General features: G+C 39.1%; 1 protein-coding gene and 6 non-coding genes across 7 annotated transcripts; 1 reads left to right on the forward strand and 6 right to left on the reverse strand.

Annotated features, from left to right (window-relative positions):
• Positions 1 to 3,199: 3,199 nt before the first annotated feature.
• On the reverse strand, positions 3,200 to 5,143 carry LOC134307237 (E3 ubiquitin/ISG15 ligase TRIM25-like; the record flags this gene model as incomplete). Its single annotated transcript, XM_062990443.1, has 4 exons — positions 5,058 to 5,143; positions 3,657 to 4,239; positions 3,444 to 3,539; positions 3,200 to 3,268 (listed from the first exon to the last, which is right to left on the reverse strand). Coding segments are annotated over exons 2-4 (744 nt in total), but the record flags the coding sequence as incomplete, so codon positions are not given.
• Positions 5,144 to 13,593: 8,450 nt separating this feature from the next.
• trnaq-uug (transfer RNA glutamine (anticodon UUG)) lies at positions 13,594 to 13,665 on the reverse strand. Its single transcript has one exon. It is a non-coding gene; the product is annotated as a tRNA-Gln (tRNA).
• Positions 13,666 to 13,990: 325 nt separating this feature from the next.
• trnaq-cug (transfer RNA glutamine (anticodon CUG)) lies at positions 13,991 to 14,062 on the reverse strand. Its single transcript has one exon. It is a non-coding gene; the product is annotated as a tRNA-Gln (tRNA).
• Positions 14,063 to 16,401: 2,339 nt separating this feature from the next.
• Positions 16,402 to 16,474, reverse strand: trnak-cuu (transfer RNA lysine (anticodon CUU)). Its single transcript has one exon. It is a non-coding gene; the product is annotated as a tRNA-Lys (tRNA).
• A 30,416-nt stretch (positions 16,475 to 46,890) lies between these two features.
• Positions 46,891 to 46,962, forward strand: trnat-cgu (transfer RNA threonine (anticodon CGU)). The gene has a single exon. It is a non-coding gene; the product is annotated as a tRNA-Thr (tRNA).
• Positions 46,963 to 49,756: 2,794 nt separating this feature from the next.
• LOC134307239 (U7 small nuclear RNA) lies at positions 49,757 to 49,815 on the reverse strand. Its single transcript, XR_010009785.1, has one exon. It is a non-coding gene; the product is annotated as a U7 small nuclear RNA (small nuclear RNA).
• A 417-nt stretch (positions 49,816 to 50,232) lies between these two features.
• Positions 50,233 to 50,291, reverse strand: LOC134307238 (U7 small nuclear RNA). Its single transcript, XR_010009784.1, has one exon. It is a non-coding gene; the product is annotated as a U7 small nuclear RNA (small nuclear RNA).
• Between the last annotated feature and the right edge of the window lie 3,019 nt (positions 50,292 to 53,310).

A 53,310-nucleotide genomic window follows, 5' to 3' on the forward strand; every position in this document is an offset into this window, starting at 1 on the left:
TGCTGCTCAGAGGTTGTGGAACAGTCTACCTTTGGACATCAGGGACGCTTCCTCCATTTCTGTTTTTAAATCTAGATTAAAAACACACTTCTACCGACTAGCTTTTCCTGGATAAGTGTCATGGTCTGCGTTTTCTGTTGTTCTACTGTTTTAAACTTTGTGTCGCTTTTTTAAATATGTGTTTTATGTTTCAACACGTACACTTTGGATGTAAATGTGCTTTATAAATAAATTACTTACTTACAAACAGTACACAAACACATGCAAACAGTACACAAACACACAAAGACCTTACAAACACTGCACAAATACACACATACTACATATACACATAAAAACTACTCAAACACAAATGTTACACAATCACTCAAATGCTACACAACACACCCACAAATACTACACAAACACACACGAACGCTACACAAACATACAAACCCTACACACACACACACACAAATACGACTCACACACACAAATGCTACACAAATGCATGAACACTACATAAACATACATAAACAGTATACAGACAAACACCAGCAACACACAATCCAACAACAAAAACAGTCATGCTAATAAAGCTTTTTTTTAAATTGTGCGCATGTATAAGACTGTGTGTGTCTCTGTTAATGTGTGAATGTGTGTAAGAATGTATGAGTGTGTAAGCATGTGTGTCAGAGGGTGTCTGCGTAAATGTGTGCTGGTGTATGTTAGTGTTAGTGTGTGTGTGTGTGTGTGTGTGTGTGTGTGTGTGTGTGTGTTTCAATGGTTTCTGTGACTGAATGACTGAAACTCTTCTGGATCAAAAATATACAGACAGCAGTTTAAATGATAGTTTTACTTGTTTTAACTTCATGACCTCTGAAGTGTGACAAATATGTAAAAATACAGATAACTGGGGGGTGCAAATACTTTTTCACTGCACTGTGTATGTGTGTGTGCTTGTGAGAAACTTACATTGTAGAAAATCTTTGATTTCAGGTTCAGGAGGTGAAGTAATCCGGACTTTCTTCACTGCAGAAAGAGTAACAGTACAATCACTAATCACAGTAAATACATATTTGACATGTTCTCCCAGTGTTCATCTAAATTAACTGAGTAACTGACCAAGTGTGAGTGTATTTTATTCAACCCTGGACTCACTGTGACCATGACCAGTACTGGTTTAATGAGTAAATGAATGATGTTGTTAGATGTAAAATGTTCATGTTGGTGGATTTGATTGTTTTGTTTGATGTTTGAGTACCGAAGCATTTTGGGGACAATGAAACACCGAGGGCTTGAACTCACCTTCATCTGGTATCTTCTCACACTGATCATTCCAGAATTCTTCTACTTTCTTTCTCAGCTGAGATACAGACTTTGTAACATCATCAAATGAGAGGAAAGGACTGATTGTGATGGTGGCTGATTCTGCAGATCCAGCAGGAGCCGAGAGAGACTGAAAATTCTACATCCAGACAGATAATGTTCACAGAGAAACAACAAGATGATGAATCACAAATGATGGATGAAAATGTAAGAGAAAAACAGAGCAGTGATTTGTAAAATTATTTTTGACCTGAATTCAACAAAATAACCAAATATTTATTATGTTAACTTATTAACTTTATTAAATTATGTACATATTCACTCATTCTGAAAACAGTTGGTACAAGAGCAAGTTTACACTGTAAACATTGTAAAATGTTCCAGAAACATATTAAATTGATAAAGCGTTTATGTCTGTGTATAAAAGAAGCATTCAGGTAACGCCCAGTCCATTATGAGCAACAACAACTTCAACAAGCATCACCAGCCCTGTTATTTCCTTACCTGTCCACAAGAGACCGCCATCAATGTTCAATCTAATCTCTCATTGTCTGATCTCTGGTAAGTTCTTACTATTTCTGATCTCTGGTAAGTTTTTACTATATCTGATCTTTTTCTGAATATACAGCGGTATCTTGAAACTCAACGTCAGTTGGTTCTGGGAGTGGCATCAAGTTCTAAAGACGTCGAGTTTCAAGGTATTTTTTCCCATAAGGATGTTTGTGGAAACCTGTTAATGTGTTCCATGGTCCCGTGGAACTGCATATATTTTAGTGTAATGTAAAATAATGAGGTTGCTTTTGACAGTTATACACTGAAAACACCACAAATATAATATAAAAACACTGAAATAAAATTGAAACATTGTTAGAAATTAATTAAAAAAATACAATAAAAGCTGCACTTTAGCTCTACTTCTTTATTGTTTTCTTATGTTTTTTTAATGGTGGAGATGCTTGATCTTGGAATACTGTATTTCGTTCAGTACCAGCGCATTTACACTAGAAGTGACAAAACCGCTTTTGCGCTGCTGTGCTGTTATTTCCTATGAAGTGTGGCAGCGGTGCACGAAACTTAACGTGACTTATTGTACTAAAACACCGATTGAGGAATTTAATTAGTGGAGACACACATGAGCAGTGATATTAAAAGAAGTTTATTGATTCTGTTCTTTTAATACTTTGTCACATTAAGCTTTTTTTCTGATTCTCAGCACCCCGAGCTATAACACAAGCTTAAAAGTGAAACAGGAGTAAAATACATATAAACACAGATACATGCAGAGCTTTTAGATTGAATTTGATGGTTATTCCACACAAATGCAGATTCGTCTCATATTCACACTTTGATGATGTTTTACTGAACCGCTTAAGCTGAGCGCTGAACAAAACAGCAGTCGCACACATATCAGGTTACTTGTAGTACAAGTATACTTCGAGTTCAAGTCAAACATTAAGTTTAAGGGTACAAATTTCTCAACGAAAGGCATCAAGTTTCACAGATTCAGGTTTAGGGGGTGTCAAGTTACAAAATACCACCGTATATTATTACTTGGACTGGTGCAGCAATAATAAAATTATTTACATTTTACTAAGATTTATTTTTATTTATTTATTTTTTGTAATAATTTATTCACATCCTCCTACATTTATTTTGCTGTCATCTGATCTAATAATAAAATCACCCACCTTTCCACCACTGTAGTTTTTATTTTTAGTGCTGTTACCTGGAGGAAATGGACGGGATCTTCTGTGTGTGAAAGGAGTTCCAGTTCAGCATCTTTCCTCTTCAGCTCTACAATCTCTGCCTCCACCCGTTTCAGGACTTTTTCAGCTTGACTTACTTCTGCTGTCTCTCGATCTCTAATCAGATCTTTTAGTTCAGAGCATCTTCTGTTAATTGAGTTGATTAGTTCAGTACAGATCCACTCAATGTTCTCCACTGCTGTCTGTGCAGAACACTGTTAGAAGATTCAGAAAGAGGAAACGTTTCTCACTCAGATATTTAGAAATAAAATAAAAAATCAGAAGACATTTTAAACAAGTTAGTGATCTAATCATAGAGAGAGGCAGATGTACTCTACTTCCCAAATATAAGAAAGAGTTCTAGTCCAGCTTTTTGTTTATAAAACTTACCTTGTGAGACTTCACAGCATTTATTAGCTCACAAAGTTCCTTCTCTCTATTCTGGATATTCTCCTGGAATTTTCTCTGGATCTCCAGCAGCTGCTTCTACACAGAATAACAATTCAGAATTTACTTGTATTGTGTACGAGCACCACATAAACAACTTCAGTGTAAATGCTAATGAGTTGTTCCTTCTTAAAGAGAGCTGTATAATATTTGTACCTGTTTCTTAGTTCTTTCTGCTGCAGCTGATATTGTATCATGTCCTTTATGATTGTCTAGCATACACAACATGCAGATACACTGCTGATCAGTACGACAGTAAACCTCCAGCAGTTTATTATGCTGAGAGCAGATCTGCTCCTGGAGTCGTCTGGAGGCTTCAACCAGCTTGTGCTTCTTATAAGCAGGAGATTCATAGTGAAGTTGGAGGTGAGTTTCACAGAAAGAGGCCAAACACACCAGACAGGATTTAACAGCTTTGTATTTTTTCCTAGTGCAGGAATCACAATTCACATCTTCAGGTCCAGTAGAAAGTGGATCTTGGAATTTTCTTTTCCTTAGGTTCTCCACAACTCCAGTCAGAATAATGTTTTTACTCACAACAGGTCTTGGAGTGAAGGTTTGTCTACACTGTGGACAGCTATATGTTCCTTTATCATCCTCCTGATCCCAGCAGTTATTAATACACACCATACAGAAACTGTGTCCACATGATATAGTTACTGGATCCTTCAGTGTTTCCAGACAGACTGAACAGCTGAACTCATCCTGAGCTACTGAAATTTTGGACTCGGCCATTTTTCTACACGTAAACAGAAACACCAGTAAACACATCAAGTTATTTACAGCAGCTCAGACTTCCTGGTTTTGTTTGTGAGCGTTATGTTCATGTTTACGTTTCTTGATCTCATTTTTAAAATTTTTTATTGCCTATTGTACTCATGCTGTGGGACTTTTAATTTGTATTGTGGTTGTAGTAAGTTGTACAGGTGACTAGTTAACTACTACATCCTTGGTTTTATGAAAAATTTTTTTTTTTAGTTTTCTTTAGTACTGTACCCATACTGTAGGGTTTGTTTCTGTAATTTAAGTGTAGTGGGTGGTACATGTCACGAGGTATCTATTGCATCGTTTATTATATTAAAATGATTGTTTTTAGAATTTTTGACACTATATATTGTTACTGTACCCACACTGTAGGACTTTATACAGTTGTATTGAATGGTACATGCCACTGGGTAATAACTACACCTCAGCTTCATGCACTTTTTAGACGCTCCCTTAGCACTAACTTAGCATTTCAACGCAGATGAAGCTCACATTTACAAAATAACAGAAAATAAAAATGTACAGAAAAAAAAACGTTTTAAACATATTTGATTGTAGTTTGTTCCTTGTTCACTGCAGAATCAGTTAATGCAGTTTCATTCATTTTTGGATGTTTATTAGCCGAGAACGAGCCGAAAGAAACTCGAATGTCAGGCGAATGTCCAAGACTTCCTGGTTTAGTTCATGAGTGTTCTGTTCAAAACAAGTGTGTTTAAATCAAATCAACAACCTGAACTACATAAAGTAACAATACACAGTAATGTACAGAAGTGTGGAAATGTATAAACTCACCTGTGTTCATCAACTTCAATTATCAACAAAACTACAAACACAGACACGGAACAGATCCGCACTCGAACAGAACAGAGTCAGATCAGTTTCACTTCTGCTGAACTAAAGGAGAGAGAGAGAGAGAGAGAGGGAGGGAGAGAGAGAGAGAGAGAGAGGGAGGGAGAGAGAGAGAGAGAGAGGGAGGGAGGAGAGAGAGAGAGAGAGAGAGAGAGAGAGAGAGAGAGAGAGAGATCGCCTGGTCAGGGTCACGGTGTGTCCTTTTTTTACTTGTTAACACTGAATGTAATTCAGAAATACACGCTGGACAGAGCGCTGATTTATTGGAGGAAACCATTTATCATTCAGTTTGGTTTTAAATAAAACACAAACACATTATTGTCATGCCTTATCCTGCAATTGTTTTCACTGCTTTTTATTTCAAATAAATGGGTGATTCTTCAATTGGGGGAACTTTTACGTCCCTAGGTTATAAATTTGTGTTAAAAATACTTTATTACAAAACAAATATTTTAGGTATTAAAAAGATCATTCATTGCATCAATAAAAAAAATTACATACCAAAATAATTATGATTTCCATTTTTTATGATGATTTAAACTCTGCTCTGATAAAAAGCTAAAAAGTGATCAATTCATTATAAAAATCACAATATGAGTTTTATAATAACTCAAAAAGAAACAATTTTTTTTTTTTTTTTCATATTTGTACAACCGATGCATATTTTTGAGCAATATATTACTGTCCCCAGCATTATCGTCATTACCGCAACAGTGTATGCTTTCTGTAGGGAATCATTTGAAGGTAACACTTGTTTATGTTGTAACCATGGAAACAAAGACTCGCAAGGAAGCACATGCCAACCATTAGAGAAGATGGAAATGTGAGTAATTTAATCATGTATTCCTCCTGATCATAGAGTATATTTATTCAGTGGTCGTTACCATTTACATCAATATGGCAGTACTTTACCAAAAAAAAAGAAATGTACACATTATTTATATGTATTTAAAGTGCATCTTGTAGTAGCTGTTGACTAGCTTTAGCAAATCCATGGCCTAGTTTTTTTCTTAAAAAAAGTAAAAATTGTCATTACCGCAACATGTCATTGCCAACACATAATGACATTTTGCTATGCCACTTCGCAAATAAATATGAAATATTCCATATAAGCTCAATTGTAGCCATCATTAAGTCTTTCCTCTAAAGCATGTTAGCATTATCTTGACATAATTAAAACTAAATTATTACTAATTTTATTTTTCAAAAGTTAAGATGGTAAAAAGAGCATGCAATTGAAGAATCTCCCACATATTTTTTCTCAGTAGAGATGCTACACTTCTGGAAAACTGGAAATTTCAAGATGAATAAGCTACATTCTGGACTTTTATATAGTTTTGAAAGTTGATCAGCCTAATACATTATATCTTTTTTGTTAAGTTATACATATAAATGTTACAGTAAAAGTCTAATATAGCCACATTTAGTAGTTTGCTAATGGTTTATAGTAGACGTACATAAAATTCACTTTATACACAGAATATTAAAAACAAAATGATGAAAAAGACAGATTACTGCAATAATTATTATTAAATAAGTTGTAAGTTGTATCAGTCAGCTATTGTGAAAATGAACATCCATGCACCTTCATATATTCAGTGAGATTATAAATTTTTTATTTAATGTAATAAGATTTTGAGGCTTGTTTATCCTGCTCATCCATGTTATACACTTCTCATACAGCTGTGTGGATCAACAAGGGCGGCACCTCAGTGGAGTTTATCTAACCAGTCACACACAGATATCCAAAATGCATCGTTCTGGTAAAAAAAAAAAGGATGGATTAGAGAGAAACAGCTGAAACAATCATTAAAATCCGAGTACTACACTGAAACACAAGTTCTTTCCAAGTGTATGTAAACTTTGAGATGAAACGTTTCCTAATTGGATGGTGCCACAATCATCTCTCCTTGTTGCGCCGAAACTGAGGTCAAGCCAGCATCCACTTCGAAATGCTCAGTCAAATCAGCCCCCAAGTTGTTTGTGAAGATGTGCGTAACTAAACATTAGGGTTAAAGTGTCTTGCTTATACAGTGGGGAAAATAAGTATTTGTTTTCCCACCTACAAAAAAAATGGAGAGGCCTGTAATTTTTATCGTAGGCTACACTTCAACTGTGAGAGACAGAATTTTTTAAAAAATCCAGATAATCACATTGTATGATTTTTAAATAATTAATTTGCATTTTATTGCAAGAAATTAGTATTTGATCACCTACCAACCAGCAAGAATTCTGGCTCTCACAGACCTGTTAGTTTTTCTTTGAAGCCCTCCTATTCTGCACTCATTACCTGTATTTATTGCACCTGTTTGAACTCGTAACCTGTATAAAAGACACCTGTCCACACACTCAATCAATCACACTCCAACCTCTTCACCATGGCCAAGACCAAAGAGCTTTCTAAGGTACACCAGGGACAAAATTGTAGACCTGCACAAGGCTAGGAAGTTGGCGCAATTATTAGAAAATTAAAAGACTGTCAATCTTCCTCTGTCTGCTGCTCCATGCAAGATCTCACCTCTTGGGGTAAGGATGATCCTGAGAAAGGTCAGGAATCAGCCCAGAACCACTAGGGAGGACCTGGTCAATGACCCGAAGAGAGCTGGGACCACAGTCTCAAAGATTGCCGTTAGTAAAACACTACGCTGCCATGAAAATCCTGCAGGGCAAGCAAGGTCCCCCTGCTCACGCCAGCACATGTCCAGGCCTGTTTGCAGTTCGCCAATCTGGATGATCCAGAGGAGGCATGGGAGAAGGTCATGTGGTCAGATGAGACCAAAATAGAGCTTTTTGGTATCAACTCCACTCACCGTGTTTGGAGAAAGAAGGAGGATGAGTACAACCCGTCCCAACCATGAAGCATGGGGGTGGAAACATCATACTTTTGGGGGTGCTTTTCTGCAAAGGGGACAGGACGACTGCACCGTATTGAAGGGAGGATGGATGCAGTCATGTATAGCGAGATTTTGGCCAACAACCTCCTTCCCTCAGTAAGAGCATTGAAGGTGGGTCGTGGCTGGGTCTTCCAGCATGACAATGACCCAAAACACACAGCCAGGGCAACTAAGGAGTGGCTCCGTAAGAAGCATTTCAAGGTCCTGGAGTGGCCTAGCCAGTCTCCAGACCTGAACCCAATAGAAAATCTTTGGAGGAAGCTGAAACTCAATGTTGCCCAGTGACAGCCCCGAAACCTGAAATATCTGGAGAAGATCTGTATGGAGGAGTGGGCCAAAATCTCTGCTGCAGTGTGTTTTCAGTTAAAAAATGAATACATAAATAAACCTATTTTTTGCTACAAATTGTATTTGGAATACCATTTCAGGCTTTGAAAAAAAAATGGTTGGTAATAGCTGGACATTATGATTTTACTTTAAATTTTATGTCAACTAAAATGTCATCTAGGCTCATTTCCATTTGAATTTAGATTGTTATTAAATGGAATAATCTTAAATACATTTATTGTTATTAAAAGGAATCTACTTGTTTCCACAGAACAATAACACTTCATAATGATAATACACCACCTGCCTCTCCCCCATCCTTGTCCCTATCCCCCATGATCCATTTGTTGTCATTTGTGTTTGTTTGTTTTTTGGTGTGTGGAATTTAAATTAAAGTTAAAATTTAAAATAAACACCTGTAACCTAATAATGTTTCTGTGGATCCTTACAGTTGTAATTTATTTTATTTACTGGACGGGTGCGGGCGGGACCCAAGTGACTCAAGTGAACCGGATCACATTACTGAGTGACTGACTCATAAAATGAACCGCAATTACCAGCACTAAATGTATACAGGTGATAAGTGAGACGAGTTATTTACAATAGCGCTGTAGTTACAACACACACCCACATACACAGAAACAACCACAACACACACAAACACAGGTTACCTAGCAACTAACACTTACACCAATCCGCACAACCACTAACAATAACCGCTAATACAGTGAGCTGAGCTCCAGAATGAAAAATGGGTTCTTAAGCGTTAAGTCCCGCCTCCGCTCCCGGATCACCCGCGAGGATTGGCTGATGGAACCTATGACGCTGCTGAAGTGCTGCAATCCCATTCGCTGAAGTCCGCCAAGCCTCCGAGCGGAACAGCGATCCATTGGTGGATCCTATGTAGAGAGTGACACAATAACACACAGCATAATAATAATAATAACAATAATTACAGAAGCGTATTGCTGCCACACAGAAAAAAAAAATACCATCAGTATGTCGTTATAACGAGAAAAGGATGTCGTTATAACGAGAAAAGGATGTCGTTATAACGAGAAAAGGATGTCGTTATAACGAGAAAAGATGTCGTTATAATGAGAAAAGAATGTTGTTAAAACGAGAAAAGATGTTGTTATAACGAGAAAGTATGTCGTTATAACGAGAAAAGGATGTCGTTAAAACGAGAAAATGATGTCGTTATAACGAGAAAAGTTCATTACCTTAAATGCTGCATAGCTGACTGAAGCATATCTGCTGATACATGCATGATGCTGTAACTTGTGTAACCTTGCAGCTTGACATGCCAATCAAGATTCTCCTTTAGGAACAATAATGTCTAAACTTAGTTTAATATTCAACATCTGTCTGACATTCGGCATTCCGATCTAAATAAGTGCTTCAAAAAACACATAAGACCTACTTATTTTATGATTTCTTACACGAATGAAAATAGTCAACATACTACAAAAACAATTTTGTTAATTTTGAGATTACGTCTATTTATCTAAAGAAAGGTTATAATGAAACCGTTTATCAAGCTCCCACTCCATGAGTTAGGGACAGTCATAAAACTAACGGTGAAACGTAGTAGCCATTCACTCTGCACTTATCCAGACAAATAAATCCATTTAAATCTTGTATGATTTGTATTTTTGGAAATATAATTTGTATATTTGAAATATACATTTATTACAGATTTGTTTATCTTTATTTAAATGTAATGTAAAATAAATACTGTTATTTCAAAAAATAAGGTGTGTGTAGTAGGTGAGAAACATTGATGTGATTGTGTAAAAATTGTTTGACATTAATTCATCAAATCATACAAGATTTAAATGGATTTATTTGTCTGAATAAGTGCAGAGTAAATGTCTCCTACGTTTCACCGTTAGTTTTATTACGGTCCCTAACTGATTAGCTGAAGCGGGAGCTTGATAAACGGTTTCGTTATAACTTTTTTTTTAGATAAATGGACGTAATCTTAAAATTAACATAAAATTGTTTTTGTAGTATGTTGACTATTTTCATTCGTGTAAGAAATCATAAAATACTGGTGCTGGTCATAAAATTAGAATATCATGAAAAAGTTGATTTATTTCAGTAATTCCATTCAAAAAGTGAAACTTGTATATTATATTCATTCATTACACACAGACTGATATATTTCAAATGTTTATTTCTTTTAATGTTGATGATTATAACTGACAACTAATGAAAACCCCAAATTCAGTATCTCAGAAAATTAGAATATTGTGACAAGGTACAATATTGAAGACACCTGGTGCCACACTCTAATCAGTTAATTAACTCAAAACACCTGCAAAGGCCTTTCATACACAATCATGGGGAAGACTGCTAACTCGACAGTTGTCCAAAAGACGACCATTGACACCTTGCACAAGGAGGGCAAGACACAAAAGGTCATTGCTAAAGAGGCTGGCTGTTCACAGAGCTCTGTGTCCAAGCACATTAATAGAGAGGCGAAGGGAAGGAAAAGATGTGGTAGAAAAAAAAGTGTACAAGCAATAGGGATAACCGCACCCTGGAGAGGATTGTGAAACAAAATCCATTCAAAATTGTGGGGGAGATTCACAAAGAGTGGACTGCAGCTGGAGTCAGTGCTTCAAGAACCACCACGCACAGACGTATGCAAGACATGGGTTTCAGCTGTCGCATTCCTTGTGTCAAGCCACTCTTGAACAAGAGACAGCGTCAGAAGCGTCTCGCCTGGGCTAAAGACAAAAAGGACTGGACTGCTGCTGAGTGGTCCAAAGTTATGTTCTCTGATGAAAGTAAATTTTGCATTACCTTTGGAAATCAAGGTCCCAGTGTCTGAAGGAAGAGAGGAGAGGCACAGAATCCACGTTGCTTGAGGTCCAGTGTAAAGTTTCCACAGTCAGTGATGGTTTGGAGTGCCATGTCATCTGCTGGTGTTGGTCCACTGTGTTTTCTGAGGTCCAAGGTCAACGCAGCCGTCTACCAGGAAGTTTTAGAGCACTTCATGCTTCCTGCTGCTGACCAACTTTATGGAGATGCAGATTTCATTTTCCAACAGGACTTGGCACCTACACACAGTGCCAAAGCTACCAGTACCTGGTTTAAGGACCATGGTATCCCTGTTCTTAATTGGCCAGCAAACTTGCCTGACCTTAACACCATAGAAAATCTATGGGGTATTGTGAAGAGGAAGATGCGATACGCCAGACCCAACAATTCAGAAGAGCTGAAGGCCACTATCAGAGCAACCTGGGCTCTCATAACACCTGAGCAGTGCCACAGACTGATCGACTCCATGCCACGCCGCATTGCTGCAGTAATCCAGGCAAAAGGAGCCCCAACTAAGTATTGAGTGCTGTACATGCTCATACTTTTCATCTTCATACTTTTCAATTGGCCAACATTTCTAAAAATCCTTTTTTTGTATTGGTCTTAAGTAATATTCTAATTTTCTGAGATATTGAATTTGGGGTTTTCAGAAGAAGATACAAGACATGTACCCAAATGCACACTACATCCACTGCTACACACATCAGCTCAATCTGATAATGCAGCAGGCTACTTCTCACATAACCAAAGTGAGAATTTTTTTTTCTAACCTTGGTGGATTTGCCAGCTTTTTTTCCAGATCACCCAAGCGCACAAGTATTCTTGATAGAGTTGTGGCGCACAGACTACCAGCATTCAGCAATATCAGATGGAACTTTCACAGCCGTACCATCAATACTGTGTTTGAACACAGAGAGGACCTCATTCGCTGTTTTGAAAGCATACGAGACTCTGGTGACTTTGACCCCATTACTGTCAGAGAGGCAGGTGCGTTTGCCATGCTACTGGAGGATCAGGATTTTAAGTTCTTTCTGCAGCTTTTCCACCATATCATGCCTCATGTGGACCTCCTCTATTCCAAACTCCAGAAGAAGGTCATAGATTCAGTTTATATCAAGGAGAGCATTCAGCAGTTCCAGCAGGACATTCAAAAGATCAGGTAATCGTTGTACATTTTCCTCTTTTGTTTATTAGTATTATTGTTATTATTATTGTTATTGTAATTTTTTTCCTTTGCAGAAATTCTCTCCATTCCATGGTTGGACAAAGCAGTGAAGGTAGCGGTCAGCCAGTAAAGAAGCGTCGGACACTCAGTGTAGAACACCATGAAAGGATTGCTGCAGAGGTGAGTTGTGGAAGTCACAGTCCAATTAGATTTGTTTAGAGCTGTTTCTATGCTATGCATGAATGATCAGTGTATGTTGGTGTAATGCTTGTCAGCAATATATGTTATTATTCTTGCTGTACTGCAATATATGGGTAATATGGAATAAAACAAATTCTCATAACATTTGGTTCCTGAATTTTCTATAAACCTGTCCCACAAAAATGCTGTTCCAAAAATGCTTTAACACATTTTGTCTTGAAAATGGCAGCAAACTCATTTCTATGACTTGATCTATGACTAAATTTCAACAGTGATAGAAAAATAACTATTTAGATGTGAAATAAATAAATTATGATCACTTCATAATTTTCATGTTTATCCTTCTCTAGGTCTGTGATATCATACTGGGACACACCAGTGAGCGCTTTTCCTTCACAAACCACCTTGTTAGTGCCACACTCTTGCAGGGGGACAGGTTTGAACAATACAAGACAGCATTTCCTGAAGATGCACCGAGCAACACCTTAAAAGCCTATCCAGTGCTCAATCAAGGTAAGCTGAAGACAGAGCTTAGTCTTATCTACAGCAGGGAAGAGTTCAAAGCCTGTTGTGGTGCTGTGGGCCTATTCCAGATGTTTATGGAAAATAATCTTGAAGAAGTATTTTCAGAGACTGTCACTCTCCTGAAGATCCTCATCACCACACCCATGACCACAGCAGAAGCTGAAAGGTGCTTCTCAACCTTGAAAAGAATTAAAACTTTTCTGAGAAACTCTATGACCCAGGACAGGCTGAATGCATTGGCCATGTTGTCAATGGAGAAGAGACTAGTGACTGAGATTACTGACTTTAACCATAATGTCATTGAGAAATTTGCAAGACAGAAGGAAAGGAGGGCAAACTTCATGTTCAAATAGTGCTACTTTTAAAGGCTTGTTTTTTTATTGTTTTGTTTTTAATTTGTTGTTTTGTTTGCGCCCCCTCAAATTTTTTAGCACCAGCCGCCACTGCTTTTGGTGTTACAATTCGGCATAGAGCAGTCATATGTGGAACACTATTCTCTACTCAGCATTGATAACAGTGTTTTTACCTAAATAAAACCAGGTTCCACCGAGATTTGAACTCGTATCACTGGATTCAAAGTCCAGAGTGCTAACCATTACACCATGGAACCACACAGTGAGGTCTTACTTAAGTCCAAAAGTGAATAATTAGTCATTTAAGAGCAAGTTGGCTGTTAGATGGCGCTGTAAACAATGATTTGCGATTATATTTTGGGATGGAGCAGTCACATGTGGAACACTATAACACTACTAGTGATATTATGATATTCAAGCTGGATGAATGGATGGAAATTAACATGTAATTTAAGGTGACTCTAAACTAGCACAAGCAATTGTGATGCTCTGTTGTACTGCACATGCGCTGAATGCTACCATCCTGAAACTGCTAATGTTTCTCAATCTTGGACCTCACACCGGCCCCAAATAAAAGCAGTAAGGTCCCACCGAGATTTGAACTCAGATCACTGGATTCAGAGTCCAGAGTACTAACCATTACACCATGGAACCCTGACACCACAAAAACTAAACGTAATGATTCGCCATTTGCTGAGTAAATAAAGCAAAACTACACAACTTCAGACTTTACTTTTACATCTCAAGTGATTTAAACTTACGTGATTGATATAATTGATTGAAATCAATTGAACAAACTGAGGTAATTTAGAAGTTTTAAACACTAAATAAAAGTAATTTTAGTTAAACATTGCCACCCAAGTATCAAAATCACAACAAAACGTTCCACTGTTGGAAAATTGCACCAAGTTCAGGACTCAGTTGGCCGGTAGATGGAGCTGTAAACCCACTTTAGGACTTAAACTAACAAACAAGTGATCCTTCTCTAACTAGCAGATCCTATTAACCTGAGCTTCAAACGTTTTCTCTGACAAGTGTGAGGTCGTTTTAATGCCCCTCTCATTCAGGTCAGACACATGTGATTATTTTAATTTGCCAAACTTAATTGCCCTGTTGTAAAAGTTAGCAAGTCATGTGACCCGTGTGTACCGTCCAATGAAACAGCTGTGCCTGCGTCTCTGTGGCGCAATCGGTTAGCGCGTTCGGCTGTTAACCGAAAGGTTGGTGATTCGAGCCCACCCAGGGACGAGTGTCTTTTATTGCACAACCTGCCTGTTGATCAAACGGATATGAGAAACAACAACTACATTCTGTAGTCCCACAGAATAGTGGAAATAAGTAACTGATAAACATCCAGTAAACAACAGTCCTACAAGCACAAATATCCACCTGATAAGTCACCAGACACCGGTTGTCCAAAGTGGAAGAACGTCCTTTTGGTTTCAGTAGATGTTAAATGAAGATACTCGCCCAACGTGGGGCTCGAACCAACGACTCTGAGATTAAGAGTCTCATGCTCTACCGACTGAGCTAGCCGGGCTTAAGCAGCAGGTCAGAACAGAGAGCTCATCAGTCAGACCATCAGAGAGATGTAGGTTTAATTCACTAACATCACGACCAGATTAAGAACTAATTCACAGTTTACAAACAAACACAATTCCAAATGGTACTGACACACCCCCATACCATGACACACCCTGGTACTGGTACTAATAGTAATGGAGAGAGAAATTTTGACTGTATTAGAGCTGCTGCTACAACAACATAATGAAAAGCTCGACCTACTCAGGTCCATCACAAATGCTCTTGGAAAAAATGATCCAAAACAAATTGAGGATTTCACTTCTCCACTTGCCATCGAATCTCAGTTCAGACACTTTGACATGAACCTCTAGACTAGTAAGTGCTTTCTACGTTAAACTGTTTTTTATGTGTTATGTATGTACTTTGTTATAGTCCCTTTAAAAGATGCACTTTGACAAGTTACTTAACCCTGGTGTGTTCTTAAGTGGCCCTCTACTATGTTTAAGAGCAGAAAAAAAAACCTAAATGATTTTTTTTTTTAAACCTTAAAACTTCTTGACTTTTAATAGTGAGCACAACATTAGAAAATCTTAGAACCTAATCACATTCATGCACGTGTCTTTCTTTTACAGATTGAGTGTTTTGGTTTTTGTAGAGATGCGACTGGAAAGGAAACTGTAACAAACGACCTGGTAAATCATCAAGTTTTTTAAATTAATATTTAAACTGAATTCATTCATTAAGTCTCCTCTCCTACAGCCAAGACGAACTTGAGACCAACAGTAAAGCTCTCCATCGTTTCTGTGAGGTCCATAACTGAAGGGCTGTCAGTGTAGAATCAGGTATGTGGGTATATGCCCTGCCCTTGCACACAGGCCGCTTAGCTCAGTTGGTTAGAGCGTGGTGCTAATAACGCCAAAGTCGCGGGTTTGATCCCTGTATGGGCCACACCTGCTTTTGGACTTAAACTAACAAACAAGTGAACCTTCTCTAACTAGCAGGTACTATTGATCTGGGCTTCAAACGTTGTCTCTGAAAAGTGTGAGATCATTTTAATGTCCCTCTCATTCAAGTCAGAAACATGCCATTATTTCAATTTGCCAAACGTAACTGTCCTTCTGTAAAAGCTTGCAAGTCATGTGACCCATGTGTACCATCCAATGAAACATCTGTGCGTGTGTTTCTGTGGCGCAATTGGTTAGCGCGTTCGGCTGTTAACTGAAAGGTTCGTAGTTCTAGCCCACCCACAGACGAGTGCCTTCTATTGCACAACCATGTCTGATGATCAAATGGATATGAGACACAACAACAATGTGTAGTCCCACAGAATAGTGGAAATAAGTAACTGAAAACAACCAGTAAACAACAGTCCTACAAACACAAATATCCACCTGATAAGTCACCGGAGACCGGCTGTCCAAAGTGGAAGAACGTCCTTTTGGTTTCTGTAGATGTTAAATAAAGATACTCGCCCAACGTGGGGCTCGAACCCACGACCCTGAGATTAAGAGTCTCATGCTCTACCGACTGAGCTAGCCGGGCTTAAGCAGCAGGTCAAAACAGACAGATCATCGATCAGATCATCAGAGAGATGTAGGTTTAATTCACTAACATCACGACCAGATTAAGAACTAATTCACAGTTTACAAACAAACACAATTCAGAATAAACAACAGAAACACACACAGACTTACTGTCACTGTATTGTATTGTATTATAGTGTTAAATTGTAGTGTATTTTAATGAGATTATGCTTTAATGCTGTATTTTCTTAAATTTATTTAATCCAGCACAATGGTTAAACTGCACAACCCAACAAGTTAAAATAACCCATCATGTGTTCTGTCCAATATTTACACAGTGCTGGGTTTCCAAATAACACATTTTCACCTGCATTCGGCCTTTTCTTTCCTGTGTACCATAAAGAAGTCGCCATTGCAGGTCTGCAACATGTTACAAAAACACTTGGGACACTTTATTTTTGCTTTCTTAATCTTGCCGGTGTCACGTTGTATTGAAAGTAAAATAAATTAATTAATTAATAATTAAAATCCTAAAATTTAACCCCTTAACGCCGCTTGTCGCGAATTCGCAACACAGCGCTTCCATTCAGATTGTAGCCGAGTTAGTGTATGTTTTCCCCCAATGCCGGTTTGTATTTATTTAATACGGAAGCTAACCTGTCGGACAGTGACTTGTGCATTTTGCGGCTGCAAATTTGGAGAAATTGTCCAATTTGATGCAAGTTGTGCTTAGATAAAAATACGTAGCACATTATTGATTGCTTCTACAGCTGACATATTGGAATAGATTTCATGTGACGAATATTTGTTCCGTTATTTGAATTTTTCTGTTCGTCGCGAATTCGTTACGTCCGTCCATAACGGCTACAACCGGCCATAAAGTCTGCATGTAAATAATGCTGTATTTAGATTGATTTCAGCGCTCACATGCACTTTCTTTAGGAAATGCCATTATAGTTTATTTCTGTAATTATTACAAAGTAGCATGTATGTATGTATATACTATATATATATGTATATACAGTGTATCACAAAAGTGAGTACACCCCTCACATTTCTGCAAATATTTTATTATATCTTTTCATGGGACAACACTATAGAAATAAAACTTGGATATAACTTAGAGTAGTCAGTGTACAACTTGTATAGCAGTGTAGATTTACTGTCTTCTGAAAATAACTCAACACACAGCCATTAATGTCTAAATGGCTGGCAACATAAGTGAGTACACCCCACAGTGAACAAATTGTGCCCAAATGTGTCGATATTTTGTGTGACCACCATTATTATCCAGCACTGCCTTAACCCTCCTGGGCATAGAATTCACCAGAGCTGCACAGGTTGCTACTGGAATCCTCTTCCACTCCTCCATGATGACATCACGGAGCTGGTGGATGTTAGACACCTTGAACTCCTCCACCTTCCACTTAATGTACTCCAAAAACTGTTTCTGGAACTAGATGCTAACAAACTGTCTCATAAAGCTCAATTACTAAATACCAAGCTGTTCAGTGAGATGTAGTCCATACTGAGTATTACACTTGTACGTATTACGTACTGTTTATCGAATTCCACTGTGGTTGCACTTTCTGAAAACTTCAATGTTGGCACTGTTTTTTTGTACATAATTCAGATTTATAAGTGTTTCATGCCCATGTTTTGCAGACATTTCACTTAACTGTGTGCTGCTTTGTTAAACATTTTTCATTGAAATGAATAATGATTGCACTTATTGTATGCTGAATTGTGTTAGACATCTGATTCTTACACTGATCAGCCATAACATTAAAACCTCCTTGTTTCTACACTTACTGTTCATTTGTGTGAAAATTATTTGGGTCAAAAATAGCTGAACTGTGGTGCATTTGGATCCATTTTGAAGCTGAAATTAACAAAAGCTATTTATATACTGCATTTTTAAAGTTCTATATATGTTCTAAAGTTCTATATAACATGTAACAGCTGCAAAATATCACAGTAAGTATTATGCAGACAAATCTTAACCTACTTAAAATTTTTGTATTTTGTATATTTTTTTAAATGAAGAATAACAATTTAAAAGTACAGTTAACTTATGTTTTAGAGAAAGAAAATGCTTTTATTTTGACAGTTTATTAATGTATTTAAATAATAAAAAAAGACAATTTAACAGATATTTTTTGCAATACCTCTGACAGTTAATTTAAAATTGGGCTAAAATTACAGGGTTTTTTTTGTTTTATATGCTAATTTTTTGTGATAACAGTAGTAATTGTCTGTACTTAAACTTTTCTTTATCATTTATAAAGATAATTCTTAAAGATAGTTTTTTTTAGAGGTGTATGACACTCTTCTAACAATTAATATATGTTGAAAGTAGAAGATTTCATGAAATTATAGGACACTTTCCTGTAAAATTACAGTGATAGATGTTAATTATGGTAAATATAATTACCGTTTTTTTACAGTTTATCTCTGTTTTAAATTTTACAGTTTTTTCCTGTTTTTTTACGCTTATTTTTTTTTTTTACAGTGCAGCAGCCCAAAGACTTGCTCACCTTTTGACCTGTACACTCCTGCCAAAATAAGCAACCCAATGTAGGCTTGCAAGTGGGTCACATCCAAGTCTTTCCAACTGTCCCCATACACACACCTCTCTAAATTTGTCATCTTACGTATATCCTTTCAAGTGATGGTGTTAGGACGAGCTCAAATGCTGATTTTATGTCTTGTACATGGCTGGTGGGGCCTGGAACCATTTTGATGACATTAGCAGCACTAAGTCAACCCTGTTGTTCAAGTGGGGAGACAGACCATAATAACTTTTCAGTTTTGGAAGGTAGTGTGTTTGCTGGTGGTTGAGAAACAAAAGAAGGGTCAACACTGAGGGTCTCATTCTCATCAGAGGAGGATGCCTCATAATCCGAGTCCTCCTCAACATCATTCTCTGTCTCTATTCACAGAAACCATACTTTCCTGTCCCCACAGCATGGGAAATATTAAAAATCTCACGAGGACGATGTTCCCCTCCCCCATGTTGTGTGAACTATCAGTGGTTCTGGCACTACTACAGTTATGAGTATGTTAAGTTAGGGCCTTAACGTTTTTTAAAGATTATAAAATTGCATGTCATAGTGACCTCAATATCTTCCTAAACAACCAAAACAAATGTGTGTAAAATGTTGATATATATTATATGTTTTATACAGCTAAAACAGCCTGGGGTCAAACTGACCTTAAAGAACACCGATGCGTACAACATGTGTACAGGACACTGAAAACATATCATGTTAGTTCTATGTTTACCCAGTTGTCCCCATTAAATTAGGAAAAGTCATTAAATATGATGTCAATCATTTATTTTAAGACGTTACACATTGAATGGGGTCAAATTGACCCTAAAGGTAATAGGAGGGTTAATGCCCCTCTCATTCAAGTCAGAAACATGCCATTATTTAAATTAGCCAAACTTAGTGACCCTTCTGTAAATGGTTTAATGTGCACACTGCTGCTACTGGCTTGTTTTTCTTTTCTACAATGTAAGTTCATACCTTCAGGTTCATGTTATTTGAGATCTCTACATAGATTTCTTCCTCATGTACAGAAAGATGCAGTTCAGTTTGAGAAGCTCACAGCGGGAGAGCGAGTGAGTCTGCGCGTTCAAATGAATCAAATGAGTTGATTCTTTAATCAGGTTCTTTAATTCTAACGTCAGGAATAAATTCGAAAGAGTCGATTCACTAAGTTGATAGTACTCAGCAATGAGCAGTCAAATTACCTAAATAATCTACATAACACATACAGCAAAAACATGTGAATGTGGAAGCATGTGTGTGTATTGTGTATGTGTGTGTGTGTGTATGCTTATGAATATTAACAGAATTGATACATATGTTAGACACGTATAGATACATGAAGTGATGTAGACACACATATTACAGTTTTTCTGAGTTGCTAAAACACATTGCTGTCAAAATACACACAAATCCAGCCAATGCATGAACACTACACAGCAGTCATTACACACTACATAAAACAATTCAAAACACTGTGCTATTATCATAGCAAAACCAAATATCTTTATTCAGGAATTCTGAAATGTTTTTTTGTTTAAATAAAAACATATTTACTGAAGTGTTTACATATTTAAATACTAGGTAACAAACAAAGAAATACAGTATATGAAGTGCAATATAATTATTTATTGTATGTACAGTTTGCAAAGTCAATCATTTATTCTGCCACAGGACCATGTCTCTGGACTCGGTCAGGCCACAGGACTTCATGTACAGTGTATCACAAAAGTGAGTACACCCCTCACATTTCTGCAAATATTTCATTATATCTTTTCATGGGACAACACTATAGACATGAAACTTGGATATAACTTAGAGTAGTCAGTGTACAGCTTGTATAGCAGTGTAGATTTACTGTCTTCTGAAAATAACTCAACACACAGCCATTAATGTCTAAATAGCTGGCAACATAAGTGAGTACACCCCACAGTGAACCTGTCCAAATTGTGCCCAAATGTGTCGTTGTCCCTCCCTGGTGTCATGTGTCAAGGTCCCAGGTGTAAATGGGAAGCAGGGCTGTTAAATTTGGTGTTTTGGGTACAATTCTCTCATACTGGCCACTGGATATTCAACATGGCACCTCATGGCAAAGAACTCTCTGAGGATGTGAGAAATAGAATTGTTGCTCTCCACAAAGATGGCCTGGGCTATAAGAAGATTGCTAACACCCTGAAACTGAGCTACAGCATGGTGGCCAAGGTCATACAGCGGTTTTCCAGGACAGGTTCCACTCGGAACAGGCTTCGCCAGGGTCGACCAAAGAAGTTGAGTCCACGTGTTCGGCGTCATATCCAGAGGTTGGCTTTAAAAAATAGACACATGAGTGCTGCCAGCATTGCTGCAGAGGTTGAAGACGTGGGAGGTCAGCCTGTCAGTGCTCAGACCATACGCCGCACACTGCATCAACTCGGTCTGCATGGTCGTCATCCCAGAAGGAAGCTGACGCACAAGAAAGCCAGCAAACAGTTTGCTGAAGACAAGCAGTCCAAGAACATGGATACTGGAATGCCCTGTGGTCTGACGAAACCAAGATAAACTTGTTTGGCTCAGATGGTGTCCAGCATGTGTGGCGGCGCCCTGGTGAGAAGTACCAAGACAACTGTATCTTGCCTACAGTCAAGCATGGCGGTGGTAGCATCATGGTCTTGGGCTGCATGAGTGTTGCTGGCACTGGGGAGCTGCAGTTCATTGAGGGAAACATGAATTCCAACATGTACTGCGACATTCTGAAACAGAGCATGATCCCCTCCCTTCGAAAACTGGGCCTCATGGCAGTTTTCCAACACGATAACGACCCCGAACACAACCTCCAAGATGACAACTGCCTTGCTGAGGAAGCTGAAGGTAAAGGTGATGGACTAAACCCAATTGAGCACCTGTGGCGCATCCTCAAGTGGAAGGTGGAGGAGTTCAAGGTGTCTAACATCCACCAGCTCCGTGATGTCATCATGGAGGAGTGGAAGAGGATTCCAGTAGCAACCTGTGCAGCTCTGGTGAATTCCATGCCCAGGAGGGTTAAGGCAGTGCTGGATAATAATGGTGGTCACACAAAATATTGACACTTTGGGCACAATTTGGACATGTTCACTGTGGGGTGTACTCACTTATGTTGCCAGCCATTTAGACATTAATGGCTGTGTGTTGAGTTATTTTCAGAAGACAGTAAATCTACACTGCTATACAAGTTGTACACTGACTACTCTAAGTTATATCCAAGTTTTATTTCTATAGTGTTGTCCCATGAAAAGATATAATGAAATATTTGCAGAAATGTGAGGGGTGTACTCACTTTTGTGATACACTGTACATCACAGGCAATATTCTCCCTATCCAGACAATGCAAAAACAATCCATGCAGAATTCAGGCTTGAGAAGAATCCACTCTAATGTCATCACATACTGCATCCATTGACTGGAGCAGATTTTTCTGGGTACGCCAAGTAGAATTCATCAAATGATTTTAGGAAGAGGGAGTATGGTTGAAGGCTTAGATTTAAAAAACAGAGTTTATTGATAAACCACTAACGACGTTTTGACGACGGTGAAAGCTCACATTGGTCAAACGACAATGTACACAGGGTGGTGCTCTCTCAGCTCAGGATCCCCTGCTCAAGTCCAATCAAAGTATCTTGTAGACCCTCCAGAAATGTTAGTAGTACCCCATTGCTGTTGATGGCCGCACATACATTTTACATTTTCAGCAATATGCAGACACTTTTATCCAGACAACTTACAGTGTACAGTCTAAGCAACTGAGGGTTATGGGTCATGCTCAAAGGTCCAACAGTGGCAACGTTGCAGTGAGTTTACTAGTCCAGTACCTTAACTGCTAGGCTACATGTTGACATTGCCACCACAATGATCAGGCATTTCTATAATTGCAGGTTGATCAGTTATGTTTGATATGTATGATATATGAAACTGATATGTTTATCAGATGAGACCTCTTCTCCACCTCTTTGTAAGAATAAATCCAGCTTTGTTCAAATGTAAACATTCATGGGGCGTCTCCGGGGTTTTAGTTTAAATGTGACACATCATGACAGACCTTATGTTGTTGTATAAATGTGCTGCTTTACACAGAATACAGTATTTGATTGACTGCTTTGACTGCTCTTGTTCTTGGTCATCCTCATCTTCCTCCTCGTCCACCACCTCTGACATGCCCTTCTCTTCTTCTTCTATTGTTGCCCTTTATTGCTAAAGTCACAATACAGCTCAGAAATGCCACATGCATCTGAAATAACTTTTATTCTGTTTACCTAATCATTTTAACACTTTTTTACTGATATGACACGTGTGCACAGTTTTTACCTGTAGTGTGTTAACGATGACAATAGTGTGTTTGTTGTGTTTAACTTTTGTGGCATGTGTGTGCCATTTTGCATCAAAGTGCACTGCCATGAGAAATGTGTGTTAGTCAGTGAGAATGTGTTTAGAGTTTTGCAAAAAGGTTGAATCAGACGTGAAACAGTGTCAAACTAGAAGAAAATGGTTTAAGGTTTTGTGAAATTAGTGAATCATTCAATAGACAAGTTTTGGCAGTTGACAGTTGTGTTCCAAGAATGGGGTTTAGTGTTTTAGCGATTGAGAAAAACTGCAATTTATGAAAACTTAACATTTATAATATGAAGAATTCTTGCAAAGACCATAAAGACCAGGGTAAAATTCTTCCACTTGAAAGTAAAAGTTGTTCTGTGTTTATTAAAGTAGATTAAACTTGAATAAAGAATAAAAACAGATTCAGATCTGAGGTTGGTACATTTCACAACATTACATTTTATTATTAATAATCATATTCATTCCATGATGTATATTCAATAATTGAAGTAGAACAGTTCTAGAAAAAGAAAACCATTCAGTTTTACCTCCTGTGTGAATGTGCTGGTGTTGTTTGAGATAATAATGCACAAAAATACTTTCCACACTTTTAACAGTGATGTAGTTTTTCTATGTGAGTTTGTTGATGTCGTTTAAGATTACTTTCATAAGCAAAAAACTTTTTACACACTAAGCAGTGATACAGTTTCTCTCCTGTGTGAATACGCTGGAGTTGTTGGAGGATAACCTGTTGAGCAAAACTCTTTCCGCACTCTGAGCAGTAATATGGTTTCTGTCCTGTGTGAACACGCTGGTGTACTTTAAGGGCACTACTTTGAATAAAACTCTTTCCACACACTGAGCAGTAATATGGTTTCTCTCCTGTGTGAATACGCTGGTGTACTTTAAGAGCATTACAGTAAGCAAATCTCTTCCCACACTGAGCAGTGATGCGGTTTCTCTCCTGTGTGAACACGCTGGTGTACTTTAAGAGCATTACTGTAAGAAAAACTCTTCCCACACTCTGAGCAGTGATACGGTTTCTTTCCTGTGTGAATATGCTGGTGTTTTTGAAGTGTAATATGTTCAGCAAAGCTGTTTCCACACTTTGAGCAGTGATACGGCTTTTCTCCTGTGTGAATACGCTGGTGTTTTTGAAGGTTACCCTGTTGAGCAAAACTCTTTCCACACTCTGAGCAGTGATACGGTTTCTCTCCTGTGTGAATACGCTGGTGTTTTTGAAGGTTACCCTGTTGAGCAAAACTCTTCCCACACTCCGAACACTGATATGGCTTCTCTCCTGTATGAATGCGCTGGTGTTGTTTGAAATTACTCTGCATAGTAAAACTCTTCCCACACTCTGAGCAGCGATGAAAGTTCTTCATGTTTATGCTTTGATAAGACTGTAGAAACTGTTTCCTTGGAAAGCAACAGAAACAAAGAAACAAGTCGATTAATTAGAATTACTTTTACTACATTAATACCACAATAATATTAAACTCTTCACCTAGTAATAAAAACATTAAATTCACTTCACGTCTAAGTGAGAATCTGAATTCAAAGAACATCAGGATAAAATACTTATAAATACTGCAGATATTAATAATGAAATAACTATAAATAACTTGATATAAATAAAGATATAAGAGATCTGACTTTCTCAACATCAGTCCTGCACCAAGCAAATCTAATCCAGTTCATGACAGGACTAATAATTAGCTCACAAGTGTAAATATTGGGGGGCTGGGAGTAAAAAATGGCTTCATAAAACACCACAATTATGAGCATAAAGCTATTTTAAACAATCTGAATATATTAACCTAATAATATTAAATAACATAATAAAATAAAAAGAACAACAAATGCAACATAAATGTAAAAGAAACAAACAAGAAAACCCTTTACCTTCCTGTTAGAATCCTGGCAGCCACTTTAACAAAGCTGGCGTCTCCAGCAGGTCGTTTCTAATGAAGAACGTGCAGAAGATCCTTCTTACCAAGTGACTCAGCTACAAGTCTAGAGTTTAGTCCTTAAATAGAGCTGAGGACAAAGACCCAAGACGAGTTCAAAACTCTGCATTGGTCAATCATCAGACAACTATTCACACCTTCTTGTGTGAAGTACTAGCTCATTATCTATGGAACGTGTGCAAATGAACTAGATGAAGACACAAAGCATGATGGGTGAAGTCAAACTACACCTATTTATCTGAGTAGAGAAGTTATTTACATTTAATCCTAAACACAAACAAGGAATTGAAAGGCTATTCTGTAAAGTGAAATGACATGAACTTAAATAAAGCTTTTATGATAAGAATCTTGTCACAAATGACCCTGAAGTTACGCCTCCGCGCCAGAGGAGGTCACCCTCGCCTCAATTTTGAATCGCTCACCTGTTACTCGTGATCTCATTTAGCAAGGTATATAAGGATGCTGCACCTGAGCTGAGGTGCAACGTCTTGTTGGTTATACCTCAATTCGAAGCGTGAGCGATCTATCTATTGTCAGTGTGTTTAGTTTGAGCCGGTTTTTGACTTAGCTTTTGTGTAACGACTACGATTATCGGATTTGCCCTTTTCTGTATTGTTTGTCTGTAAGTACCTGTTTGTATCTTGAAGTAAACCTGCATTTGGATCCCTACTACCCTGGTCTCGCGTGACATAAGACGTTGCCTATTATGGATCCAGCAGGGTTTGAACAACGGTTGGAAAGCCAAGAACAAAAGCTCAACGAGTTGGTTCAGCTGGTGCAGGGTTGGATGCAACAGTATTCACCACCCGTACAACAACCTCCGGTTGTCAACGAACCACCAGTTTCGGCCGAAGCCCTGGCGAACGCAACCCCGTCCTCGGATTTCATCGCTGTTCCTGAGCGTTACGACGGCACCCCGGAGAGTTGCGTGAGTTTTTTGATGCAGTGTAACATATATATTAACCATAACGCTGCTAAATTTCGTTCGGAGACGGACAAAATTGAATTTGTAATGTCCCTGCTAACCGGGAGGGCTAGAGAATGGGTTACAGCTCTTTGGTCGGCTAACAGTGAAATATTACGCTCAGAAACACAGTTCCTGGAGCAGTTTAAAGCCGTGTTTAATCACCCCGAAGCCGGAAAGGAGGTGGGTTTTCGTTTGATGGAACTCAAACAGGGCACTCGTTCTGCAGCTGCTTATGCTCTAGATTTTCGCACGTTGGCCGCGGGCAGTGGATGGAGCGAACCAGCCTTATTGACAGTTTTCCAGAGAGGTCTGAGGGAGGATCTTCAGGCAGAATTGGTTTTTCGCACAGATAATAAGACACTGGACCAAGTTATTCAAACCGCTATCTCACTTGATAACCTGTTGAGAGGAAAACGCAGGATGACAAGGGAGACAAGACCACTCCCCAGTAACCTTCACTTCGAACCCGATCCAGAGCCAATGCAGGTGGGAGGAGCCCGTTTGACCCCGAGGGAGAAACTCCGACGGCGTCGCGAGGGTCTGTGTTTGTATTGCGGCCAGGCAGGTCATATCTGCGCAACTTGTCCTACACGTCCCAGTTATTCTGGGACGACAGGGGTAAGTGTATCACCCCTATCATCTACCGTTAATCAAATGGTATTATCTGTTCAGCTGGCTTGGGGTTTAGGTAATGTATTTGTGTCAGCCCTTATAGATTCTGGGGCTGCAGGTAACTTCATGGACTCTGGCCTGGCTAAAGGACTCCAGATACCCTTGAGAAGAATGGCTTCATCACTCCAGGTTAAGGCTTTGGATGGACGTCTTTTGGGCAAAGGGACGGTTTCTCAAGTCACAGAAGAACTGGTGATCAAGATAGGTCTGTTCCATGAAGAAAAACTCTCTTTTTTAATCATAGACTCCCCTGAACACCCCGTCATATTGGGATATTCCTGGTTAGCTGTACATGACCCCCTGATCTCTTGGAAATCAGGAGAGATAAAGGAATGGAGTGACACTTGTAAGTTACAATGCATGTCCATCCCTTGTTTTGCCACTTCCATAGAAAGCCCGGACGTGAACAAAACTGTGTCGATTCCTCAATGTTATTATGATCTGAAGGATGTTTTCAGTAAGGAACGGGCTGCACAGTTACCACCACATAGGCCTGGGGACTGTGGTATTGACTTGCTACCGAACACGGTGCCACCCCGCAGTAGAGTATATCCTCTATCAGAACCTGAAACGTTAGCCCTAGAAAATTACATAGAGGAAGCTCTAGCGTTGGGCCATATTAGACCTTCTACCTCCCCTTCTACCTCCCCTGTTTTTTCTTTGTAGAGAAAAAGAATGGTGGCCTCCGTCCCTGCATAGATTACAGGGGCCTTAATGCCATCACCGTAAAATACCCCTATCCCTTACCTCTAGTACCGTCCGCCCTTGAGAAACTCAGAAAGGCGAACATTTTCACCAAACTGGATCTTAGAAGCGCATATAATCTAATCCGTATCAGAGAGGGCGACGAGTGGAAAACGGCTTTTGTGACCACTAGAGGGCACTACGAGTATCTGGTCATGCCATATGGGCTAGCTTGCGCCCCCTCTGTGTTTCAAGCTTACATGAACGAAGTGCTCAGGGACATGTTAGATCGCTGGGTTATGGTCTATATTGATGACATTCTGATTTTTTCTGCTACAGAAGAAGAACATATTCGTCATGTCAGAATGGTCCTTCGGAAGCTGTTAGAGCACCAACTATTCGTCAAGATCGAGAAATGTGAATTCCATGTCAAGGAGGTCTCCTTTTTAGGGTATCATGTTCAACCTGGAGGAGTACGCATGAGTACAGACAAGGTACGTGCGGTGGTGCAGTGGCCACAACCCAATTCTGTGAAGGAATTGCAACGCTTTCTAGGCTTCTCCAACTTTTACCGTCGCTTTATCAGGGGTTTTAGCTCTATCGCAGCACCCCTCACTTCCTTGCTGAAGGGCAACACCAAAGTTCTGCGGTGGACCACTGAGGCTGCACGCGCGTTCGCAGCTCTTAAGCAGAAATTCACCACGGCACCCATTCTCCAACACCCGAACCCCGAAATACAGTTCGTTTTGGAAGTTGATGCATCGGAAACGGGAATAGGAGCCGTGCTATCCCAGCGCTCTGGCACACCTCCTAAATTACATCCATGTGCTTACTACTCACGTAAATTAAACAGTGCCGAGAAAAACTATGACGTAGGTAATCGGGAATTGTTAGCGATGAAAGAAGCCTTGGAGGAATGGAGACATTGGTTGGAGGGAGCTCGACAACCTTTCTTGGTGTACACTGACCACCGTAACTTAGAATACCTGAGAACTGCAAAGAGAATGAACTCTAGACAAGCTCGGTGGTCATTGTTTTTTAATCGGTTCAGTTTCACGGTTACCTATCGACCAGGATCAAAGAACGGCAAAGCCGACGCCCTGTCACGTATGTTTCCCCCCTCTAACGTATCCGATGCTAAAAATCCTGAAACCATAATTCCCACCTCATGTATTTTAGCCCCTGTCAGCTGGGACATTGATAGTGAAATTAGGGCAGCGCAAGTAAATGATCCCAGTCCTGTTTCATGTCCAGAAGGCAAAACTTATGTTCCCGCTTCGTTACGTAATAGAGTACTTACGCTTGTGCACACCTCCCCTAGTTCTGGTCATCCTGGCATCCAACGCACTGTAGAGCAGTTGCACCGTAAGTATTGGTGGCCCTCGTCTGTGAAGGACGCTACACGATTCGTCTTAAAATGCGACATATGTGCACAGTGTAAAACACCCCGGTCCCCGCCGTCGGGTAAGTTGGTGCCTTTGGAGATACCCAAGCGTCCCTGGTCGCATTTGGGAATCGATTTTATCACAGATCTTCCCCCCTCAAAGGGATTCACTGCCATCCTTGTCATAATAGACAGGTTTTTGAAGGCCTGTAGGTTGGTGCCCTTTACCAAGCTACCCTCAGCTTGGGAAACCGCAATGGCCTTGTTTGAGAATGTCTTCCGGTTCTACGGCTTGCCGGAGGATGTGGTGTCTGATAGGGGACCGCAGTTTAACTCCAGGGTTTGGAGGGCTTTCTGCAAAGTGCTAAACATTAATGTCAGCCTAACGTCGGGTTATCATCCCCAGGCCAATGGTCAAGTTGAGAGACTTAACCAAGAAATAGGACGCTTTCTCCGTTCCTACTGCCATAGACATCAACATGATTGGAGTTCCTTCCTACCCTGGGCGGAGTATGCGCAAAACTCTCTGATCAGCTCCTCTACCAGACTAACTCCTTTCCAGTGTGTGCTCGGTTTTCAGCCCCCGTTCTTACCTCCGGAGAGGGAGCCTAGCGATGTGCTCACCGTGGACGACTGGATGAAGCGCAGCCAGCAAACATGGGAGGAGGCTCACGTCAGGTTGCAACGCGCCGTGAGGCGTATGAAAACACAAGCGGACAGACGGCGAAAGGAGGCACCAGCATACCAAGTGGGACAGAGGGTCTGGCTGTCCACGAGGGATTTGAAACTGAAATTACCTTCAAAGAAGTTAAGTCCTCGTTATATAGGTCCTTTTAAGATAGTCAAACAAGTCACTCCTGTTTCATATCAGTTAATGCTACCTTCTCAGTATCGCATAGCTCCTACCTTCCATGTCTCGTTACTAAAACCTGTTTTTTCTCCGGACTCAGGGTCAGTGCAGGAACCCCCCCCACCGCTGGTCGTAGATGATACCCCCGCTTACAGCGTACGGATGCTGTTGGACTCCCGGTGCCGGGGTGGCAGGATGCAGTATCTGGTGGACTGGGAGGGGTACGGCCCTGAGGAACAGTCATGGGTGTGGTCTAAGGACATTCTAGATCCATCCTTGATCTCGGATTTCCATCGAGACCACCCAGATCGTCCCACTCCTCGACCCAGGGGTCGGCCCCGGCTGGGGATGCAGCGGTCGGCTGGGGCCTCCCGTCAAGGGGGGGGTAATGTCACAAATGACCCTGAAGTTACGCCTCCGCGCCAGAGGAGGTCACCCTCGCCTCAATATTGAATCGCTCACCTGTTACTCGTGATCTCATTTAGCAAGGTATATAAGGATGCTGCACCTGAGCTGAGGTGCAACGTCTTGTTGGTTATACCTCAATTCGAAGCGTGAGCGATCTATCTATTGTCAGTGTGTTTAGTTTGAGCCGGTTTTTGACTTAGCTTTTGTGTAACGACTACGATTATCGGATTTGCCCTTTTCTGTATTGTTTGTCTGTAAGTACCTGTTTGTATCTTGAAATAAACCTGCATTTGGATCCCTACTACCCTGGTCTCGCGTGACAAATCTAAGTCATGTAAAATGCTGTATGTATATTTGTGTGAATTAGTTTCTACTGTATATGAGGAACAATAAGAAAACTATAAGAGGAAACACCCACCTATAGATTTATCTGTATTTATGGTGTAGAAATATGTGAACTGTTGGATTTACTGAAACACTTTCTACATTCTGAGCAGTGATACGAGCTCACTGAGGAAACATAAAGATTAATAAAGGGAAGGAAACAAAACCTGAAAATAAGAGCTTTACCTTCCGTTCAAATCCTGTTCAAACTGCTGAGAATGAGAGCAGTTCATAACTACAGGAACACAGACTGTACTTGTACTCGGTCTGTTTACCTCCAGCAGCAACTGGAACCAACACCAAACAATTTAACTCTACCCAGGGTTGCCAAGTCCAGCACAAATACCCGCCCCTAAGTCTGTCTAAACCGGCCCTTCACATGCTAAAACTAGCAGCCCTTGTTCATAGGTATGTGAGTGCAAATCCTCAACCATGACTGAATTTTTAAACAAGCCCAATTTGGCAGGAAAATCGCAAGAGTTGCCAGGTTTAATAAAATTATTCAGCCTAATGTCTGGTCTAAAATCAACCCTGAAGCTGAAACTAGCCCAGAATCCAGGGTGTCACAGATATTGGTGAAATGGCAAATGATCGAGCAGTACTACTAGTGAATCTTTTATTATTAATAATAATATAGTTTCATTTTACATTCCGAATGACACTTTGTATGTATGTTGTATTTTGTTTACATTAGTATTACAGCTAGTAATATTTTATCATTAAACTATTAGTCATTTCATTCATTTTTTATAATCGTTTTAGATCTCATAAAAGAACATTTAATAGTAACACTTAAAATACTAAACGCTCTGAATTTCACTTCTACTCTTTTCTGTTCTTCTCCTCTCCTGTTTTCTTCTCCTCTCCAATCTTCTTTATTAACAATTTAGTTTTTATTTTGTTATTTGTGATTTATGAATAGAATTTCAGGTTACATGAAGAACTATTTAGAATTATTACCCACCCAGTTCTTTACATCTATCTTCTATTGTCACTCCAGCTTAAGCCTACATACAAATACATGGACCGTGAGTTTAGTCCCATTTAACAACCATGGACACATTTGCTGACATCAGATTCAAAACCAAACTCTCATCACACAGAGGACTCATCAATAAAGAAACACTTGTCTCCTGACCCCTCAGTTGGTCTTGGTCAATTGGTCACCTTCATGATAAGAAAACACCTGAACTACCACAATAGTATTTATTTGCTTGCACAACAAAAAAAAACTTGGTACAGAATTTCCCCATATTTTTTTTTGTTGACTCAACTTTTATAAATTATTTGTTATACTGACTGACTTTTTTTTTGTCAACACTAAAAGACATATTTAGTTGAGTAAACAAAAAAAAACCTTGGGACAAAATTTCCCTGAAATTTTTCCTGTCTACTCAACTTTTGCACATTTGTTAAACTGACTGACATTTTCTTGTCAATATTAAAATACATATTAAGTTGAGCAAACATGAAAACATTCATTGTACTATGAACTACAAGTAGTCTTGAGCAAAACTATTTGAGTTGCACTGACTTTTCTTTTGTTTACCAAACAAAGAAAATTTAGTTAATGTAAGCCTTACATTATCGCCTAATAAACAAAGCTTTCTCAAGTTGAGTTGGCTAAAAACTATCAGTACTAAGAAATATCAAGTTTTGCTATAAAATTTAAAGATTACAGCTGGTGTGTGAGGTGTAAAGAAATGGAGGACACTTTAAACTTTAGAAGAAACAAGATTTGTTTTATTAATCTCACAGCCTCAGCTGATGCATCAAGGATACATAAACCTAACACCAATCCCACCATAAAAAGAAACCAAAATTAGCAGTTCCAAAGTAACCACCGCAGAAACACAACAAAAGTTCTCCAAAACTTTTCTTAATTCTTGAAGGGACTTTACAATGATAAACGAGGGTAAAACACCCACCAACTGAAAGCAATACTTTGGCTGTCTACAGCTTGAAGAGTTTATTCTATAGGCACTGAACTCTATTGGTGCACCTGTCTCCTAGTCCGACAAAGATGTTCTGCACTGCCTCAAATGTGTATATATATATACAGTGTATCACAAAAGTGAGTACACCCCTCACATTTCTGCAAATATTTCATTATATCTTTTCATGGGACAACACTATAGACATGAAACTTGGATATAACTTAGAGTAGTCAGTGTACAGCTTGTATAGCAGTGTAGATTTACTGTCTTCTGAAAATAACTCAACACACAGCCATTAAAGTCTAAATAGCTGGCAACATAAGTGAGTACACCCCACAGTGAACATGTCCAAATTGTACCCAAATGTGTCGTTGTCCGTCCCTGGTGTCATGTGTCTAGGTCCCTGGTGTAAATGGGGAGCAGGGCTGTTAAATTTGGTGTTTTGGGTACAATTCTCTCATACTGGCCACTGGATAGTCAACATGGCACCTCATGGCAAAGAACTCTCTGAGGATGTGAGAAATAGAATTGTTGCTCTCCACAAAGATGGCCTGGGCTATAAGAAGATTGCTAACACCCTGAAACTGAGCTACAGCATGGTGGCCAAGGTCATACAGCGGTTTTCCAGGACAGGTTCCACTCAGAACAGGCTTCGCCAGAGTCGACCAAAGAAGTTGAGTCCACGTGTTCGGTGTCATATCCAGAGGTTGGCTTTAAAAAATAGACACATGAGTGCTGCCAGCATTGCTGCAGAGGTTGAAGACGTGGGAGGTCAGCCTGTCAGTGCTCAGACCATACGCCGCACACTGCATCAACTCGGTCTGCATGGTCGTCATCCCAGAAGGAAGCTGACGCACAAGAAAGCCCGCAAACAGTTTGCTGAAAACAAGCAGTCCAAGAACATGGATTACTGGAATGCCCTGTGGTCTGACGAGACCAAGATAAACTTGTTTGGCTCAGATGGTGTCCAGCATGTGTGGCAGCGCCCTGGTGAGAAGTACCAAGACAACTGTATCTTGGCTACAGTCAAGCATGGTGGTGGTAGCATCATGGTCTTGGGCTGCATGAGTGTTGCTGGCACTGGGGAGCTGCAGTTCATTGAGGAAAACATGAATTCCAACATGTACTGTGACATTCTGAAGCAGAGCATGATCCCCTCCCTTCCAAAACTGGGTTTTCCAACAGGATAACGACCCCAAACACAACCTCCAAGATGACAACTGCCTTGCTGAGGAAGCTGAAGGTAAAGGTGATGGACTAAACCCAATTGAGCACCTGTGGCGCATCCTCAAGTGGAAGGTGGAGGAGTTCAAGGTGTCTAACATCCACCAGCTCCGTGATGTCATCATGGAGGAGTGGAAGAGGATTCCAGTAGCAACCTGTGCAGCTCTGGTGAATTCCATGCCCAGGAGGGTTAAGGCAGTGCTGGATAATAATGGTGGTCACACAAAATATTGACACTTTGGGCACAATTTGGACATGTTCACTGTGGGGTGTACTCACTTATGTTGCCAGCCATTTAGACATTAATGGCTGTGTGTTGAGTTATTTTCAGAAGACAGTAAATCTACACTGCTATACAAGTTGTACACTGACTACTCTAAGTTATATCCAAGTTTTATTTCTATAGTGTTGTCCCATGAAAAGATATAATAAAATATTTGCAGAAATGTGAGGGGTGTACTCACTTTTGTGATACACTGTATATATATACAGTATACAGTCCCTGACAGAAGTTCTGTCGCTTATCCATGTTGTGGAAACAAAAGCTTATAACCTGACTTTAAATTCATCCATTGGTTTTAGAAATGACTCATATGAAAGCTGAAACCCTCCCAAATGAGGTTTAATTTGTTTTTGAAGTCACAGACAAAATGCTCCTTGAAACAAACACTTGGCCGTTAAACACCCAATCACAAGTGTTTAACATCATTGAGCATGTTTGGGGTAGGATAAAAGAGGAAGCTTGGAAGACAAAACCAAAGAATCTTGATGAACTCTGGGAGGCATGTAAGACTGCATTCTTTGCTATTCCTGATGACTTCATCAATAAATTGTATGAATCATTGTCGAACCGCATGGATGCAGTCCTTAAAGCTCATGGAAGTCACACAAAATATTAAATATGGCTCTAATAGCACCACAACTTGAGTCATTTCTAAAACCAATGGATGAATTTAAAGTCAGGTTATAAGCTTTTGTTTCCACAACATGGATAAGCGACAGAACTTCTGTCAGGGACTGTATATATACTGTATATACAGTGCCTTGCAAAAGTATTCAGCCCCCTTGAACTTTTCAACCTTTTGCCACATTTCAGGCTTTAAACATAAAGATATTAAATTGTAATTTTTTGTGAAGAATCAACAACAAGTGGGACACAATCGTGAAGTGGAACGAAATTTATTGGATATTTTAAACTTTTTTTAGAAATAAAAAACTGAAAAGTGGGGCGTGCAATATTATTCAGCCCCCTTGCGTTAATACTTTGTAGCGCCACCTTTTGCTGCGATTACAGCTGCAAGTCGCTTGGGGTATGTCTCTATTAGTTTTGCACATCGAGATACTGAAATATTTGCCCATTCTTCCTTGCAAAACAGTTCGAGCTCAGTGAGGTTGGATGGAGAGCGTTTGTGAACAGCAGTTTTCAGCTCTTTCCACAGATTCTCGATGGGATTCAGGTCTGGACTTTGACTTGGCCATTTTAACACCTGGATAAGTTTATTTGTGAACCATTCCATTGTAGATTTTGCTTTATGTTTTGGATCATTGTCTTGTTGGAAGATAAATCACCGTCCCAGTCTCAGGTCTTTTGCAGACTGCAACAGGTTTTCTTCCAGAATGGTCCTGTATTTGGCTCCATCCATCTTCCCATCAATTTTAACCATCTTCCCTGTCCCTGCTGAAGAAAAGCAGGCCCAAACCATGATGCTGCCACCACCATGTTTGACAGTGGGGATGGTGTGTTCAGGGTGATGAGCTGTGTTGCTTTTATGCCAAACATAACGTTTTGCGTTGTGGCCAAAAAGTTCGATTTTGGTTTCATCTGACCAGAGCACCTTCTTCCACATGCTTGGTGTGTCTCCCAGGTGACTTTTTATAGATATCTTTGAGAAATGGCTTTCTTCTTGCCACTCTTCCATAAAGGCCAGATTTGTGCAGTGTACGACTGATTGTTGTCCTATGGACAGATTCTCCCACCTCAGCTGTAGATCTCTGCAGTTCATTCAGAGTGATCATGGGCCTCTTGGCTGCATCTCTGATCAGTCTTCTCCTTGTTTGAGCTGAAAGTTTAGAGGGACGGCCGGGTCTTGGTAGATTTGCAGTGGTCTGATACTCCCTTCATTTCAATATGATCGCTTGCACAGTGCTCCTTGAGATGTTTAAAGCTTGGGAAATCTTTTTGTATCCAAATTCGGCTTTAAACTTCTCCACAACAGTATCCCGGACCTGCCTGGTGTGTTCCTTGGTCTTCATGATGCTCTCTGCGCTTTAAACAGAACTCTGAGACTGTCACAGAGCAGGTGCATTTATACGGAGACTTGATTACACACAGGTGGATTCTATTTATCACCATCAGTCATTTAGGTCAACATTGGATCATTCAGAGATCCTCACTGAACTTCTGGAGTGAGTTTGCTGCACTGAAAGTAAAGGGGCTGAATAATATTGCACGCCCCACTTTTCAGGTTTTTATTTCTAAAAAAAGTTTAAAATATCCAATAAATTTCGTTCCACTTCACAATTGTGTCGCACTTGTTATTGATTCTTCACAAAAAATTACAATTTCATATCTTTATGTTTAAAGCCTGAAATGTGGCAAAAGGTTGAAAAGTTCAAGGGGGCTGAATACTTTTGCAAGGCACTGTATATATATATATATATATATATATACTGTATATATATACTGTATATTATTTCACAACTTTTTTTTGTAGGATCACAATCTCAATTTCATCATGATTCAATACTACTAAACAGTACAGTAGCCTTGGCCTATTAAAAAAAGTTGAAATACATTTTTTAACTCTTGTTATAATCTAAGTATTGGTATTAATATTTAACTGAACCCTGAATATTTCACTGACTGAAGACTGGTTAAGTTATAACACTAAATATTTTACCTGCTGTAATCTCTTAAAAGTGCAATGTGATTCAGAACCGAAACAAAGTCAATAATAACTGTCTTTAACAAAAACCAGCAGATTAAAAAAACATTTATTATTCACACTTCTTACAGCTGGTCTTGCTAACACTTACGTTAGCCTCTGCTGGCTGCAGTGTAGCGGACCTCCACAGCGTACTGTTTGGGATGTTGTCGCTTTAAATTGTTATGTTTTGTGTCAATATAGCGCTAGCTTTAACGCTGCTAAGCGGACTTGTTACATTACAGTGTGACACTGAGGAAAGACTCCACTTTGTTATTAGTCCACTCATTTAATCCATTTGTTCCTCCAAACACCCATCAGCCACCAGAACGTAACTTTTTAAGGCTTCTGATTGGCCAACATGCGGTTACAGTCAGTGCTGTAATCCCGCCTACAGATTTGCATACCGCTGACAGTGATTAACTGGCCGTATTCTCCGTTTTCGTGTAAACCCAGATCATTAAAAAAACTATTTTATGCACGGTGAATTAATATAAGCCACTTAACACTAATTCAATATATATTTAATTACAAAACAACCATAAATCAACCATAAACCATTGTGGATTTTATGTTGGTTTTAAGTTTGGAGTTGTGTTGAAACATAAGGTTCAATGTTGAATCAACCTAAAACCGATGTGCATAAATAAATCTGTTCTGACGTCGGAGATCAACGTTGATAAAAAAAAAAAAATTAACGTTAATTTAACGTTGTTTTGCTATCAGGGTAGCTACAGCAGTTTAGTTTGTCTTACAGCTAGTCATTATAAGGACGATATGATTCCTTAAAGAATTAATTATTCTATTAATATTAAAATTAATATAATTTTACAGTGAGGTTTCTCGTGTAACATAACTAGTTTATTTTAGAATTGTACCTATAAAGACACCATTACACTGTTTTAATCAAGCGCGGTGCTATCTAAATTTTTTATATCGACTACAAACCCTAGCTAAGTGTTACTCACCTAAACGAATAAAACAGCAATATCAAACAAGAAACCAAATATTAACAATATTAATCAATATTAATATATGTAAAATATTAAAGCACCTACCATTTTAAAACGTTGAGTGATGCTCTGAAGTTGATAAAACCATCCACAGATACTGTTGGCTCCCTCGGGGAAAAAATGGCTGAGTTTTTCTGGCACACTGCCTGGCAATTTCCCGCGCGATGACATTAGCCAATGAGCTTTCAAACAGTCACATGTTGTAAGATGAATTTTAAATGAACTCATTATTTATTGTTCATCAGGCTTATCATATTCATTTTCTGAACGAAATCCATATAAAGGTTCAAGAAACTCAAAATGTATTGTTGATTACACTTTTTAAAAGGCTTTTTGCTCAAATGACTTGATAAAAATAGTCTTTCTAACTTTTGTTAAGTTGGATTTTTTACAGTGTGTGTTGCCATGGCCTTGGGCTAAGGCGTCACTCTAGGAACCCAAAGCTCACGGCTCATTCCCAGAGTGTGTCTTATTTGTGCTTTGTTTTTAAAGTCACAGACAAAACGCTCTTTGAAACAAACACTTGGCCGATAAAGACCCAATCACAAGTGTTTTCTTTTGTAAACTTCACCTGGCTAAAAAGATCAACGGCTATAGGACAGCACAAGAGAACTTACCTAACACATCAAAGCTGTAATTCCACAGCAGCATCTTACTGCTACACAGGGATTGTAGCTTAGATTAAACCGTTCAAATATCCGAGTAGTTGTTCCAGACCCATACACAAATCAGTTTTAATCTTTACCTAACTAATTGGGCAAAAGGGCCAGGGGTTTGGTTATTTTTGGCCAGCCTTTCCATTTGCTTTATTGACACGGTGCAGCTTGTTAACTGAGTGTTTAATGTGTTTTGGAGCCAACTGCCTTGCAGAGCCAATTCTTAACAGCTACTGTTAGGATTTTTGGAACATAACATCATTATTAAACATCATTATTAAACATAATTTCAATATGGGAAGTTTTACGGCAATTTTACATCCAGGCCGCATGGCCTATTGTTCAAAATGGCGCCGTGACCCGGATCCCTCCCTGACTCCTACCGAGGGGGGAAGGCGGAGCCCTGGGCTTTTTAGCACATTTCATTGGCTCCAACAGCAGCGGCGGAGGAGGAGCCTAGACTAGTTTAAAAAGAAAGGCGCGTTGAGAAGCTGGCTCTCTTTCTTGGGTGGTTGTGTGTCTAGACTGCAGGAGAAAGGAGCGCCGATCGGCCTAGCTCTGGCATATATTCACAGATCATTTTTACACTTAATAAAGTGTTTTAAAGAGTACTTTCTGGACTTCCCGACTGCTTCTTCAGGGCCTCGTGAACTAAAAAGATTCATCCTAACAGATGGTAGCAGAGGATATGGTTCGTAGAAACCTGAAGTAGCAGCAAATTAATTCAGCTGACTCAGCTAAGGACCTGGAATTCTGAGGATATTTTGTACTCAGTACAAGGTGCGCGCCTACAAGGTAAACAGATGTTCTCTGTATATATTAGATGCATTTATTATTTTGCGTACTGAGTATGAAATTGAATCTCAGAATCCGTAAGTGTCTGATTAAATTACTAAAGTATCATTAGATAGTTTAAAACTGTGAATATATGCCGAAGCTAAAAATGTATGTTTCCTGATTGCTGAGTTTGAATCAGACCGAGCAAAATAAACGGTAAAGGGCTGTTCGGCAGGGCTCCACCCGGAACACCATTGGAGCGAAACGTGTCTGTCTGTTTCAAAAGCAGGGGCGCGTGATTCGAATGATCTAAGTTTTAACGAGTCTGGGACTGGGTTAATTCTATAGATCTAGTATAATTCGAGCGTTGTAAAACCTAGAATCTGGCTGCTCAAAGAGCGGGATTCTATGAATGAGCGAGCGTTGGAAATCTAATAACCTGGCTGTTCAAAGGACGGGGTTCTATGAAAAAGATTGTCCTAAAATTCGGACTTGTCTGTTATGGAAGCGGAGTTCGGTTAATTAGACTACTTTAAATTCTAAATTCGGTTCGAAAACAGTACATCAGGAGTTTTGTTTGTCAGTAAGTCTCTGTGTATGTTTGTCTGTGAAACCGTGTGAGTGTTTTGTGTTATTTTGACTCTGGATGCGCAACGTGGTTTCTTTTGTTTGTCGGCGCCATTTTTGTCTTGGGAATGCAGAGTGGTTTCCCGTCTATCCGCCATTTTGGTCTCGGGAATGGGCAGCGTGTTTCTGTCCGTCGGCCATTTTGGCTCTATGTGCGCAGCTTGCCGTATCTCTTGTCCATCGGCTATCTTTGTCTTTGTACGCCTGGATTGGGTAAGTGCTGCAGTTAATTTTATGATCAACTTTATTTTTATAATCTTAAGATAACTGTGAGTTAAGACAAGTATTTGTTATGGTACCTTATTAAGTGTGTTTTAATGTGGGTAGGGGAGTCGAGTCTTTTGTCTCGGTTCCTTTTGAAGAGCCGCGTATTTACATGGCGACTCCCGGAAGAGTCTATTCCTTTGTTTCGGTTAGAAGAGCCGGTTCATAGATTCGAATCATTTTGCGACACATCGCTAGTGGTTATACAGTTTGAAAAAGTTTTATGTCATTTGAAATGACGCATTACACATCCCTAACTGTTTTAATTGTTGCATCAACATGTTTCTTCTATTGCATTTGAGTTAAGGACAACGTTTCTTCTATTGCATTTGAATTAAAAACTACTGTTGAGGTTTGTATCCACTCCTGTTTGCATTACACAGAGGAGACCCCCTGCTGTTTACTCGGTGAGTACATTTTAAATGAGTTACTTTCTACTTTTTACTTGAGTAGATTTTCAGAGTAGTAACTTTACTCGTAATTAGGTGGAGATTCATTAAGGTAATAGTACTTTTGATCGAATACACTTTTTGGTACTCTTTCCACCTCTGATTAAGACATGTGTTGATATATTAGATTATATATTGTCAAAGCTTGTGTTTAATTGAGAATGATGTCGTGTTTTTTCTCTGTGTACAAATGCTGAATACAAGTAAAAAGTAAAAGCTAACATGTTACTGTTTCTAAAATATTGTGTAGTTGTAAAGAGTGAGATTTCATAGACTGTTGCAGGGTTCAGAAGTTTACAGGATACAAAGTCAACAAAGCCAAACTGCAGATATGCCGACCTGTCGTGACATTTCTAGGATGGAGGGTTTCCAGCAAAGGGTCAATACCTGACTGCTGACACCAGAGGTTGCATCCTGAATCACCCGAAGCCAACTACCGTGAGTCACCTTCTGTCTTTTCTTGGCTTGACAGGTTATTCCAGGAACTACATCCCTAATTACTCAGGCTTGGTTGCACCTTTGAGGGCTGAAATTACCAGGTTAGGTCAAAGAAACCTAACAACCTAAGTAGAGTTGGCCAAGCCCCTTGAGGCTGCTTTTATTGAATTAAAACAGCAACTGACCTTAGCCAGTGACCTACAACAACCGAAATACTCTGACCCTTTCTATTTGAATGTTTCTGAAAAGAATGGCATTATAAATGCAGTTCTTTTTCAGAAAAGGGGGGAGTGGAGAGCTGTACCCTTGTACCATAGCTCAAACAGCACATTTGGTCATGTCATCCTCTTATTGTCAATACAAGTCATGGTGTGACTGCATTTTTGATTTCCACAGCCTTTACCCTGTCAAGAGCGAGAAAAAACAGAATCAATAGTATTCTCACTCAACCTCATATCTCATACACTACAGGGAAGATGGTGAACATCAGGACTATATTACTCTATCTATTTTTTCTGGGCCTGATAGGAATCCTGAATTGGAAATGTTTGTGAAAGGATTTGCATCCAGAGATGCTGCAACAGACAGGAAACAAGTGGGCTTAGTTAAAATGTTAGCAAATGATACTTTGTGTCATTGTCCCTCCTATTCAATTTATTGGCTTAAACTGTTGAACTACATGCTCTAATAACAGCCCCTAGACTGGCTGAAAGCAAAACTGCTTACATGTTTATGATCTAAACTTTCACATATGGAATCGAACAATTGGTTGTATTTGGTAGGAGAGTGTCTTGTTTTGACTAATTTAAATTTGGAAATCGCCCACCATACCTTGTTGCACAACTTGTGGATGCAATTCTGCTGCCCAAACAGAGAGCCATTTTGTAAATTGTGCATGTTCTAAAGTTTTGTTCCAATTTTACAGGGCAATGCCAGAGGTGACACTGCCGACAAAGCTGTTACACACCTTCCACTGCTCACTAACGACATTATTTGTTTACAGGTCCAGCTAACACCAGACTTTGATTGAACTAACTTTAAAATTCTGTGCTTTCCAACAGAATAAACACATTTAGAAGGTTCTGATTGTGTGTCTCCTGATGTTCGGAGATGTCCAGTGGGCAAACCATGTCTTACTAAAAATACTATACCATACCAAATTGACCCATGAGTAGAACCATGTGTCAAACAGGGGGGAACTTCTTGCTGTGACAGTGTGCGACGATACTACCCACTGAGCCACCGTGTCGCCCAACTAATAAGGTTAAAAAACAAAAGGAATAGGAAAAATGCATTGAAAAAATCAAAGCTCGGGTCTCAGGAGATTAAATATAATTGCTTACACGGACTCCGGTAAGATTAAATTTAATTGGTAATATTTTTTGGAAATTGTTAATTGGCAATTGTTAATATTTGAGGCTTGTGTTGTATCCGATGAATCTTTTCTAGCTAATTGATCAGGTCAACTCACTCATTTTATATTATATAGTTTATTGAAGAAGTTAGATTGGTTCAATGTGGTGCAGTAAACCTTGTGGCAATACTATGCATGATCATAGATGAGTGCAGTTTAAAGATTGAGAGAACAGTGAAGAAAATAACTTGGTAGGTGAGAAGTATCGAATAGTCTAGTAGACAGTTAACTAAGTGGAACTATTTAAGTAGAGTTTAATGTGATTCAAGAAAGCCAAAGTGGATCAAAGTGCTGGTGATGATGAGCATGAGGGATTGGCTGACTAGGAGCAGGAGATGGTCATGTGAGAGTCTGTTGGATTGTGGGAAATGGAGTCTGTATTGTTAGAAGCAGGAGGTGTGTCAGTACCAGTGACCAAAAGTTGGGGTAAAAATCTGAATGAATAAATAATATAAGTCAGGGGTTTGTAGGACTGATGGAAGTTGATATAGCAGAGCTGTTGTTATTTTAAGTAGGGCAGAGTAAATAATAAATAGTGGATTGGTGATTTTGTATTGGGAAAAATGTGATTTAGAAAATTTGAAGGCTCTCTAGTATGCGGCGATGATGAAGTAGAATAAGTGTAGAAAATGTTAGATGTAATGTGTATGCACCTTCTGCTCTGATCAGTTTGAACAGTTTGAAGTGAAATTTTATATAGCAGGAAGGGTTAATGCAGTATGAGAGACAAATAGTGAAGTAATTGTTTGTTTCCAGGGGATCACTGTCGGTTGCCCTGAAGTATGTGTTTGTTTCCATAGGACCATTGTCGGTCGCTGTGAAGTGACTGTTTGTTTCCAGGGGATCACTGTCGGTTGCCCTGAAGTATATGTTTGTTTCCATAGGACCATTGTCGGTCGCTGTGAAGTGACTGTTTGTTTCCAGGGGATCACTGTCGATTGCCCTGAAGTATATGTTTGTTTCCATAGGGCCATTGTCGGTCGCTGTGAAGTAATTGTTTGTTTCCAGTAGACACTGTTGTTGTACTGAGGTTTACGTTCTTTTGTCTGAGCTGTGTTTGGACAACCGAGTGAGTTGTGCCAGTGAATGTTAAAAGAATACTCGTATTCTTCGACTAGGCAGGAATCTTCTGTTCTAGGGTGTGACTCGTTAAAACCTATCAGTTTGTCTTTTTCTTGATACGTGTTACAGATTTGGCTCGAAAGGTTGTTTAAAGCGGTCTAAAATGTCTAATTTAACACAGAGAATTGAAACAAGTAGTTGTTAAGCGACTGGTGGAAACCTCCTCTGTCAAAGAGAAGGCGAAAACAGGCGCAAAAGTTGAGGAACTGAGTTGGACAAAGGTTGGTCTCTATCCACTGGAAACTAAAGCCCCACCGGGTTCTGAACAACGTATTAAAAATTTTCTAAATGTATCTAAAATATAAAGTTGACAAATGTAAAAGGGAATTGGAAGGTGCCCCTGCAGTAAAGAAATTGAGCGTGGAAAAGCCCTTAGCGAAAGTCGTATGTGCAGCTGCAAAACCTAATTTGGCCACTCATCCAGTAATTTCAGGTAATTGGACATGCCTAATCTCATTGTTCAATGAGATTGCGCCAATAGGGTGTGAGAACTTATCCAGGTCCCACCCATTAACTCAGGAACCAACCCCAACCAACATCAAAGCCTATAAAGGCAATTACACCTGTTTCAGGAGCAATAAACCAGGACCGATAAACAGGGGACATTTTTCAAAAGGATGGTGTAGGGAAACCATTATCCTGGATAGTGATGGGAATTATACAGGCAGCCAGCTGAATGCACAAAAATTCAGTGGGGCGGATTTAATATGGTTGTGCGGAGATATGAGAATCCGGCGAAGGTTACATGGGAATTGGTCTGGGGAGTGTGCGTTGGTCTTTCTGATCATGCCTTTCAGAATTTACAAGCAGCACGGAGTGGAGGATGCCGGGGACGTCCTGACCAATCACCACAACCATCGAAGAGACACCCGAGAGGTCAAACCTGGCGGATCCTTCGACAAGACCGTGTGGATTGATGGTATAGGGGTCCCAAGGGGGGTCCCAGATGAATTTAAGGCTAGGAACCAGATTGCTGCAGGGTTTGAAAGTGCACTCTTTTGGTGGGTAACTATCAATAAGAATGTAGACTGGATAAACTATCTCTATCAGCAGAGATTTGTTAATTTCAGTGTTCAGGCCATTGAGGGACTGAGAGACCAGCTAGACCAGACTTCACTTATGACCTTACAGAATAGAATGGCATTAGACATGTTGTCAGCAGAGAAAGGTGGAGTTTGCCAGATTGTGGGGTCATCGTGTTGCACCTTCATCCCCAATAATACTGCACCCGATAGTAGTGTGACACGAGCTTTGGAAGGATTAAGGGCTTTGTCACGAGAATGGAAGGAAAATTCAGGGATAAACAATGAATGGGTTAAGTGGCTAGAAGGGATGTTTGGGCCATGGAAGGAAGTTATTGCGAGTTTGGTGATGTCAGTATGTGTAGGGTTGGTAATATTAGTGATATGTTGTTGTGGTGGTATCCCGTGCATCAGGGTATTAATAGAAAAATTTGTGATAGAAGTAGTGTGTAGAGGAAGCAGAGGGGGGCAGGATACACCAGTTATCCAGATGATGTTGGCTGATTTGTCTAGATATCATGTAGATGATGATGAGGAGGATACCCTTGAAGGTGGGCCGGAAGACCCACTTCGAGCGGCATAAGTGCTACTAACTCTGCTTAATTAAAGGTAAAACCGTCCAGAGAAAATGAGGAGAGAGGACCAGCACTACGGATCATACACCGAGAGGAAGGAAGGAGACTTGGAAGGACTGGCAGAGGTAGACTTCGTGGGAATTGGAAGACCCACTCCGAGAGACAGAAGTGACACCAACTGGACCTGCCTACAGGGAACAAACCACAGCAGAAAGCCCGACAAAACCGACCATGCGAAAGAAGAGTCCAGAGGAGCCACCGGAACAAGAAGAAGAGAAAGGATTTGGTTAGACTAGGAGGGAAAAACATAAACATATAGTTCGCAGACACGCAGATCGTCCTTGAAAACACTGGTTAAGTACAACACACATAGTTTAGCTACAAAACGCAAGGGGTTAGCTCAGGATTGTGTACGATGGATATATGTTTGGTACTCTGCTATTTTTAGAAAAGATATTCTCTGTGTTTCATCGTTTAAATGTTTGTGCCGCTGCGGAAACAGGTAAGACCGACAGGGTGGAATCCATGGGACAGTAGGAGCCATGCAGAGAAACAGGAGCTATGGGCCCCTTCTGAATATCTGCAGCTCCGTCCGGTGGAGGACAACCTGAACGGACTTCCTGTGGAAGCTACGCACCCATTGTTTTTATTTTTTTTCTTCTCTTTTTGATTTCCTATTTTTTAAATTACTTTATTTTGATTTCCTGTTTTTATTATTTGTTGTTTGTTTGTTTGTTTTAGGGTTAGGAGCTGTTGCGATAGGTACAGTTCCTTTAGTTTAACTGGTAGCCTTTTTATTTTTTAGATAACTTTTATTGTAAAAAATTCAGCCCAGTGGCCATGTAGTCAGAAGGGGTTAAATTGGGGGTTGCTGACGGCTATCCTATCTCCTGGAATCTAGAGACACCTAACCTATAGTTAAAAGTTGATGTGAAAGCATTAAGATGCTTTCAAGGGGGGTTTGTTAGGATTTTTGGAACATAACATCATTATTAAACATCATTATTAAACATAATTTCAATATGGGAAGTTTTACGGCAATTTTACATCCAGGCCGCATGGCCTATTGTTCAAAATGGCGCCGTGACCCGGATCCCTCCCTGACTCCTACCGAGGGGGGGAGGCGGAGCCCTGGGCTTTTTAGCACATTTCATTGGCTCCAACAGCAGCGGCGGAGGAGGAGCCTAGACTAGTTTAAAAAGAAAGGCGCGTTGAGAAGCTGGCTCTCTTTCTTGGGTGGTTGTGTGTCTAGACTGCAGGAGAAAGGAGCGCCGATCGGCCTAGCTCTGGCATATATTCACAGATCATTTTTACACTTAATAAAGTGTTTTAAAGAGTACTTTCTGGACTTCCCGACTGCTTCTTCAGGGCCTCGTGAACTAAAAAGATTCATCCTAACACTACCACAGATTACTCTGCAAGTGTGCCTTTAAATTTTCAATCCCCTGCCTGCTAGAAGCTAAAGATACCTGGTCATGGGTCTCTTTTTGTTTTTGCAAAGAGTCCTGTACCTGTTACATTAATGCCAGCTCCGGGGGATGTAGCTCAGTGGTAGAGTGCATGCTTTGCATGTATGAGGCCCCGGGTTCAATCTCTTGCATCTCCTGTAGCTTGTTGTTTCACTCTGCTAGAAAAAAGCTTGCAGAAAAAAGTGTGCTTCTAAAGGCTATGGCTTTAAGAACGGTCATGATCAAGCTGGCGTTCTGCTTGTTACTCTTGAACTTTAAGAATGTGCTCAGCTTCCAGTTGTTACTTTTGCACAAAAACGTTTTTTCAACTTTCTGCCAGCTACCTAGAGAGGCGCGATGGCCAAGTGGTAAGGCGTCGGTCTCGTAAACCGAAGATCACGGGTTCAATCCCCGTTCGTGCCTAACTAATTTCTTATTTTCCCTTGCAGGTCTTATTTATCACATTAATGCTGTGCTTCCACACCAGCATATTTCCTCTACATAGGGATGGCAGCTTAGAGGTACTGCATGTCGTGCCTGTATGAGCTCCAGAGTGTCACAATCCCTTGAAATATCCAGGTACTTAGTCAGACTCAATCACAAGCTTATTTTAAACTTCACCCAGCTGACTGAGCAAAGGTACAGGAGTTAGATGAATTTTGGATTGGACTTTCTATTGGCTTGCATGACATGATGGAGCTTGTTAACTGAGTGTTTAATGTCTTTTGGAGCCAACCGGTTCAGAGAGCCAGTTCTTAACCGCTACCACAGAAGACTATGCAAGTGTGCTGTTAAATCTGCAATCCCTCACTTGACAGAGGCTAGAGATTCCTGCTCCTGGTTTTGCTTCTCTTTTTGCAAAGACTCTCGTACCCGTTGAAGGTTTACAGTGGTGTATAGTAACGAAGTAATAATACTTCGTTACAGTACTTAAGTAGTTTTTTGGAGTATGTGTACTTCACTGGAGTATAAAAAAATTCGGCAACTTTCACTTTTACTCCACTACATTTCCTAAAGAAATTGGGTACTTTTACTCCGATACATTTGCTGTATGCGAATTCGTTACTCGTTACTACAGAATGAAACGACATTTTTTAGCTAAACAATGTGAGATGTGTGACAGACCGCAGCAGGTTTGGTGAATCTGCGCTTGTAAATTACATCAGCGGTTAAACACATTAATGCGCAGATGCAAACGTTTTGTAAAAGCGCATCGTTCACTCAAAGATACAGAATAATCGTCATTTCAGAATCTCCCCGTCTAACACACTGATGTAAGTTAGGAATGATTAACAAAGTAAAGCCACAGCACCATTGTTTTTATTATTATTATTATTAGCATTAACATTGTTCAGATATCTAGCTACCGATTACATTCGAACCACAAATAAAACGTTTCACTACATTAGTTTGTAATTAATTCAGTGCAGACATGATGTGTCCCATCATTTTTAAAAACTCATAAAAAATATTTCCTCAGATAACTTCTGTATTACACTAACAGAGGAAATATTCATGGTGCTGAGGAACATGCATGTCTTTAACACTAGCTTGACTGAAAATCTGAGATTCTGAGGACAAACCCCTCCTTCTACACAACCATTAGAGTGCTATCAGTCCTCTTTTGTCATGCAAATGCTAGCAGATAACACACTATTCAACCCACCCCCAACGTTTATCACAGCAAACCTGTGAGTTACCTTTTTTCCCACTGGAAATCGCGCTTAGACCCAGGTCTCCAAATATGGGCATAACGAGGACTACAGAATGACGCACGACTTCAGTGGTCTATTGATCTAAGAAAGCAATAAACTAAAAAAGCAAATAACTTATGAGTTTAATGCAAATAACTATTAAAGTATAAAATTTCCTGTCACACTTGTTAGAGATCTCAGACTAACTACAAAATTTCTTTATTAATTATATGAAATTGAGAAACCAAGGACACTAATTAGTGCATTTTTTCTAAGTAGAATTTTTCTCTGTTCTTGCTTGATACCAAATGTTAGCAGCTTAACAGTCACACACAGCACACACCCTATATTTCTGCACTCTATTGTCTCTAAAGTCCCAATATGTGCCCCTGCATCAATGGTAAACCAGACCAGTTGGCATTATCACCTTTTTGCACTCATGCATTTTATTCACAGATTTAAATATTACAAATCTTTAATGAGTTTAGTCCAAAAATTTATTTTTTTAACAATTAGGCCTGCTGCATATGTATTGCACAGAAGTGCCATACCTGTTTACACGTTTGTATGCCACCTAATATAAGCTCAAAACGGCTCTGATTTGCGAATACATCAGCATTACAAGACATCTGATATATCAGTCTGTTATCTGTTAGCAGGACATTACCAGCAGGAACTTCTACCTCTGTATGTTGTGAAATCAATTGCCGTATGTTGCATTCCAGTACCATGTATTAAACAGAAAAGCAATGCGCACATTGTTTGAGCCATAAAGGTGTGCATATAAATAAATATCTACGCTGCACATGATGTCCCTGGTATCCCCTTGGCCATATACAGTGGGGTCAAAAAGTATTTAGTCAGCCACTGATTGTGCAAGTTCTCCTACTTAGAAAGATGAGAGAGGTTTGTAATTTTCATCATAGGTACACTTCAACTATGAGAGACAAAATGAAAAAAAAAAAAAAAAGAAAATCACATTGTAGGAAATTTTAAAGAATTTATTTGTAAATTATGGTGGAAAATAAGTATTTGGTCACCCACAAACAAGCAAGATCTCTGGCTCTCACAGACCTGTAACTCAGGCCTGTCTGTAAAATTAGGGCAGAGGGGGATGATGTGTGTGAGGTGTTTGTGTGTAGACTGTGGCTGTGGGTCATTACCATGATAATGGGTACTAAGTGGCTCACAACAGGGGAGCGGGGGATCGAGAGGCTAGAGTCCCTTGCGCAAAAAAGCGTAACTATAGTCATTCTACGTTTACTTTAGTGTTAAGAGTAAGGAATAATACAATTTGGATTGTTTGTTGAAGGACTCTGTAATATTGTGCTGTACCATAAATACAATTGAAGATGTGTTGAACAAACTAGCTTCCTTATAAATGAAAACTTAAATGAAAGTTCCAGGCTATGGATTCTATTTACACCAGATTGAGCATATCCCTTATAAACATGATTCTTAGACCAAAGGTTTAAAAGCCCTTATGACAAAATTTTATTGAGTCTTTCTTTATACAGGTAATGGTGGGGTCCTAATAACTTTAGAACCCTTCTAGACAAATACTAAAAGAGACAAATTTCCTAGTTGTGTGGTAGAACTGTTAAAGTAGGGATTGTTCTGCAAGGTTTTCTCACAGATGGTGAACATGTGGAACAGCTGAATGAAGTTGTGGGTGTGGCTTATGCAAATTGTTTATTTGCTGAATAATTTGGACCATGAAGAAGCATTAGCCTTATTTACAGTCTCTTATTTGTTGAAGAAAGGTGCTGGATAACATAGGACACTATCAGATATTTCTTAAAAGTTTACTTTAGTGTTAAGAGAAAGGGTTAAATAAAATGTGGCTTGTTTGGCCAGATTATCTTGCTAAAGGACTCTTTAACCATTGGGCCAAACAATAGGATATATGGGTTTCTGGACAGTGAGAGTTTAAATAGTATGACTAAATATTAAAAAATCTTATTTAAAGAATGAATAGTCTTTCTTTATACAGGTAATGGTGGGGTCCTAATAACTTCAGGACCCTTCTAGACAAATACTAAAAGAGACAAATTTCCTACCTGTGTGATAGAACTGTTAAAGTAGGGATTGTTTTGCAAGGTTTTCTCACAGATGGTGAACATGTGGAAAAGCTGAATGAAGTTATGGGCGTGGTCTATGCAAATTGTTTTTTAATTGCTGAATAATTTGGAGGATAAAGAAGTATAAGCCTTATTTACAGTCTCTTGTTCGTTGAAGAAAGGTGCTGGATAATATAGGAAATTAACAGATATCTCTTAAACGTTTACTTTAGTGTTAAGAGTAAGGAATAATACAATTTGGATTGTTTGTTGAAGGACTCCGTAATATTGTGTTATACCACAAATACAATAGAAGATACATCACACAAACTAGTTTCCTTATACTTGAGTACCTGAAAAATGAAAACTTAAATAAAAGTTCAAGGCTATGGTTTCTATTTGCATCAGATTGAACATATCCCTTACAAACGTACCGGTAATTCTTAACTCTTTAATGCTCTCAACAAGAACTCAACTTTCAAAATTTTATGGATGATTTTTCAGCTGCTGCTTCAGGTTGACACATAATTTAGAAATGGTGTTTTCTTAAAGTAAGAATACCAATGTTTTTTACGTTTAACACACGCCAATCAGGGAGTAGATACAGCCAAAAAAAGATTATTTAAATACAGCTTATTTTACCCAGCTATTTACATTATACTAATGGTTGAACAGATCATTAAAGGGTTAAAAGTGCCACACGTTTAGTTAAACTTGCTTGAGTTTTGCTTTTAAATTAATTCTGCCAAAATTCAGTTGTTTTAGGTTATTGGGATATATACAGTATCTATAACTTGAATTTACTACCCAAATCAAAAAAAAAAATGGAACAGTATAGAAAATGCAAATAAAATAGATGCAGTGTTTTTTACACTTACATCGACTCTTATTCCATCTTTTATGAACCCAAAATATTTCATGTTTTGTCTGGTCAACTTCATTCTTAACATACACATACATGCATTTTAAGCTACAACACATTCTAAAAAAAGTTGGAACAGGGCAATTTAGTCCTCGTAATAAGGTTAAAAATAACTAAATAATGACGTGATTTCAAATAGGTGATGTGAACAGCTGATTATAATCATGAATTGGCACAGATCATGTTCAGATGGAAGGAAGAAAAAAGCTTGTTAAGGTGGTTTACAGGCTTAAAAGAACAATCTTATATTTTTCTAAATGACCGCTTCAGTTTATACTAACAGCATTTACTTTTACTTTTAATACTTAAGTACATTTAATATCAAATTACTTTTGATACTTAAGTACATTAAACACCAGATACTTTTAGACTTTTACTCAAGTAATATTTTAAAAGGTGACTTTTACTTCTATCAAAGTAAATTTCTGGTAAGATACTTGTACTTTTACTCAAGTATGGCCTTCAGGTACTTTATACACCACTGCACCTAACACACATAACACACACACACATTACCTACACTCTAAAAAGAAATGTGTTAAAAACGACACACACTGTGTGGAATTTCAACATGTGAAGAGTGTGCTCAGGGACGACACATACTGTGTTGATTTAAACACAGTAAATGTGTCATCCTGTTTTTGCACACCCACCGTGTTAGGATACTTAACACACACAATGTGTTGTTCTTACACAATGTGTGTTGATTATGTGTAATTAAGAAAATGGGTAAAATAAAGTGTACAATATTACAAATGTTTAAATACCATTCTTTTTTTGTGACAAGTGATAAATTAAAACAAATTACAAACAGTTTAACAGTAAAGGTACAAAATATATCTTTCTTGAACTTTTCTTTTCCATTCTTAAAGATGACTCGTAAAAGGTCTGTTTCTCTGTCCTAAAAGAAAGATAAAAAATATCATTACAAGGTACTACTGTGTTTCTCTCTCAGAGAGTCTTGTGTAATCACATTACAAAATATTAACTGAATTAGACATTTACAACATTAAATATTTGATTAGTCAACCAACCAAATGAGTAATCAGCTAACACAACTAATATTCCTCCAAATTTGTCATGTCTCTAATATTCACATAGGCTGTTTAACAACTATTAAACAAGTCACCTGCAAACTAGTTACAGCATACAAGCTCAAATGTTTCCTTTACCTTCTGGTAAATCAGATGATTTACTACCCTAGTAAATCAGATGATGTATTTTGGAAGAGTTGTGCTTTACCCTAAATATATCCACCACTACCAGCTTTAACGCTAATAACAATAAGCAATGTTCCTAACGATTCGACTTATAGAACCGATTCTTCCGAACTGATTCTGAACCTCCGAACCGACTGCATTAGATCCTCTTAAATCCTAATGAATCAATCGATTCAGTTTTTCGATTCGTTGAAACGGATGATTTAAAATAATTGATTCAGTAAAACGAACTGAGCTAAACTGAGCTAAAGAAAAATGTTAAAATGATTAAAATCCGCTTCTCATAATGAGATTTAACTGAAATAATGTTACTGAATCACTGTAACCACACAGTCCCAATAGTTCAGTTAAGTAAATTACCTTGAGAAAACTCAACACACAGAGGGTTGCTATGGTAACCTCATCCACAGTCATTCTGTGGTGGCGCCATTTTGACCAAACTAAAAGTCCAATTAACGGTTAGCCAGTTAGCTAACGATAAATAATACCAATAAAAAGAACGACTAGTCATGTTTAACAGAACATTTATTACTGAATAGGAACAGAAAAGCAAACTTAGGTTTATATTAATGTAATTCAGTGCCTCCTTTTTTACCTAACTAAGTCAATTGTGAGTCTATTGTAAGTTAAAACAGGTCACAGGGTTAAAACCTACTTTTTATAGCTTGGCTTGACATAAAACACACAACAAAACACTGATAAACATGAACTAAATAAACATCAATAAAACATACTGCTCCTGCTCCTTTCCTTGCATGGTCCAAAAAGAGGAAATCAACCATGAAACACAGATATACATGATAGGAGAAATGTGATTAACGCATATTTTTTATTTATTAATTTATTTTTAATCTTCCATGTGAAATAATCTATGT

The sequence above is a fragment of the Trichomycterus rosablanca genome, unplaced genomic scaffold, assembly GCF_030014385.1.
Source record: "Trichomycterus rosablanca isolate fTriRos1 unplaced genomic scaffold, fTriRos1.hap1 scaffold_258, whole genome shotgun sequence".
NCBI lineage: Eukaryota > Metazoa > Chordata > Actinopteri > Siluriformes > Trichomycteridae > Trichomycterus > Trichomycterus rosablanca.